This window comes from Bidens hawaiensis, unplaced genomic scaffold, assembly GCF_021521415.1.
Source record: "Bidens hawaiensis isolate Kalapana, Puna unplaced genomic scaffold, B.hawaiensis_p1.1 tig00000512_1, whole genome shotgun sequence".
Taxonomy (NCBI): domain Eukaryota; kingdom Viridiplantae; phylum Streptophyta; class Magnoliopsida; order Asterales; family Asteraceae; genus Bidens; species Bidens hawaiensis.
In genome coordinates, this window is record NW_027491033.1 from 3,858,148 (window position 1) to 3,930,236 (window position 72,089).

Here is a 72,089-nt window from a genome sequence, read left to right on the forward strand (position 1 = left end):
TCGAGGGATGCTACAACTTGGATAAACCGGCTCGGCAGGCTAGTGAAGAATTTCTGTACCAGCTTCCTTTCTTCAAACGGTTGTCCAAGTGTGGCTGCTTTAGAAGAGATCGCGGTTATTCTCAAGGCATACTCGTCAATGGTCTCGGTTTCTTTCATCATCAAACCGTCAATTTCACGTATTAACGTATGAAGTCTAGCATCCTTCACACGTTCCGCGCCCCATATTTCTTGACTTTATGGCATCCCACATCCCTTTTGCCAATTTAAAATTACCGATTTGAAGTATCTGTTCATCGGGAATCGACTGAAACAGAAGCGCCTTCACGATGTTATTTTTCTTCGTCATTATAGCCCGGGTTAATTACATCCCAAACTCCATGAACCCCAAAAATAACCTGCATATGCATATTCCATACATGTAGTTCGTTTTCGTCAAACACGGACACTGAAACGACCTGGAGATCGTCTATTTTCCCGTTTGATTCACGTCACCCATCTTGTTTCTCCGACTGTAAGTTTTTGAACAAGATTTTGGTGTAACTGGTTCAATTTTTCCAACCTACACGATTAAACCCAGTTCCGAATCTAATCCGAACACACCTTTTAGTTTTACATTGTGTTCTCGAGTTTCATTAAACTGAGGAAAATGAAGGATGGAAAAAATATGTTGTGTTCCCGAGTTTCATTTAAGAAAGGAAAAGTAAGGAAAATTTAAAAAGAGGTGTTCCCGAGTTTCATTAAACGAAAGAAAAGGAGGGAAGGGAAGAGAAAATGATGAGTAAAATAAAAGAAATTGTGTCTTTCCAAATTGAAAACATTTGGAAGAAAATAAGTTGATGAGAAAAAGGAGATACCAAAAGAAAAGATAAGAAGAGAAAATTTTCTTTTCTTCTCATTATTGAACTCGGGAACACTTAAGAGTTAAACACCATAGATTCTATTTCAGTTGGACTTGAAATATCACTTTTTCTTTTGAGCCGTCCTTAGAGCAGTGGAAATGGTCTCCGTGAGACCCTCGTGAGAGGTTGTTTGGCGTCATGAAGGGCGTGAAACACCGCCCCCTTCCTCCGTGATCCTTCCACCGCCACTTCTTTCATGGCCATAGTTGGTGGGCCCACATGATGATATGTCTCTGTTGGAACTTTGAGATAATAATGGTTTCACCCCCCTGTTTCACACAACCCATTTCCAGTGAAAAATGTGGATGTGAAAGCTGATGTGGCACAGACGTGACAAAGAGAGAAGGTTTCACTAGCTTGTTTCACCCCACCCATTTCTATTGCTCTTATCACCGCCTCAAATATTAGTATGGTGAATTATTCAAGATAAGATTATTGATATCAATTCAAGATATCAATTAAAACTCCCTTTACGCTACTTTTTCCGATTGATAACTAATTCAATTTATCAATTTAAGAAATAATATGATATAGTAACAACAGATACGACAATTACAAATAGGGGTGGCAAATGTGACTAATTGGGTTGAATGAGTTGTATCACAATGTATATAATGGGTCACAATGGGTCAAACTAAAAAAATATGATTGAAACGGGTCAAAACGGGTTGAAATTTCTCAAGTTTTTTATTTTATTTTATTTTATTTTTTTTAAGAAACAAGAAAAACAGAGGAAATTTTTTAATACTTTTACTTTTTGACTTTTTGATTTATTTTACGAGTTATGATTTTTTACTTTTTTTTTTTGAATTTTTTAGTGAGTGGTTTTTGAAATGAGTCAAAATGGATTGAGCTTTCAAAAACCTATTTTGATCCCTTTCAAAAACCTATTTTGATCCATTTCAAAAACCCCTCACTAAAAAATTCAAAAAAAATAAGTAAAAATCATAACTCGAAAAATAAATCAAAAAGTAAAAAAGTAAAAATACTAAAAAGTTTCCTCCGTTTTTCTCGTTCCAGAAAAAAAAAAAACCTTAAGAAATTTTAACCCGTTTTGACCCGTTTCAATCATTTTCTTTTTTTAGTTTGACCCATTGTGACCCATTATATACACTGTGATACAACCCATTCAACCCAATGGATCACATTTGCCACCCCTAATTACAAATATTGATTGCAGGTAGTGAACGCAGGTCACCCTTTCTTTTTAATTGCCGATCACAACACTTCAATTGATTGCCGGTCGGAACTCCCTCATGTCACAGGTTGGTTCCGATTGCAGCAGGTCTTTTAACACAGGTCCCCTTTGAACGCTCTGATACCAATTAATGGAATTGGTACCAGTATTGAACACGAACACGAACGTTGCTTAATTTGGCTAACACCCAAACACAAATATATTTATTCTAATCAGAATAAATAACCGGTTAGTGCCTCAAAATCCAAAACCGATTAGGAACTGACAGTTTGAATTATGTTGGGACCGGTTCTTTTGGTATCGATTAATAGCCTTACCTGCTTTCAATTAAAAACTGATTTTGGTTCGGGAACATGAGTTTTCTAGGCAGATCAAACAATTTGAGGATATTAACACGCCGTGCTAAAGGCAAAAGTATGAAAAATTGCTAAGCACGAGAAGACGTGTGTGGAGAATCAACACGCCTTCATTCATTTTGCTTTTGATACATTTGGGTCTCTTGTCCCCGATGTTGCTACGTTTCTAAAAAGGGTTCAGCGGGTCGTGCACAGTAACTCAACGACGCCGAAGAACGATTTTTTTTGTTTTCAATAGGATCGGTTTTGCCATTCAAAAGGGGGTGGCGGCGCAACTTGTTGCCCGCTTACCTGCCTCTTTATTGTAATTGGATCTTTTTATTTGAAATGAAATGAAAACAAAGGAACGCTTGGATTATTAACGAAAAAAAAGAGTAGTATACAAGTTAATTAACTAGGGTTAAGTTATTTTATAAAGTGAGACAAAAATAAAAATGATTTATCCCTAAAATAAATAATATTAAACAATAAAGAAAATCATAACTCAAAATATAAAAAAAATACAAAAACTAAAATGTTTGATGTTTCTCTCATCTTTTTCAATGAGAAAAAAAGAACAATGTTGAGAAAAAAAAGTTATTATGTCTTTTTTTACTTATCATTGTGTTTTTTGTCTATTTTTTATATTGATTGTATCTTTTTTTATTAACATTGTGTCTAATTTTCTTTATATTGTGTTATCTTAATCTATTGTGTTTTTTTATCAAGAAATATAGGGGAGACATTTTAATTTTTTTAGATTTATATTTTTATTGAGTTATGATCTTGAATTTTTTAGGGTTTTTTTTCCCACAATTTTTCTAAATTTCATTTTTGTCTCTTTTTTGCTTTTTAGTTTCTTCCTAATTAGCTAACCAAAACATAATTCTTTGATAAATAAGTTAAATATAACAGCTCAAAACCTAATTAACATCCTTTTTTTTTTCATAAATTCATATTTCATTGAAATCTTTTGCAATTAATAAGGAGCAAATGATACTGGGTACCTACAATATCGGTACCGATTTTGATATTGGTACCATGTTTTTGCAAAATACCGGTTTGATAACAAGATCATCCCTACACACATTCATAAAATGATGTTGACAAATCATAACCTCACTCAACCAAAGCCACCTAACATGTAGTAAATTATTCCCATCTTAGTAAAAACAGCATAGACAAATAAATAAAACTTGAAGTGCTCATATGATCATATGACCCCAACTACTTACCATAACAAGGAACCCAAACAGGGTCGCCAATAAACTACCTACATATACAATCACCACTCACACTAATCTCTATCACATTACCACTTCCAGCAAACTTCCATAGCTTGTCCATATCAGCAGGCTTCGGGACATCTAACAACTTATCATTAAAACAATTGTCACCATCAATAGGCGTGGAAGGCGCTCTAGCGGGGCTTCGGATCAAAATAGGAGATGTAGAAAATGTTGGGGTGGCAAATGGTGACGAATAAGGTGTGTGTTGGATTGAGAATGGACTCGGGGCCATTCGTTTTTGTATTGGTCGGCCTCCTAAACCGCCTCGGTTAAAAGTGGATAATGACTCGGAATGTTTTGTAGCATCGTCTACAAATATGACATCATCGATTCTTGCGGTTATGTTAAACGCTAAGCTTTCTAGTACCCTTGAATAGCTTTCTAGGATCGACTGCCCAACATCCTGTAATAAAAAATACTCCGTAAAACAAAAGATTTTCTTAAAAAAAAACAAAAGTTTAAATTTAACACAAAATTAAAAGTGGTCGTTTTTTTTCTTCTTCCAGAAATAGAGATAAATATTAAAACATAACTTTTGTATTCCTATTTAAGAATGTAATTATCTTTGAGTAGCCGAGTTGCTCGTGAGCTACTCAAAATGGACTACTTAAAATTCACAGATAAAGGCGTTGCAAGTTCAATTCCACATTTGAGCTCACATAATAAACGAGCTCGAGCCTGAAATTAAATATGCATGTGAACCTACTTTTCACGAAAAACTATTTTAATACAATAACTAGCTAACAACAAATTTAAACATTATAAAATATATAACTATGATAAAAAAAATAACTAAAAAGCATATGCTATTTTAATTACTAAAATGTAATTAGAATAACATATAAAGTTAAAAAAAAGAATTAAACAAAAAAAGAAAAGAAAACAGGAAAGCTCGAGCTTCAACGAGCTGTTAGCTCGTTTACACTCCTAATTTGAGGTCATTATAGCCCCTCCAAGTGTTAAGACAGCGTTTAAATAAAAAGATAATCTCCTATAAAAATGCAATATTTCAACATGAAAATTTGATACACATACCTTATTATACTGAATTTTGGTCATATCCAATGAGGTTTGTGGAAGACCAGGAAACCGAAGTCTTAAACTACGCAACAAGGTTTCAGCCCTTTGTGCTAAACAACTGTTTCTGTCTCCATCAAGAACCAAACCCTTAACTTTCCCACTCCATGATGAATGTTTGATTTTTGAATGATTATTTGTGTGTTTTTTAGAATCTTTCAATTTCCATGCATAAATTGCTCCCTCAACCCGATTTACCACTTCCAAAATGTGGTGTTCTGATGACAAATCCAAACAATCAAGAAGATGATCAGCAGAAAACTTTTCTGCAGTAATGTAGCGGTAGATGATGTCACCTAAACATGCTTTTCCATTCTGTTATGTTATACAATAAGCAACGGGTTAATAAATACAAATAATAACCAAACAATTATAACCGTAAAAAACTAAAAACTGATCCATAACTTAAAAAACTGAACTTGAGCTAACGATTTAGTTTTATGTTTTAGGTAAAACTAAAACATTTGTGTTTAGTATCGTTTTCAAAAACTCAAAACCGAACTTTTGGTTATTGATTTGGTTCGAAGCCAAAACCAAACCAAACAGATCTATATATGCCCCTAAATCATACCTTGGGTAAGGATTCCAAGTATACATTTGGAATCTCCATTTCAGCAAGAACATTACTGTTAATAGCTAAAGCCGCTTTAAGAATCTGGCTTGTGCAGTCTCTGCACTGCTGTAACCTCTTTCGTGCATCTTCAGATAACCCGTTTGGCGGCAATTTAGGATAAGGCAACCACCATTTTTCTTCCTGTCTAATTGAAGGCCGTCCATTACAAACACGGGTTTGAAATGCTTCACAGCCGTCACCTTCTGCTAAAACAATGCCACGATCAACATACCAAAACTCTGTGTTACAAAAACCGTCTAGCATAGTGATCAACATTTGATCGAGCTTCTTTAAAGCTGGAAGATTTAAAGACAAATCTGCCCTTGGTTGCGTTGCCATTATTTCATAACTGCCACCGTCTGGAGATTGTTGTAATGAAGGTACAAAGTCAACAATGGAGTCACTGACAGATAGCAGCCAGTCCATCTCTCTCTGCCACATTGTTTTCTTTCTGGATGCTAACGGTTCTAACCTCCACAGCTCTCCAAATACAGAGGCTGCAATTGTTCAGTCATAAACAAGTTCATAAAGACATGATAAAAAACAAAAGATAAATGTAATTGTGAAAATGTTTGTATAGTGATTTAATATTTTAACTAACCAGAGAGATTTGTTATGGCGTTTGAAATTGCTAAAGCAGTGCAGACACCTTTGCCCCCTCCAGACATGTCTTCTCCAAGCAGAAGCTTTGCAAATTTTTCCTTCATCATATCAATTTCTGCAGATTTAAACAAATTGTTACAGTAAATAAAAAAAACAATAAAAAAATTTTGCAACTCTGTGTAGCAAAATTTGAATAATAAAGTTTAAATTGAAAAACTTAAGCATCAAAATATAAGCAGAAATATGTCGTCAAAATGAAGTGACTAGTCCGCGACAAATTTGTAGTCAGTGAGCTGCTGATTAAATTTTTAAAAACTGGTGACTCTAGTCGGTAGCCGGTCAAAGTCCATCAAATAAGTCAAAAATTGATAAATCAATCAAAAATATACCCAAATCAGTCAAAAATCAAACCTTTTTATTTTTCAAAAGACAATCAGGCCTTGGTTTTGTCATCAATGTTATGTTCACAACTATTTGTTATTGCTTGAACTATTTATGTGAACTTTTGATTGCAATTTTTCAAAATTAAATAAAAATTCCAATCCTACTAATCCCGATAAATCTTGCAACTAACGAATTCTACAGCACTGATCCATAGTTAAGCAAATGCATACATAATATATACAAGTGTAAACTAAATCAAGCCCTAATTTTACATCTAACAATTCAAACCAAATTCAACTAACAAATTAACATTAACATCATTAACTAAAAACACTAACCCGATAAATCGGAATCGGGCAACTTTGTCTTCGTCTTCTTCTCATTCTCATTCTCAACCCAACACTCACTCCCGCCAATAATCGGAAACGTAAACGTCGGCACCGGAAACCTCAACTCATTACTAGACGACGCGCCGCCGGAGAAACACCCACTCGAACTCTCAGACTCGCTGATGTCAGCACTGATACTGTAACTCTCATCCTCACAACACCGTCGTCCACTGCTCCCGGAAACAATGCGACTGTATTCCTCCGATGAACACACGCTTCCAGCCATTTTTAATCGATTTTATCTCGAATGAACACTAACCCAGAAACCGTAAGCCAAAACCCATATCACAGTTTTCCTGAAGTGTGAAATAGTAGTTACTCCGGTGACGGTGTACGGCGGCCGGTGACGGTGACGGTGACGGTGACGGTGACGGTGACGGTGGTGAGAAAAAGGTGAAAGTGAGAACACAAACAACAGAGGTTTACTTTTCCACTAATAATAATAATAATAATAATATTATTATTATTATTATTAGGTGATTTTTTTATTTTATTTATTTATTTTAAACCTTTGAGTTATTAGTAACTTTGATAATGGACCCTATGGTTTTCTAGTTGTTACAATTTATTACTACTTTTCTTTTATTACCTTGAAACAAATTAAGTTAGAAGTGAAAGATCATGCACCTACTTTTATTTGTGCACATTTAAGTAAATTAAATTGTTACTTGTTAAAAGGTGTAACATGTAATCTTAAAAGATTTCTTTTGATTTTACTTATTTTCCATCTATGAATGTTTGATGAGATCTTAGATGATTTAGATTTAAACAGGTCAGATTTTGTTTAGACAGAATTGATTTTATAATTAATTGCTCATATAGTTATTCATATGTGAATATGATTAATGGTTCAAATGAGAAGAAAACATTGGCCTACACGATCCATGAAGGCTAACTGGATGTATCATAATAATACAATTTTTTTAAGCTTCTTCGAGTTTTGAATAAAAGTTTTACATTTTCTTAATGAGTGGAAACGAGAATGACAGGGCCGGGATGACAAAATCAACAAGAACGTAAATGTTGGCATTAAGAAATCCGACATGAACGATGACAATGGAAAGATAGTAGCTGGTAGAAATTTTTGGTGAGTCGAACTAAGTGAAGATATAGTATTTGATTAATTATTTAATATGTTTTATTTGTCAATGTCAATGAAATTAAATACTATCTGTCTTATAATATTGTACTTAAATCAAGATAGATCTACGATCTTTTTAATCTCACCCTAGGACTTATTGTAAAGAAAACACACAAAAAGAAAAACAAAAAAAAAAATGCATTTATAATACAACAAATAGGAAATATAACAACAAAGAGTGGAATTTGGTTTAAATGGATGGATCTACTTATGAAACGGTATTGAAGTTCATGTGGTGGGTCCATGTGCTTGTAGGGAAGGTAGACAAGGGATTGATTATGTATATTTACGTTTTCAACCATTTTATTTGTTGTGCTTATTAATTCTCAAGCTAACCTTCACGGCTCCTAAAAAAACCACCTTTTTTCAAATGATATGCCTTTCCAAACGCACACTAATAAATAAAAGTAATCAATTTCTATAGGAAGTTTGAACAACGTTGACTCCTAAACCTTCAACATTTAATTACAAAAGGTTGATTAAACATATATTTTTATATAAGAATGCACAAATAATTTAAAACGTATATGAAACAACATACGAGAAATAGTTTTCTGTAAGAAAGATTAAATTACTATTGTTTGATTTAAGACGTTTGTAACTAAATATATATCTTGATCAATAATATAATATTTGAACAATATAGCAAGAAATAGAAAAAGCTTACCTTTTGTCATTCTAACAAAATTATTGTTTCAATTAGAAAAAGAGTAATCGTTTTTGGTCAAAGACTTGCATACTTTGAATTCAATTTCCAATAATATGAATAATACTCCAATAACTTTTGAGTATTTAATGCATGTTCTACACAAATATTTGTGAGATTTTATTTACTAATTTCGTGCGTGTTAAATGAGAAAATAGTCAAATACTAGTTTTACAACTCGTATAAAGAATTTCTACCTTGTACATTAGTGATAACACTGATATAAAGCTTTCATGATGACATTATGCCAAATTTGCACATTCATTGGTCAAAGTAAGTTTCATAATTTGTTATTCGATTGGATATGAGAATTTGTTGCATCACTAGTGAATAGCACTTGAATTAATTTTAAGTTAATTATTGGGTTAGAAGTTTATCTACTAATTTTTGCTAGTTTCATTACTTGAAGAGGTGGCAATAAGTTAAAAGGATGATACCATAGATTGGTAGGGTTGCTTCACGACCTAATTTCTAGATTTTAAAGACAAGTTGAGTTCATTTGGTTTATAGTAAAATTATTTAAATGGTTAGACTTTTTAAAAACTTATTAACTTCACCGGCCTTCATCATTCAAAACTAATGTTTGTTGTCATTTTCACCGCTTATATATTATCACCAAAACCATTGATGCACTCCCGCCACCACCAATACTATAGTCGTCACTTTCTATACCGCCACCCCCAGCCTCGCCCCCCGCCTCCATCAACACCACCACTGACGTTGCAACCAAATAAGTACCCCAATCATCACCACTGACATTGCAACCAAATAAGTACCCCGTACGATCATCTCGTGATAAAATGTCTATGATATCCAACAAGGATTGAGATGATACGAGCGCGTATCAAGGGCTTAATGCTCTTATAACATGTCACAAAATTAACCCTAATTTAAACTCTAATTCCATATCAAAAATTGTTTCACTCTAAAACAATATAGGAATACAGAAATACTAACTTGAACAAACGAACATCAAAATTCAGATCACCACCTCTAACGTCACGACCAAATAAGCACCCCAGCCGATCATCTCGTGATAAAATGCCTATGATATGCAACAAGGAGGGTATGGCATGATGATGCTCAAGTCCTCATTCTCATATACTAACCCATTGACCTTAAATATCGTTCTCTTGGAAATTTTGTGCATGTCCCTCATAAGGTCATTATACTAATTATGCATGCTTTGCCATCATGTTTTGTAATCTCGTCGTCTAAGCCAGAGCTGACAGATCCATACACACTTAGTCAATGTTAATGGCAAAAGTTCACAAACACTTATCAGCTTTAAGTATATACTTACACAAAAAGTAGTTGTACATGGATGGACGCTACATGTATAATATGGCTTTCAGAATAAGCTTAATGATGGAGGAACAAGCTCTTAAATATGGTCGAGTGTCACACCCTACTATAGGGTCTTAACCAATTAATTACTATGTAGGACAACTTATATCCTTTATGTTAAAACTTATTAGATCGAACTTAACGATGGATGGGTTATGCAATGGTGTTTACTGAGTTTAATCGTTAATTACTTGAGTTTTTATTTGGTTAATTGCTTAGGATTGTTTGACTATGAGTTCTTGATGTTATTGCAGGTAAAACACATAACCGGGAAGCAATTATGAAGAAAGAAGAAGGTTGAGAGGTCAAATGAAGAAGAAAAATAATTTTGGAAAACTACTAGAGCCGTAACTTATGGCTGGTCACCGTGATCGGGTTGGGTTCTTTGGGTTTCAAACTTTTAATTTTAGACCTGGAACCCAACCCAAATCTCTCACGGTTTTTTCGGGTCGGATTAATCGGGTTTCGGGTATCTAAAAAAATGAAAAAAAAATAAAGAAAAACTACAACATGAAAAACTAAACCAACATATTCTTTTTTACTTATTACGTAAATAATCAAATAATAAATAAACATAACCCGGTAAAGCAACATATTTTTTATTACGATTGTTATTAGCCATAAATAGAAAAACATATAAACAATAAATAGTCGATCAACCATATATGTTGAATAGGAACAAGTGTAATGTGTAGAGTGTTCTGTATACGATGTACATACCTAATAATATCATATTTTTAAACTAAAAGTTTATTCAACCTTTTCGGGTTGACCCGAAACCTAGAAATTAAACCTAAGAATCAACCCGAATTACTTCAGTTCGGGTTGGCCTTTTCTCAGTTTCGGGTTTTTAAGGTCGGGTTAGTCTAAGTTCAAGTTTTCTCCCGTTGGGGTAAAAGTGACAGCCCTATCGTAGCTTACGGTGTACCCCAAAACAATCGTAATATCCACCGTTAGACATAAACTTCAAGCTGTAATCGTTTACTGGGATTATACCTTACAGTTCGCGCACAGAAAAATTAGGTTAAATCGATTTTTTGTAGTATTTAAAGGAGGTACTTCTTCCAAGTTCTAAACTAACACCTTCAGGATAATTCTGGAGTAGTTTATTGGTGATTTAGGAGTATTCCAACCCATCCATTCAATATTCCATATCTAAAATGCAATCCACATCAACGACCGAAGATTTCATCAAGATTAGAGGTGGTAAATGGGTTGGGTCGGGTCGAATGAGTCATGGGTTGAAACGAGTCATTAGCTAATCAAAACGAGTTTGGGTCAGAACGGGTCAATTAAAAAAAGTTGTTTTGGTTTGGGTCGGAATAGGTTAGGGTCGAAACGGGTTTCGGTTTTTTGTTGTGAACAAAGATAACGGCGGAAACATTTTAGTTTTTTTTTTTCATTTTATATTTTGAGTTACAATTTTTTTAGGGATTTTCTATTAAGATCAAAAACCCTAAAAAAATAATAAAAAAATCATAACACAAAATAAATCATAAACAAAAAAAGTAAAAACCCTAAAATGTTTCTACGTTGTCCTCGTTCCATAAAAAAAATAATAACCACCGATAATCGAACTGAAACTGAAAAAATCGACAAAAATGCAAAAAGCCAAAACCGAACCAAATCAATCGAAATCGAAAAAATCAATTAAAAAAGAAACTAAAACAACTCAAAACGAACAAAAACGAAACTGAAAAACTGACAAAAACGAGTCCGAAATCAGCCAAAAAAGAAACAAAACCCAACCCATCCCGTGTGAAAACTCGTGTTGGCTTGAAACCTGAACCGAACCCATTCCAATCTGAAACTCGTTTCGTGTCAAAACCTGTCTTGTATGAAAACCCGTTTAGATCCGAAACCTGCCACATTTCCTAAGGACACTAACCCACATCGACCCATTTCTTTGAACATGTCGACACATTTTGACCCGAAAATAATAAGATGAGATTTCAAATGACTTATTTTAACCCGTTTAGTTAAAATCTTTTTACCCAAACCAACTCATTTAGTGTTTAAAACAACCCAAATTAATCCCTTTGTAAGACCATCCGTAGCGCCACGTTTTGGCCCGCGTTTTGCATTATAACGCCGAGGGAACCCCGCCCCCCGGCGTTTTGTCTTTTTTTTAACGCTGTATATATAACGCGGAAAAGGCACAAAAAAAAATGGTAATCATTGGGATTTTCAAAGAAAAAATTATTAATTAAATTTATACTATAAAAACAAACCAAACTCATTTTTTTAACACATTACTCCCATTTCTATACCAATTATATTTTTTACTCAAATATTTCTACCAAAATGTTTCCGAATAACAGCCAAAATTTTCTCGGTTTCGGTCAATTTGCCCGTCAAGGCAACCAAAATCCACAACCGAACCCATCTACCGCCCCGTTGCCAACCGTACCCGTCCCGAATTTATTCGACCCGCAAATGGCCGCGTACATTGCAATGTTACAAAACTCTATGCCAAATATGGTGCCCGGTTTCCAAAACCCAACGACAAACATTTTGCCGGTTCGGGTTCCCAACCCGTCCCGGAGACCCAACCCGACGTCGAGTTCGTGCCGGAGACACAACCCGTCCCGGAGACCGTAGGCGGTTCGAGCCAACGCGGACGTCCGTGAAAACACGCAAAGAAGCCCGCCGGCGAACCTCGGGTTAAAAAGACGGTGATAACGTGGAAGAACGACGAGTGCGTACTATGTGCTCGTGCATGGTGCGCGATATCGGAAGATGCCAAGTGCGGAAGGTTTTTAAAATACATATATATTTTTTTAATTTTCTTAGAACAAACATTGAACTTGTAATATTTTTATTTTTTTAGCGAACTATCAAAAAACGGGGGTATTTTGGCACAAAAATTAAAGAGTTGTTCAACGAACTTGGCGGGGACTCGCGTCGAGAAAAGATTCGTTACTGTCGAAATGAGGCGACATAAACACCAAATGCATGGGTTTCCATACGGTTTTCTCTCGGATGAATTGAAATAGGAGTAACGGTGTCTCGGACGCGGATGTCATGGAAAACGCGTTGACAGAGTATCAACATAAGGTGTCGGGGTCCTTCAATTACTTTGGCATTTGGAAAGACTACTTGAGGTATCACCCAAAATGGGGCCTGGTTTTGGATGCCGAAGCCGAAGGTGGTCCGCGTAATGAAAAGTCTAAAACATTGTCTTCGGTTGATCCAGACACGCCCCGTTCCGACGCTCGAAACTTCAACCTAAGCGATAATGAAGCCGCGAATACTACCGAGATGCCTCAGCCGGGGGTAGAAGAAGCAAGGGCAAGGGAAGGGGGAAAGGAGTCGCTTCGTCGTCGGCAACAGGTTCGAATGCTGAAATGGAAACTCAATTCAAAGAAATGAACTCTCGACTCCAAGATTTACACGAACTTGGAACCTAACGACTTAAAGTAAATTTGGACGCCGTCGAACTACTTAGAAGGAATGAAATGGACAAAGACATCGAGATTTTATCAAGCGAGCTAACCGAAGACGACCCGAAAGTCCGATCTCTAAAAGCTGCTCGACAAGCGAAAATTTTAGAAAAATATCACATGTAGTTTTGTTAGTATTATTTATGTATTTTTTTTAATTTGATGTATTTTTTAAATTTTAATGTTGTTTTTTAATTTTATGTTTAGTTATTTAAATGAATTATTATTTAAAAAAACAAATAAAATTAATAGTACTGGGCGTTACGTGACACATAACGCCTAGAGGTGGAGAGTTATGACTACACACTGTTTTTGTAAAAAACCATAACTCCGACTGGGCGTCACGTGGCGCATAATGCTTGGTGGTGGAGAGTTATGACTACTCATAGTCTAAGAGTTTAGGTCAAGATTGTCACCATAATCAAGATCATTAGTGGCGTCTCTGTGTCAGTGTGTGGGGGGGAGGGTTGTATGTGTTTTATATATTTAAAAAGTTTTCAGAAAATATAGTAATTTTTAATGTTAGATTATTTATATTTGACAATAAAACTTTGACATTTGGAAGGAAATGTTGTGCTAGTAACCATGTGCAAAGGGACATGATTAGCCTCAAATTATTGGCAGTAGTCACGCATGGGATTTTAGAACCACGGCACCCTACCGTAGGGCGGCTAGATGGGTCAGGCTGGTCCTATAACAAGAGTACAACACGAAAAGCACAGGGTACAACCTACATCCTTAAATTTAAACGACAATCTTGTCCACTTTAACACGACGCCCGTACGTATATTATTTGCTTGTGTTTCAGCCCAAGCTTAAAACACAATTAATTTGTTGGTCCCTTATCATTGTCCTATCTCAAACTTTTATGTGAAATTAATAATGAATTTAAACAATAATGACGAAATAAAGGGAAGATTGCTTTAAGAATATAAAACACATCGATATGATAATTTTTGTATACGTACCTTAACAAGCATGTCAGAGTTAACTATATGTTTATTTACCAATACAGAAACACGACTTAATTTCTAAAAATTAAAATAAATAAGAGTGGGAAGGCTGCTCCTCTGACTGTAGAGATGTGCATGTTTCGGTTCGGTTCGGTATCAATAACCGAAATCATCACTAACACTTTGGTTATTAAAAAACAATAAGCGTTTGATTTCGGTTAATTGGTTATTGATGGTTAATTTGACTTGGTTAATTAATTGTTAAACCCAAACTTTTAACATGGACTAAATTTATATTGACCTTTGTTAAGAATTATATAAAAAAAACAAAACCATGAATATATTTATAGACAATTACGTTATGCACATTAGTTTTAAAATATACATAAGTGATCACTCGTGAACTTAGTTTTAACAGATGAAGAATTGATTGTCAAAGCACTGCCATAAGGCTAAGGGGTATACACCCATCAATATCATTCCTCTCATTCGTCACGTCAGCGCCACTTCGACTTTCCCTTATTATTCAACATCACCCTTCAACCAAGGAAATGCACCATTATCCATCATTCCCCACCATTCTCCATTTTTATTTTTTATTTATATAATATTAAGTTTAATTGTGTCTTTGAGAAATAGAACAATAAAAAATGCTAAGGGCCCCACCTTCAACCTTCATTGACACGAGTGACCACCCTTAGTCTCAGGTCACCAGTGACCAAAATGGGGGCGGGGCGGTGTTTGCGTGAGGCCGGTGAGGGGTGGGTGGCCATGTGGCTGCCACCTAGGATTAGTGGGTGTTGCCCACTGGTGTATACCCCTTAGCCTAAGAGGATAAATGCAATTTAAAGCTAGTGTCATTCGAAACGAATTAACATATTTTACTAATGAAATGAAGTATTCAAGATCAACAATATAATGGTCAAAGAAAGTTGGATATATTATTTTGAAGTATTGGAACATAATATCATTAGAAGACGTTAATTGTTACAGGAAAAAACTTCGTTTATTATACCTTTATGTATAATTGGTTTGGTTAACCTATGGTAAAAAAGATAACTGATAATCATTTTTCGGTTAATTTTGTTTCCGGTTATTTCCATTTTTGCTTAGTTTCGATTTCATTTCGTTGGTTTTCGGTTTCGTTCGGGTTAATAGTTCAGTATTACTCACCCCAACCTCTAAGGTACCCTAAAAACCACCAATCTTGCATTGTCATATCATTTACACTTTTAACTAACTTAAAATACGTTAATCACATATAACACTCATCTAAAGTACCCTAAATATGTTTCTATTCGTTTTTAATTAAAAACTAGGTAAGGAACGCGGCGACGCAAACTCGGTCAGTTTTGGTTAAGTTCGTTATGACACCGAGACTAAATCAATTAGATAAATCTTTAAACGTTCAAAACGGTAACGACAAATGTACAACTTATGATCAAAATGACACGGATTATGGTTCTTTAAACGCCCAAAATAGTGTCAGCACACGTACAACTTATGATCAAAGCAACACATATATAGTCGGTATCTGATAGAGAAAAAAATTAGTAAACGCATAGCTTATGATACAAAATATAATATAAGTAAAACGACGTTTATTCGGTTGACAAATTACATGCATTGTGACGGACATTCGATCGGTATCTATAGGTTCGTCACAACACTGGATTTTAAACCAAAAAGTAATTTCAAAAAATTGATATATTAAAAACAAAAAATACCAAAAAAACAAAAAAAACACAAGAATTGCTGCTACGAGTCGACGGTCGATGGCGATTTGGTGCATTATCATACCAGAAGTAAACATAAAAAATAATTTCGTTATTAGCTAGGTTTGTTACGGTACCGAAAATAAATAAACAACAAGGGTGTTGCGGCGACGAAGCGTTGCGTTTTTAGTTGGTGTCGTTTAAATTCGTTACGATACCGAAACTAAATCTAAAACTCAAATATCCTCAAATTATTATACTTAAAAAACCTTTAATAAAAAGAATCAAAATTTCAAAAAACGTGTCACATCCTATCGAAATTAAAACAATAAGTAGGCTAAAAAATGGACAACCAAAGCAACCCATCAAAGTTAAACCAATAAGTAGGCAAAAAAATGGGCATCCAAAGCCAAGGACTTGATCCTTGGCAGTTTAACCACAAAGTAGTTAGCAAAAGTCAATTTAGCCAACATACCACACTAACAAACTTGATATAATGATGAGGCTAAAAGCATAAATCCTAAAACACTATAATTTTAAAAAGAAGTTGTGAAACCACCATTTGATATTTATCTATATAGATAATGAATTAAACAATTAAACACACAAGTAACAACTAAACATATATAAAAAGTTACATACTTCAATAAAAAAACATCAAAAATAGGAAAACACAAATATAAAAAAAATATACATAACATAAAACTAAACTACTTCTCGTTCGAGTCTAGTTGTGTCAGATTTAAAGATGAAAGATGATCCACAAGATCAAATGGAAGTCGGTAATGTGCATTCTCACCCATCAACTCCGGAAGGACATTATTGTTAAGAATGGCTCAACTTTAATGAGCAACCCTAGCTCATCGTTTGATCATATATCCATCGTCCTTTATGATCATATATGTTAAGCAACTTTAAATATCAGCGTTGTTATTGTCAACTTTAAATAGCAACTTTAAATATCCATCGTCCTTTGACACTTTTGGTTTCTTAGCTCCGGATGCCGTGGACCTTTTGAATATGGTTCAGAAAGTTGGGTATAGTAACGTATCCAAAAGGGGGTTGCGGCGCAGCTTGTTGCCCGCTTACCTGCCACTTCATTGTAAATCGTTTGGATGTTTCTATGAAATATAAAATGAGCCAAAACAAAAAAAGTTTTAATGAACAACCCTAGCTCATCGTTTGAGAAATTCATTTTGAAAGAAATAAAATTGTAAAGAAAGGTTTGAGTATGTAAAATGGTTATAGAGAATGAGTGTGAAAAATAAAAGTGGGATTGTTGACCAAAATTAACAACTACAAGAAGCGGGATATAACGGGTATATATATATATATACATAACCCAAATTTGATACCCAAGACCGGTACTCGTGTACCTGAAGCGGGTATGATACCCAATGCCTTGTACCCTATGAACTCCCATCCCGCCCTAAGGTGAAAGTGTACATGCTATAAAAAGTTTCAAGTACTAACAAAAATGGAAGGTGAAGGCAGGGTCATCATTGCATATTTCAAGACATTAATGATGACATATGAGATGCAACTTCATGTACTTCATGGTTATTATATATCAAGGTAAAAAGAAGTTTTTATCTTATAGACGATACATATCACACTAATAAAACTTGTGTGTGTGTGTGTGTTTTTTAATCTGTACATAACATGATAACGTGATGAATTGATGATATGCATGTTTAGGGATCGGGTCTACTTGTAGATGTGTTTAACGAGTGAACTCTTGATCGGTCATGCTTATCTTAATGAGTGACTTATCAATTTTTTTAAAAAAAATTGCGTGTCGAGAATGTCTTTGCATTTCGACACCATGATGGTCATGAGCTAAAATTATTTTTAGGGTTGGATTATGTGTAAACAAGCTCCTTTAATCATAAATACATATTATGATCGAAATTTTAGTTCATGTGTGTTGTGACACGACTCGATAAAATTCCTCTGATAAATGATATCCAAAGACCTAAAATGGCCACTTATAAAAAAAATTCTGGATAAGTCACTCGTTATAACTTATAATAGCTACCGAAAGTTATAACCAATGCAAATATAAAAATAAAAATATTATAGAAGTGAAAATATCTTCAACCATGTTTACGTTTATTAACATTGCATAGTCATGAATATTTGTTGTTCTGATAGCATAAGTTCATCAAAGAGGTTAAAAAACCAGTAACAAGTACATCATAGGCTCACAAGTCTAGCCCAGTTAATCGGTCTCGCCTCTCGCAGACCACCAAATGCCATCGCTTCAGACAGAATCTGCAGAGCGTATTGTGACGGGTGAGACACGTCCCAGTAAAGATATTCATCCCGATTCTTACACACCACCGCCAGAGGATGACAATTGGTAAATGCATTAAACCGTCCCAATCCACAACACGCATCCCTCACATTCGTTAGATCTGAGGTAAGAAAGAAAGCGTACATTTATTAATGTTAGAAAACCTGGCACGAAGTGATAACATTGTGGATCATTGGCGGTATTGCTCAATGTCACGTGACATATTATCATTTTTATATCCTATGTATGGTTTTCATAGAATGTATACCCCTTATCTACCTACATTTACTCATAAGATTACATTTAACTTATAGTACTTATGTAGTACTTGTCACTCGTTTTCTATGTGTTATTTACGTATTTGACATTTGAGAGAAATTGACTCACCGAACATACATGTTTACAAAGTTACACCAACATAAAAAAAGACTTAGGTCCAGGATTGTCGATACTTACTAAATCGTTCTGGGGTCTCGTACATGTCATATAGCGTGTCGTACGTATTTCCAAACGAATAGATCATCCCCTTTAAACTAGCCATCATATCCTGCAACATATGTTCGATTCCTTCATTCAACTGTCGCGCCAAAGCGTTGGCTATATCGGAACAATTCCCGTGCAAAGTAGTTACTCTCATCAACGGGCTACAACCAATATATGGCACACCAATAATCCCAAACTTCCTTACTCCTAGGTTATATAGAGTATGTAGGGTGTAATTGTAAGTTTGGACGAGTGAATCAATATACTCTTCCTGATTCAATTTGGCTCGAAACAACGCGAAAAAGTGTACATCATTGTTACCCACTCCAAAAAAAAAAGGTGATTTTGCAAATAACACTTGTGTCTTCCAGGAGCCGATTGTTCCCGACAGGTTCCCGTGGATATACATTACTTGTGCGACTTGCTCGGATAGTGGCAATGCTTGCTGACAAAAATATATATACGAATTGATGAGATATGATATGAGAGGGTCTCAAACGAGTCATTTTAAATCTGAGACTTCTATTAATACGCCAGACGTTCACTTATTAATAAATGTTTAGGTTAAATAAAGTATTCGAAATCTTACATCTACCGCGCTGTTGATGTCAAGAATAGCTGTTCCTGACGAAGCAAAGTTTGCTCCTATGGCCGGATTCTCCCGTCCTACCAACGAGACGGGTTGAAGGCGATTAGTAGGGCGTCTCCAACGTCTCCTCGGACTAAAGTCTATGGCATTGGCGAGCCTCTTCTCCGAATATACTCCGCCATAAAAAAAAGATAGGTATGCTGGCGGGCTTGTCACAGAATTCCCGAATACTACTCTAGCTGACCATTCAATAATCAAAAAAACAAATAAACATCTTGAAATTATATATTAATGGGTGACAATCATGTCAATTTGGCAAGTTGATAGGTTGATTTCTTCAATCCAAACATGTCTCATATATTTATCCGTGTAATAAACATTGACCTGACCTGACACACTTAAATTGTGAAACACGAGCACGATTTGTTTAACCTATTTATCTAAACATGCTAATCAGGTTGGTGGGCTATAATAAATAGGTTAAACAAGTTTAATTAAAAAGGGTTAGTGGATCAATATGTTCAAGTAAACCTAAACACAACGGCTTGTTTATTAAATGGATTATATATGACAAACCCAAACATGATTCTTTTATGTATCGTGTTGGAAATTGTCACCCTTGATTTATTTAAATTATGCACCACTTACCGATGAAATCAGCCATGTTTAAGCCATTGCTAAACCTTCCACTAGGTGTCGAGTTGAAAAAGTCGATGCCATAGTGAGGGTATTTTGCTTTTCCTATGGCCTTTAATATGAAATTGTTCGTTCCAACGTCTAGCAATGAGTCCCCGAGTATGAAAACAGCTGGAGATCCTGCATTCGACAAGCTCAATGAACAAATAACGGTGATAACAACTATAGTAATAGTGAGCATGGGACTTTTAGTCATGGCAAAATGTATAACCAAAACTTAAAGATATTCGGTGTCTAAATGAAATTAAAATGGATGTTAAACATATATATGGATGTATCTCGACAATTTAGGATGAATTTGTTGAAGCGTTTATTTTGTGATTCTTTTAGTTCTTTAACTGCGAATTTGTAGTTTAGTTTCCAAAGTGTGACACTTTGTTCGGAAGGCACTTCTTTAACAAGTGGAGTGGGTGAAACTTTAATGGCTAAAGTATGTATTTTATATTAAGTTTATAAAAGTATTAATAATATATATAATAAATTAACTAATACAATATGGGCGAGGTAATGAGCGATCCAACTTCGGCTCGAACTCTATAATTTACAAACCGAGCCGATTTCAAGCAAGTTAATTTGAATAATGAGTTATTTCAACTCCATGATTGGAGATGGAACCACCATGATAGCATCACGCTCTTTATGTGCCTTTCTGGAAAATTACTTTGAACTTTAGTTTCAATGAACAACTTAAATGTTGATGTTCAGTTGAGTGTCGCTGATGAAATATTGTTTCCAAAAGAGTTCTTGACGCTAACAAGTCAATTAATTGCCATGAATCTGAAACCTGGGCTGATGACTTTTGTTAGATACATCATGACTTTTATTGGATTTACATATTACTAAAAGACTTTAAAACAATATTTTAACTCTGAAAGAAGTTGACAATAAATTCTTTTAAAATTGACTAATTGTCCCTCTGTTAAAGGTGTTTATTCTGCTCTATCCTGGCTGAGGAAGAGTTACAGCCTTACGCGTGCCTAAACAAAAAAAAAGTACGTTGATGGGCGGCGAACATACTGTGTCATGCAATGATTTACTCATTTACGATAAATAATAAAGAAAAATGTCATTCTATTTCGACAAATAGCCAACAACCAAGTTCCATAGCTTTTGATCCACTATCCCGATCATGATTTTCCTACCCTCAGAGGGAAAAGCCCTTCCCTTTTGGGTCAGTTGTGGGCGAGGAGGGATTCGAACCCCTGGCGCCATGGTTCGTAGCCATGTGCTCTACTCCTCTGAGCTACAGGCCTTACTGAGTTCCCATTGGATTCGCTCCCAGAACCTTTGCTAAGTTGTAATTTTGAAAAAGTCACTAATAACGACCGGGTCAAATTGCAAAAAGTGATCATTCATAAACGATAAAACAAATTTGTCCAAATCAAATCTATTTGGCTATTTCACTGTTGTTTGTTTTCGTTATTTGAGCCGGCAATTTTCTTTACAAAACGATTATCTAAGGGTGCCCATTTATCTATTACAACTATTTGTCCTTTTTAACATACCTTTTCCTATGTTCATCGATTAATTCGATGTAAGAAGCCATCAACGGTTTAATTATATCAACAATCAATATCTATAAATAACATAAGTTTTACTTAACGTTACTCAAATCATTATTGCAAATACATCTATCTTATTATGGAGAAAACAAACGTCCTTTCTTATATTGTTTTCATTGTAACCTTTTTGCACATTTCACAAATCTCTAATTCCACCAAGCCCACGCCTCCCATTTTCATATTTGGTGACTCGACGGCTGATGTTGGTACCAATTCTTTATTGCCCGCAACCAAAATTCGAGCTGACTTCCCTCACAATGGGATTGATTTTTTCCATTCGAAACCCACTGGACGCTTCAGCAACGGCTTTAACAGTGCTGATTTTCTATGTTAGTATGGACAACTTGATCGAGTCGTAGTGTAATGATTATAAACGTCCAATGTTATTGTTTTGTTTGTTCTAACACGATGATATGCTTGAATGTAGCTAAGCTTTTGGGACATAAAAGTAGTCCGCAACCATACTTGTTTTTCTTAAAACGAGGATTCACTACTAAAATGCTTAGAGGTGTCAACTTCGCTTCTGCGGCATCTGGTCTTCTAGACATGACTGGAAAAGATCTGGTAAGTTTTCTTTTATTATGTTTTGTTTGTTCTAACACGATGATATGCTTGACCAATTATAGTCTTACACTACTAACTTTTAGTTAAATATCAGAGAAACGAAAGCGAAAATTAAAAGTGTCATTATCAGCTAACGAGTCATAGTTTTGGATTACAAAAATTCATTTTTCTCCTAGAAAATATATGAAATTCTCATTTTGTCCCGCTAATGTGTTGAAATTTTGAACAGAATATTGTACCTATGTCCGAGCAAATCAAGCAATTCGAGAGTGTGTGCAGCCTTTTAACGTACTTAAAGGGTCGAGATATGGCAATGCACATACTCGCAAAATCTGTGATCTCGATCAGTACCGGGAGCAACGATATTTTTGCCTATTTTGAAAACAAAAGCAAGGTTGATCCTGATGTTTTCACTAATTCATTAATTACAGCTTATGAGTGTCACATAAATGTAAGTGCATTAAACGCTTTCTAACCAAATATGCATTCCATGCTACTTTGAAAACGTTTGAACAAAACTAAGTAGTTGTGAACATGTAAAGGCATTGTACAACCTTGGAGCAAGGAAATTCGGGATAATAAGCATACCACCGATCGGATGTTGCCCATCACAAAGAATTAACAATGGGACAGGTGGATGCTTGGAGATTGAAAACACTTTTGCTCGAGCTTTTCATTCGTCACTTGACACTCTCTTGAAGAAACTGTCTTATAAGCTGCCGGATATGAAGTACGCACTTGGAAATTCATACGAAATGACCATCAACGTCATCGATCATCCGCAACTCTTTAGTAAGTATAATAATAAAACACTTTAATAGCCCACATTCTATTTTTATTATTTTTTTTGTGTCATAGAACCCGTTATCAAAAAACTCATAGGATCCCGTCAGTACCCTATTAAGCAATGAATTCTGGTAATAATAACTTTGCGCTGGAATGTTGCCTTTCGGAGCATATAGCTGAAACTAGTTGAAGCATGATTCAAGCATCATACCATGCTCTATATGTGTTATCTCATCTTAAGAAGCAAAATTTGGTTCTTTGCAGATTTTACATCCATTGACACGGCATGTTGCGGCGAAGGGTGGTTGAATGCGGAACGAAGTTGTACCCCAGATGCAAATCTGTGTTCGAATCGTGATGAGTATCTCTTTTGGGACTTGAACCATCCGACACGATATGCTTCCGAGCTTGCAGCCGTGACTTTATACAGTGGTGGCAAGCAATTTGTGACTCCAATCAACTTTGCTCAGTTGGCAGCTTATTGATAAACCTATTAGCAAAGAGCTTGGAATCACTAAAACATTGTATGATTAGAGTTTATTAACGAGTCAAATCAATTTGATTTGATAAAATGTCAGTCTCAATAATTAATTTTAAGCAATACAATTTATGTTGGCAATGAAGCAACTGTTTTATTAATTGGAAAAAAAATCAAACAATTATAGATTATAAAGACATTATACATATGAAGCATGACAAAACTTTCATCAATGGAGTTGTATTAATATCTCACACCGTACGACTCGATCATGGACTGTTAAGAAAATTATGATCAAATTAACATTTCAATCGAGAACGTGGACGAGGCCACATGGGTGAGGAAGTGCATTACATGGGCCAATGATACTTGGACACCCCTCGATTCACTTTCTCCGTATGGGCCTACGTTCTGATTCCTTTTGACCCGAACCCGCACTAACATAACCCGAATCAAATCAACCTTTTTTCGGATTGATCCGTTCCGACCCTAATCTGGTATGTCCCATGACCCAAGCCTGCCTGACCCAACTTGTTGTCCGTACTTAACATGTTAATAATTTTTATAAAGTATAGCAATTCCATAGTCATTTTAAAGAGGATAAAATGTTCCTTTTTATGGTGTTTCTTTTTTAAAAAAAATATTGACTTGTGAAAACATTATGGTCGTTAAAAAGTGGCGAGGGTAGTTGGTTTATAATAATGATTAAGTATGTAACTATTTAATAAATTAACAAAACTTTATATGAAGTTGAAGTACCATTATTGCAACTATTTTTGAATGTATAGTGTTTTAGAAGACCATGTTACCCCTATATTTTCAAAACATGACTTCTACAATGTTTTAACAAAAGGAAAATTCCCAAAATATCTTCTTAATGATTAGAGATTCCAAATTTGTCCATTCAAAATGGTTTTTCCAGATTTGTCCCTCTTCTAACGCGTCGCCAGTGATGTGTTAGGTAGTCCCCATGGGCGGATCTAGCATTTAAGATGCGGGTTCACGGGAACTCACTGAGTTTCGAATTTTTAATAGAACGCTTTTATAAAATATGAAAGTGAACCCACACATAAAATGCAGAGTGAACCCTTACACAAATTCAACCTTGGTCTGGTGGTAAGGAATCCTCCTTCCTACAGTGGCAACCCGAGTTCAAATCTCTCTAATGCATGAATTTTTTTTAAAGTTCACACACACAACCATCACTTCACAAGAACTCCGTGTAATTTATGATTTCAATTTTCAAATGTTTTGGTTTTTATTTAAAGGAATATTGGATTTTAATAATTCTTATTGAATGGTATTGGTCGATAATAATCCTTATTCATTTTATCGCCATTGACGGTCCCAAATTCAAAAAAGTTGGCCCTTAATGGTCCCCGTTAAATATGACTTAACGGCGTTATAGTTATTTCTGAATTTCAAACCAATGTTTTAGGGCTTTTGATCGTTAGGAGGATACGAGTCGATTGGTGTAAAACTTAGTTCGAAACAGTGGTTCAAAATGTCCATAACTTGTTTAACCCAATAAGGATTTAGTTTATGTAGTAGTATGGGTAAAGTTAAAATACAAAGGACAACAAAAATGAGAAGGTTGAGAAGGAATCCAGTCTATTGATCTTAGATTTGAATGGCTGGGATTAATTTAATAAATAAAAATTGATTAGAAGAGCGTTAAGGTAATAACCCACATTTGTTGACTTTCTCTCTCCACATGCAAGACACATGTCAATTCCCCCATTATTTTAAAATGTCCATAACTTTTTCATACAACATTATTTTTTTTAAAAAAAATTCACCATAATAATAAGCATTTTTTTATCTTTAATATGAGTATCATATTGTTATATAAAAATAAAAAAAAAATCAGTGGGTTTTTTAATTGTGTTTTTTTGTTGTTCATTGTGTCATTGTGTAATATGTTATTTCCATTGTGTTTTACATTTCAAATCATTGTGTTATATATATTCACCATTGTGTGTTACGTTTTAGGCCATTGTGTTATACGTATTCGCCATTGTGTCTTACGTTTTAGGTCATTGTTTTATACGTATTCACCATTGTGTTTTACGTTTCAAGTTATTGTGTAACATGTATTAATGGCGAAAAAAGATACAATGGTGTGCGAAAAAACACAATGGCGAAAAAAGACACAATGATAAGCGAAAAGACACAATGAAGAAAAAAGACACAATGACGAAAAAAGACACAATGATAAGCGAAAAGACACAATGAAGAAAAAAGACACAATGACGAATAAAGACACAATGGTGTGCGAAAAGACAAAATGGTGTGTGAAAAGACACAATGACGAAAAAAGACACAATTATAAGCGAAAAGACACAATGACGAAAAGACACAATGATAAGCGAAAAGACACAATGGTGTGCGAAATGACACAATTACGAAAAAAGACACAATGATAAGCGAAAAAACACAATGGTGTGCGAAAAAAGACACAATTATAAGCGAAAAGACACAGTGGTGTGCGAAAAGACACAATGACGAAAAAGACACAATGATAAGCGAAAAGATACAATGGTGTGCAAAAAGACACAATGGCGAAAAAAGACACAATTATAAGCGAAAAAACACAATGGTGTGCGAAAAAAGACACAATTATAAGCGAAAAGACACAATGACGAAAAAGACACAATGATAAGCGAAAAGATACAATGGTGTGCAAAAAGACACAATGACGAAAAAATATACAATTATAAGCGAAAAAACACAATGGTGTGCGAAAAAAGACACAATTATAAGTGAAAAGACACAGTGGTGTGCGAAAAGACACAATGACGAAAAAAACACAATGATAAGCGAAAAGACACAATGGTGTGCAAAAAGACACAATGACGAAAAAAGACACAATTATAAGCGAAAAGACACAATGGTGTGCGAAAAGACACATGACGAAAAAAGACACAATGATAAGCGAAAAAGACCCAATGGTGTGCGAAAAGACACAATGACGTGATTTTTGTTTTAAAATTTATATAACAAAAATCATACTCATATTAAAGATAAAAAACGCTTGTTATTATGATGAATTTTTTTAAAAAAAAAATATCATACGAAAAAGTTATAAACGTTCTAAAATGATGGGGGTATTAACATGTGTCCTGCATGTGAGGAGAGAAAATGTGTACAATTACCTTTATACCATTTTTCCTTTGGTCATCACTTGACACATGTCAACTATTTATGGCTTCTCACACTTCTCATTTTTGTTACCCTTTGTAGAATAACTTGACCCTACCATTCAATAGGGATTATTAAAATCCAATATTCCTTATTTAAATAGAATATCATGTATGCTTGAATGCATTCATTCTCTATGCTCCAGCTACAACTTATTGTTGATACAATATATAATCATTGGCATTTTTTAATTACACATAAGTATGTTGTTTGAGAATTGCTACAAAGGTTACAATTATGGAATACAATGGGATGTTCATGTAAGAACCGTTAACCCTAAGCTTAATCTTCCTTTAGTTATGTTTATTTACTTGTTCTTTTCAAGTAAAAGGTTTTTAGAATTCTCGTCTTAATCAATATGGAACTAACAAATTTTGCATTTTGCTATAGGCCTTCAAAACGGTTGACCCAATAGTGACTAAAATGTAAGAATGATTATGTTGAAACTTTTTTATAAAATTAGACAATTAGCTAATGATGACGTTTGTTTTTGTTTTATTATATCGTTTTTTTATCATGTAATAACCTTATTTGACCTGAACCGTCGAACCGACCCGAAAATTTTTGTCTCTAAATTATAAAATTAGAGCGTATAAAATCAGTGAACCCACCGGAAAAAATTCCTAGACCCGTCACTGGTAGTCCCACCGACGAGCTAGTAGGCCTCCAAACACATCGTTGACGATGCGTTAGCTATCTAAACATAGGGTTAAAGATGTGTTTAGCCTTTTGAATTTGTTTTTTTTAATATTGTATTATCATAACTAGTTTTACTTATATTTGGTTTTCTTTTATAACATTTAATATATAAAATTTTATATAATTTTGAATGTATCGTTGAGACATTTTTTTTGTTTATTTACGGACCTACATAAACTTACTTAAAACGAGCGGTGTTAAATTGATATCGAAATGTTCAATAAAATTTGACCCGACATGGTTTAAAAAAATTATGTCAACATGTAGATAAAAAAAACGTCTCAGCTGTACATTCGAAATTATATAAAATTTTATATATTAAATGTTATAAAAGTAAACCAAATATAAGTAAAACTAGTTAAAATAATATGAGTTAAATGCCATTTTAGTACCTGTGGTTTAGCCAACTACGCAACTTTAGTACCTAAACTTTATTTTATGCAACTGGCTACCTCAGTTTCAAAAAACTTGCCATTTTAGTATTTTTGGCTAACCCCGTTAATTTTTTCTCGTTAAGTCAAGGGTAAACTTGTAATTTAAGTTATTTTATTAATTCATTTAAGAGTTAAGTGCCATTTTAGTACATGTGGTTTAGCCAACTACGCAACTTTACTACCTTTAGGTAGTAAAGTTGCGTAGTTGGCTAAACCACATGTACTAAAATGGCACTTAACTCTTCATTTAATCAAATTCCCTCTTTTGTAAAGGTTTTGTTTAGTTTTTAAACATTTGAAAACCCTAGGGACCGATGATGTCAAATCTTAAACTAAACAGCCCCCACCCCCTTTCTCTTTCGTTTTCCGGCTTCTGTCCCGATCTCAATACCGGCGGGATTCCGGCCATCTCGGCTCTGGCCAACTGGTTAATTTTCATTTTGAATTCCAACCCAAAATCTGCTATACAATATGTGCAGTGCATTGACCTGATTAAGCAGAGGATTAACAGCTTTGATTGACAAAATCGGAGGGCGGAATTGGGCCCAATTGTGGTGGTGTAACTAGTTGCATGATCCGTTATGACCAATTTTGACATTTCTATGGTTTATGAGGATTTGGGGGTCTTTCAAACTTGACTATAAAAGTATTCAGAACCAGCTTATGAACAAGTCAGTCACTTGTCCAACTGGCTATTGCATCCCTCGTTAAAACTTTGTAAAAACCATATGCGCGAGTTCGAGTCCCTGTCACCACATATTTTTTTTGAGTTTATAATAAAATAATTGAAATTACAAGTTTACCTCTGACTTAATGAGAAAAAATTAACGGGGTTAGCAAAAAGTACTATAATGGCAAGTTTTTTGAAGCTGGGGTAGCTAGTTGCACAAAAAAAAGTTTAGGTAATAAAGTTGCGTAGTTGGCCAAACCATAGGTACTAAAGTAGCACTTAACTCTTTTTGAGTTTATGATAAAATAATTTAAATTCAAGTTTACCCCTGACTTAACGAGAAAAAAATAACGGGGTTAGCAAAAAGTACTAAAATGACAAGTTTTTTGAAGCTGGGAAGCTAGTTGCACAAAATAAAGTTTAGGTACTAAAGTTGCGTAGTTGGCCAAACCACAGGTACTAAAGTGGCACTTAACTCAAATAATATAATATTAAAAAACAAACAATAGGCTAAACACATCTTTAACCCAATGTTTAGATGGCTAACACATCGCTGACTATGTGTTAGCTTGTAAGGCCCCAAACCGGTAGCCCTACTTTAGCGTCGGATTTACTCATAAACACAGTTCTTGTAATCAGAGTTAATTAAAACTTTCGCGGAAACGTTTACTTGAAGCATTCGTTACAAAACATTCAATCTCTTCTCTGATACTATAAAACAAATCATTATATTTAAAACATCTTTTCTTCCATTTTAAGATGCCAGCCGTTCAATCCATGCCATGTGCCATCCTCATGCTAGTTCTTTGGTCAGATCACCTGCGTGCATACTAAAAGTCAGCTACGCTGAGTGAGTTCTAGTTAATCAAGCAACTTATCATACAACCACTACATGCATCATATACGTATCCGCAGACACGTAGTCCACTATCTAACCTGCTTACATTACCACTTAGCCTCTTATTTATGCCTACCACTTTGCCACCTTGCCACTTTAATAACGTATAACGTTATGCCACTTTGCCACTTTAATAACGTATAACGTTATGCCACTTTGCCACTTTAATAACGTAAAACGTTATGCCACTTTGCCACTTTAATAACGTATAACGTTACGCCACTTTGCCACTTTAATAACGAAGGCACGTATAGGCTTACCCTACCACGTACTATCGTTATGCCACTAACACTCTTACTAGACTCTTGCCACTTCTAACACGCTCTACCTCTACTTGTCTACAACATTCTTCATATCATTTACATAATAAGCAAGTCACATCAACAATCATACACACATAATAACGATGGCACGTACAGGCTTTCCCTATCACGCGCTCACGTTATGCCACTAACACCCTTACTAGACTCTTGCCACTTCTAACACACTCTACCTCTACCTGCCTATATCACACTTCATATCAGTTCAGTATTTACGTAATAAACAAGTCACATCATAACATTCATACACACTATCAACCACTTGGAATTTACTATCAATGGCGATACGTGCAATATCCGAAGATCGTTCACGTACCGACAATCATTATAAAATATATACCTCGTATAACATCTATAGCATACGCTTACCACTTAAGGTAAGTGTATTCACACTTCACATCGAGTATGCACACAGCCCCGAAAACATAACAAGGAAATGGGGCTAGAAACTCACCTGAACACGGATACGTTCAACGTTAATCGTAATCCCTTTCTTCAATTGTGCACGGCTGACTGTATAACAAGTATACGTATCAATTAACTATCACTACTCATATTGTATTTCTATCTTTATATGACCCACAACGAACGGGGGTCCGGGGGCAGCGCCCCTGGCAGCGGGGTCTAGGGGCGGCAGCCCCTAGCAGGGTCCAAGGGGCAGAGCCCCTGGCTGGGGTCGAGCTGCCAGGTCAGCTTGGAAAAATTTTATTTCCATTAACTGTCTTAACACATTTTTCATTAGGTTTTTAATTTATTTTCTAATCGAACTTAACTTTAGGCAAAGTTAAACCTTAGGCGAACTTAGCTTTAGGCGAAGTTAAACCTTAGGCGAACTTAGCTTTAGGCGAAGTTAAACCTTAGGCGAACTTAGCTTTAGGCGAAGTTAAACCTTAGGCGAACTTAGCTTTAGGCGAAGTTGTCATCAGGCGAACTTAGCTTTGCAGGCGAAGTTCATCAGGCGAACTTAGCTTGCAGGCAAAGTTGTCGGCTGCAGCTACTGTTCGTCCTTAATCATCTTCGTTTCTTAACCAAATAACTCGATTTAGGTATCCACGGAATCGTCTGACCAGCGCCTACAAACCCCAACCATCAAATCGACCTAACATCGATGTTTAAAGGGTGCGATTTAGGCATAAAGGTTACGGGTTCTTTTATCAATCGATTAACCCATCAAATCGTAACCATTTTCAGTAAGTTTAGCTTTGTTGGATTCGTTTTTACCATACAAACACAGATCTATCATTTCTATACTAATCCAAACCTAAACGAACAAGTTCTCGATATAAACGTACCGTAAATGAGTCGAACTACGAACACGAGCTGGTTTTGTTGCTTTGGTTCGTCACGACGATCTAGCACCAACGAGCTCGGGTCCTCGCCTTTGGATCTTGGTTCGGGTTGTGTGTTTTGGAGTGTGTAGAGATTAGGATGGATAAATGGATGGAATGGAAATGATTGGGGTTTAAGGGGGTATTTATACTCCCTTAAGCCCATGAACCGAAGGCCCATATTTCCTTTTGGTCCCTATCTAATCCCATCTAACTATCCTACTAAGTCTTCATATTTTGCTATTATTATTATCGTTCCACTAACTCGTTTATTTCACCCGACAAAATAATATATTAAATATTACTTTAGAAATTTCGGGATGTTACATAGCTAACTTGTCGGCGGGACTACCTAACACATCGCCGGCGATGCGTTAGAATAGGGACAAATCTAGAAAAACCATTTTGAGAGGACAAATTTGGAATCTCTCACCATTAAGAGGCTATTTTGAGAATTTTTCCTTAACAAAAATGATATCTTTTAAAATTTGAAGGGTCCCTTACTCCTATATTATATATAGTATAGATTACGCGTGCCACTCGCATGATTAGAAATCTTTTATCTATTCCAAAGTTTACTAATGATAACATGATGTGTTGAATAACACACTTATATTTCCTTACAATTTTATAATGTTTTAATGATTTAATATCAAATTTATGTAAGTTTAGGGGGTTAAGTGCAAAGTTTTACAAAGTTGAAATGTTTTGTGTAGGTTATGGAAAGATGTGGAAAAAAAGGCAACAAAAAGAGAACTTGGAGGGTTTAAGTGTCAAAGTTTAATCAAGGCCCGACCAAAGCCCACATCTTAGAGGCCTTGTATAATATTATTTGAAGTTAATTATCAAAAGAAATCTGCCATAATTAATCCACTAATCCGGAAATCACACAAAACAACCCTAAAACCCTAGAGTTCCGATCGCAAGTCAGCCGGAAAAGAAAGAAAGAAAAAAAAGAAAAAGCAAGGCGGCTGAGGGCTGTTGGCGGCTGGAAAAGGAAGAGGAACATCGGGGCAGCAGCTAGGGGCTTCAAACAAGCAAAGATCTCATCCATACTTCATAGTAAAACATCCATAAACTTTACTTTTTGTTCAAGAACCCTAACTCTATTGATTTGGTCTTTTGATTTGAATTGTTTTGCAATTGATTGATAGTTTGACTTATAATTGATTGTGTTTGGATATTGAATGAGTTTTATAATGTTTATGATGATGTTTGTGATGTTTTTCTTAAGTATGCATGGCTGTCCAAAAGTGATGAGTAGCTAATCTTGCTTGTTCTACCTAGGATAGATGATTGTTGAGTAGTTTAAACTTGTATAATGGATTGTTAATGTTCAAGACTTAAATTATTGATGTAAAGTTTAACTAAACCATAAATTAGATTGTGTGTGATGGCTGTGTTTTATTTGTTATTACTTATAATCCTCTTGCATTAGTTAATTGAATCGGTTTTGATTAATTGATTGCTTGTTAAACTCTTTACTTGGTGTTTTGGGTTTATTTGCGGGAAATACAACCGTAGGGATAAGTGGGTAATATAATCATCTAAAATCAGTTAAAATACACCTTCTTTGAGACCGAGAGGTGATAAGAAGTAATATTGTCTCGTTGCTTTTACTTGTTAGAATTAAGACCGCGCGAGAGCGGGTTTTTGTCTTGTCAAGTTTGAGTGTTTATGTGCAATTAGTTGGTTTAATTTGGGTTAAGTTAAATTGTTCCTCTATCCTTGGTTGTGTAGTATTCGTTTCCATTAGGATAGTGTGTCGGTGAGACCGAGAGGAGAGTCATCATTTGAACACGTTAATAATTGTTTTTCCGGTTTATTCTTTAAAATCAACTAAAATAAGTTAGAGTTTGTTAGAGAGACTGAGAGGTAATTTGACTTTCTTAAACAAGTTTTAGTTGTGTCATCTTTTATAACCGGTGTCGTGAATATTTTCAATCCATTGTCTTGTTATTTCTGTCAACATGATTCATTCCTAGGTAGACGTCTTTATACATTGAATTTAAATCAAAGTTTTCAAAGTTTTATTAAAAGTTTTCATTTAATTAAGTTAAGTAGTTTAATCAATTTTAAATATTAAAAAATCATTTAAATATTATTTTGGTGAGTCTTAGTTAGAGTTTAGTAATTAAAAACGTTTTCACGTGTCTTCGAGTTCGATATCCGGACTTTCCTTATCTGTGCTATACGCGATCGGTACACTTGCCGTTTGTGTGAACCAGGATAGATTGTTTGGTTTTTAAAGCTTAGTTGCGACTTGTGTTTAATATTTATATATATATTTTCGCACATCATAACAAAACATCCATCAATTTTGATCTTTATGTTTTTCGTTTATACTTTTGTGAAGGAATACAAGACTTGAGCCCTGTCTTTCCCGCCACAACAGTGTTGGGAGAAGATTTTTTATCCTCGGGATTGATCACGATTTAAGGATTACGACCTATCCTGCCGATGCCAATGTTCTGAGGATTATATTTGACTAATTCAATTGTCCTTTATTATTTTTGATTGTTTTGCAGATAAGATCACGTGTTTAATATGCTAATATGAACATGGGTTTACAACGGCCAGTGCTTAGACTTTGTCAACTCGAACGTGGGCAAGCAACGGATTATGGAAGAATTAGTCTAGGGTTTCCGGATTATTCGGAATTTCTGTTGTACTCTTTTTCTTATATAAACGAGCTGATAATATCATTAGAACACACCCCTTCACTTACCTAGCTACTAGCATACACTGTAACACGTAGTTTACGATCACTTATCAGCTCCACCACTTGTAACCACCATTTTATTATTAATAAAAGTGACGGTGATAGTTTTCACCGTCCGGGGGTTTTTTGTGCCGGAGATTATCATAATTAAGGGCTTTTTCCCTCGTAATCAAATCGCTGTGTTTATTCATTTTACTATCAAGCACTCTACCTCACGTACTAATTTGATCAAAAGTTACTTCGTTAATTTGACCGAAACAATTTGGCGCCCACCGTGGGGCAAACGGTGCTTTGATCATTATCAACTCTCAAACTAAACCCTACTCTGAACATCCACAACATGTCTTCCCAACCGAAAATTGTTTCTTCTTCTGTCACAGCTTCAGATTCCTCTGTGAGGCCTTCTATGCCTCCTCCTCCTGCTGGTGGTATCCCGAAGAAATCAGACAACACTCAGAAGAAACCTGCTACTCCCGTGTTCTCGGGATCAAGGCCATCTCCCCAAGATCCCGTTATGGTATCTAATAATGAACTTTTATCTATATATAAGCGATTGCAGGAACAGATGGATCGCCAGAACAAGACCAACCAGATGCTAGTGAAGGAACTGGAAGATATCAGAAAAGCCAAGAAGCCGGCGAAAGAATTCACACCATTAATCCCGAGATCTCTGGATTTCACTCCTCCAGGATTCTCAGGATTGGTGCGTCCGGAGTCAACCACGGCGTACAACCCCGGATCCTCACTCTTCCAGCACTCAGGGTCTGTAGGACTGTACTCATCTGGATCCCAAGTATACTTGCATGCATCCTTAATTTGCTGGGCCGTTTCAACATGCAGGATCCTCAGGATTATCACAACAGGGAGGATCCTCAGGTCCTTATCAGCAGGCGTTATCCTCAGGATTGTTGCAGCAGGGAGGACCCTCAGGATCGTTCCAGCAGTCCGGATCCTCAGGATTGTCCCACCAGTCAGGATCCTCAGGTCCTTATCAGCAGGTGGTATCCTCAGGATTTCCGCAACAGGCAGGATTCTCAGGAGTGCCTCCATCAGGGTTCTTCAATCATCAGCAACCGTTTTCTCAGACTTAGCACTTTGTAGGGTCCTCCAAGGTACACCAGGGAGACTTTATCCCGATGCAAGCTAACACTTCTACCACTCCATTTGTCACTCCAGGAAATACTATGTTGGGAATGCAAGCTACAACCCCCAGACTGTTTCTCAGAATACTAATCAGGGTAACACTTTCAATACAATTCCCTTTAACGATAATCAAGGATTTTTGCAGGATGCAGGCATAAGTTCAAGTTTAGCCCGGGAATTACAGAAGCTTAAGGACATGATATCAAATGTTCCTGGTGTAATCCGTTCCATAGCTAAAGTTCCCACTGATAGTCACAGAGTATCCCGATTTGTGCCATCGATTGGTGATGTACAGATTCCAAAACGGTTTCAAACCCCAAATATGAAACTGTACGATGGTTCAACGGATCTTGAGGAACACGTCGCATAGTATAGAGAGCGTATGGATATCAACCCAATCCCTATGGAAATCAAGGAAGCATGTCTTTGCAAGGGATTTGGGTCTACCTTGATCTGAGCGTCCATGAAATAGCTACTGAGTATTCCTCCTAATACTATCACTTCCTTTTCTCATTTAATTAACTTGTTCAATAACCAGTTTTCTTGCAGTAGAACATTTGAGAAAATGACAGGTGATCTTTAGAGGGTTACCCAGAATCTTGGGGAATCCTTGAGAGATTTTATTACCTGGTTTAGCAAGGAGTCACTAGAAATTCCAAATCTAAACCCGGCTTCGGCAGTGGAAGCTCTTAAGTTGGGGTTAGAAAAAGGCTCCTCTTTCTATGATGATCTTGTTATGACTCCATGCATGTCATTAGATGAAGCAAGAAGTAGAGCTCTGAGGTTTATCAGACTAGAAGATGACAAGAAAAACTATAAGATCGGTATCCCGAAGTACGATCAGACGAACAGGAAGGCCGAATCCCCGAGAAAATCATACCGATCAAAGCCTTACTATAAGCCCGATAACCCTAGGATCAATGCAGTAGATGATGAAGAATATCCTAAGGTCTCTGAATATTGTTTTTCTGTTGATATTGGTGGATTAATGTGTGCCATGTAGGATTTAGGTGAAAAAGCCAGGTGGCCAAAGAATATGGAAAAACAAGGAGCCTACAAAGACAAATCAAAGTGGTGTGCCTTCCACGAAGACTTTGGGCACTTGACTGATGATTGCATTGCACTCAGAAGAGAGATTAGCTATCTTCTCAGCAAAGGCCACTTGAAAGAGCTACTTGGCCGGAAGAAGGGAAAGGAATAAAATCCTGAAAATATTCTTGAAAAGGCGACTCCTCCACCAACAGACGCAAGAACAATCATGTTAATATCCGGAGGATCTGACATCTAAGGAACCTCTTATTCTGCTGCAAAAAGAAATGTTGATCAAAGGAAGTTAGAAGTGGCTAATAGACCAACAAAGACATCCATTCTCACTCAAGCAAAGACCATGACCTTCGATGAAAGCGATAGAGTTGACATTCAGAATCCTCACCATGATAGTTTGGTAATAACATTATATGTGGCTAACCATTATGTGCACAGGATTCTCGTAGATGGTGGAAGCTCTGTCAACATTATTTAGCTAGATGTGCTGAGAAAGATGAATATTCCTGAGGATGAGATCGTTCCCAGTTCCTCAGTATTGGTTGGATTCAGCGGAGAGACTAAGAGCACTATTGGGGAAATAAAACTCCCAGTGTACGTCGAAGGGGTAAATAAAATACAAAGGTGTTGTGTTATTGACTGTTTGTCTTGTTGCAATATTATATTATGCAGGCCCTGGATTCACGACATGAAAGCAGTCCCCTCTACTTATCACCAATGTGTGAAACTCTCAAGTCCGTGGGGAGTTAACAAAATCATCAGCGATCAACAAGATGCAAGGAATTGCTACACCTCTTCAATGAAATGTACTGCCAAACCCCAGCAGGTGTAGCAATTACAGAAGCCAGCACGAGACATAATGGAGGCCAGGGAACAAGAAATCAAAGAAGTACTTCCTTATCCCAAGGATCCTGAAGTCAAAGTGCTGATAGGAACGAGCATTCTTGAGGATATTGAGTCGAAATTGCTCGATTTCCTCAAGTCGAGACTTTCAACATTTGCATGGAAACATGAAGATATGACAGGTATTTCCAAAGATATTATAACACATAAACTTGGAATTTATAATTCTTTCAGGCCAATCCATCAAAAGAGAAGAAAGTTTGCACCTGAAAGAAACATAATTATCCAAGAAGAAGTTGAAAGACTTTTGAAGGCAAATATGATTAGAGAAGTCCAATATCCCCGATGGTTAGCAAATGTGGTGGTTGTGCAGAAAAATAATGGAAAATGGAGAGTTTGTGTGGATTTCACGGACTTGAATAAGGCTTTTCCTAAATATCCATTCCCTCTACCACACATCGATTCAATGGTAGATGCTACAGCCGGCCACGAGATGATGACATTTATGGACGCATCCTCAGGATTTCAGCAAATCCAAATGGAGCCCTCAGATCAAGAAGACACAGCCTTCATGACTTCCACAGGTATTTATTGTTATATTGCTATGCCCTTTGGACTTAGAAATGCAGGTGCAACCTACCAGAGATTAGTTAACATGATGTTCAAAGAGAAACTTAGGGGACACGATGGAAGTATATATTGATGATATGGTGGTGAAGTCCAAGAAAGCTGAGGATCATCTCCAGGTTCTCAAGACTGCATTCGATATCCTCGACAGATATAACTGTTTTGGAAAAAAATCACTCAAGGATAATGTATCCAAATACGTAAATGTGAGGTATAGTGCTATTATAATAACAACGAATGTATGAACGAAATTGAGATGAACACAACGATTTGTTACGGGGAAAAGCCCTTGATCTGGTTTGGATCACCGGCACAAAAACCCCGGGTGATGACAATTGTCTATCACCACTTTATTAATATAAAAAATAAGGATACAAGGTCTGGAGAATATGATCAGTGTTACAACGAAAGCTATGTGTGTGTGTATGCTGCTGAATTCGTAGTGAGCAGAGTGTGTTGTTGTGTTGGGTATCTTTTCCTAGCTGATCATACTTCTATTTATACATAAAGACAATAACTCAATGGAGTTATGAATAATAAAGACTATTAACTAATAATCCCTAAAAATCCGCCTCATCTTGAATATTATCGTAACTGCCACTTTGACCATGTGCTCCATCACTCAGGCTGCGAAATAGGGGGTAGACCAGGTCTTGGAGCCGTTACACTTGATAAATATCAGCCTTCATATGAGAAATAACCGTTAATAGCACCAAATACTGAGGATCCATGATCCTGACATAGCTCTGGAACTCTTCAAAAGGATAATTGATCCAGACACATCAATATCTTTTTGACTGCAAGTTAGTGGATAGACTGAGTCTTCTAACCGTTATACCTGCTAAATATTAGACTACACATGAGAACAACCGTTAATTAGTAATAAGTACTGAGGATCCTTGATCCAGATACATGCTAAAGATAACTGATCAAGACATATGCCAGGATAACATATCCACAGTGTCAAATTTCTGTGCACTAACAATTGCCCCCAAAATGGCGGTTGTGATAAGATCACAACTGTCATTTTGCCTTTGAATTCAAACTTCCTGCAAAAACATATGAGATTTGACAAGTTGGATATAATTGTCACATATCAATGGAGTTTCCATGGGAATTTCCTTTCCGGTTGTATATCCTTCTTCCTGCAAATCATGAACAACTAGTAACACCTGTTTAACCCGAGTGGATGGTTCATCTTTTGAATGGTGAAATCTGGGTTAAGAATTTTGGTTAAGTCCAGGTGACTTATAATAATTGAAAACTTTTTGACTATTCTCTTGTTACTAGTTAATCTGAAAGTTTGTTTGATATAGATTTAGTCTCATTGAAGGTTTTAGGAAATAATCTTGAGTAAAAATTTTAGGATAGAATATCCTTGCAAAAATAATTTAAAGATCTTAAATCCTTAAATAAACAGAGTTTATAAAGATCTTAGCCAAATAAATGTAATATGACAAGTATAAATCATACCATATGGTCTAATTAGACCTAAGTTACCATAAGTACCGAACCTTTGATGATCCTTGGAGAAGTAATTTAAGGATTTTGAATCCATAAAACCTTGTCTTCGTGATGAACTTAGAAAATATGTTGCAAATAACTTATAATGTTAACTAGGGTTAAACTCATTAAGCTGGGGACAAGACCGTGCACAAAAGATTCCCCTTTTATGTGGAAAAGGCCCGTATCAATAATTATGATTTTACGTATGGACAATTCCTCAATATCTTGTTCATTCGCAACAAAATATTTTCTTTGTGCGTCGGTAAAAAAAAACATGCTTTTTGGGGGAGAGATACTATTTCAGCAATCGAGTCACAGGTATCTAACATATTCATACCTAAGGCTTTTCCACAAAGTGGTGACGAAACGTATAACTTGTACAAATCTTTCCATTTTCCAACTCGATCCAATCCATTCGTTCGTAGAGCTATTTACTCGATCGCAGACATTTCTGGAACACCTCTAACAGAGGGACAAATAGTCAATTTTGAAAGAACTTATTGTCAACCTCTTTCAGATATGAATCTATCTGATTCAGAAGGGAAGAACTTGTATCAGTATCTCAATTTCAATTCAAACATGGGTTTGATTCACACTCCATGTTCTGAGAAATCTTTACCATCCGAAAAGAGGAAAAAACGGAGTCTTTTTTGCAACTGGGGACAAGCCCGTGTAATCTGGGGACAAGCCCGTGAACTGGTGTTAAACTGGGGACAAGCCCAAAAACTGGGGACTGGCCCAAGGATACGGATGTTAACTGGGGACTCGCCCAACCTGGGATTTAGCCCAAACGTGAGTGACGTGAAAACGCCAAAACCTTAGCTAACATGAAAATGTTAAAAAACCTTTGTCTTGAGATAACGTGAAAACGTTATAAAACGGTGGTATGGTACGTCTACCATAAATCGTAGGATCCTCCATATAGCCGAAGACAACGAAATTGTCAGCCACTAAGCGTGTACTGGTCCCGCTGCCCCGGACTATACGTTGGATAGCGTGCGCTCTAGGCGAGAGTGTAGAAACTCTATTTATAAGAAAGGTGAAAACTTTTAAACCTTAAGAGGATATGACCATCAGGGGTCATACCCAAACGTGGGCTAGGCCAAGGAAAATAGCAATATACCTTAAGCGTGAGGGAGAGGTGGCCAACCTCTTAGACATTGAACCTCTTATTGAAACCTGCAGTGTTACTTAAAACTTGGAAGAGACAAATTGTTAAGAATACATTATCCTTAAAATAATAAAAAATTGAAAAAAATAAGTAATCAGATAGATATTACCAATTTTGGGATCCTTGATCCTTTTAAGGATACTTGATCCTCATAGGATACTTGATCCAATTTTGGGATCCTTGATCCTTTTAAGCATACTTGATCCTCAGAGGATACGTGATCCTGATCAGAAAAAGTATTTATTGTGGTGGATAGCATTCCATGCTCTTGGTAACCTGTTGCCTTCCATAGTGAGCAAATGATATGCCCCCTTTCCTGCCTCTGACTCGATCAGATAAGGACCTTCCCATTTGGGTGCTAACTTCCCATCAGCCGGATTAGTAGTATTTTGGAAGGCTTTCCTCAAAACTAAATCTCCTTCTTGAAATCTTCTAATCCTTATATTCTTGTTGTATGCCCCGGCTATCCTTTGTTGATATGCTGCCATTCTGATTTTGGTTAAGTCTCTGAGTTCTTCCATAGTATCCAAGTCTTCGAGAAGGATTTCTCTATTGACCTCAGGATCACGGATGCTTGTCCTAGCTATTGGAACCACCATTTCTGTAGGGATAACTGCTTCTGACCCAAACACTAATGAGAAGGGTGTTTGGCCTGTTGCATTTTTTGGTGTCGTCCTGTCGGCCCAAAGTAGATATGGTAGCTCTTCGGCCCATTTTCCTTTCTTGGATCCTAGCTTCTTTTTCAAGTTGTTGATGATTATCTTGTTTCTTGACTCTGCTTGACCATTAGCTTGAGGATGCGCTGGAGTAGAGGTAATCATCTTGATGCCCCAACTGTCACAAAAGTTAGTGGTTCTTTTCTCGATAAACTGGGAACCATTGTCACAAACAATTTCAGAAGGGATACCAAATCTAGTTATAATATTTCATTTAATAAAGGATACAACTTCCCTTTCTCAGACTTGCACGAATGCCTCTGCTTCAATCCATTTGGAGAAGTAGTCTGTCATGGCAAGCATAAAGACCTTTCCACCTGGAGCCTTTTGAAGCTTACCAACAATGTCCATTCCCAACTTCATGAAAGGCCATGAAGAGGATATAGGATACATTGGTTCTGCTGGCTGGTGAAGGATGTTTGCATGCCTTTGACAAGCATCACACTTTTTCGAGTACTCCATTGCATCCTTCTTCATCGTCGGCCATAAGTACCCAGCCCTAAGTATCCTGGAGAATAATGCTCTTCCCCCTGTGTGGTTGCCGCAATCACCTTCATGAAAGTCCTTGAGTACCTCTTGGACTTCAGGATCCTCTATGCACCTCAAGTATGGACCTGCAAGAGATTTTCTGTATAGCATAACATCTAATAAAATATATTGTGATACCTTGAGTTTAAAAGATTTGTGTAAGGCCCCGTTACCGGTAGCCCTACTTTCGTGTTGGATTTACTCATAAACGCAGTTCTAAATATCAGAGTTAATTAAAACATTCGCGGAATATAAAAGCTTTCATAAAACATTTCATAACAAAACACGTCTTGTCTTAAAACATCATTTTGTCTTTCAAAATAAACGAAACATTAAACTTAAACGTCTTGAGTCTTCCGATGCCAGCCTCTTATTCAGTGCCACGTGTCTCCTCAAGCGAGCTGCCTCATCCTACTCACCTGCGTGCATACTAAAAGTCAGCTACGCTTAGTGAGTTCTAGTTAATCATACACTATACAATACACATAAACTTATATTCTTTCATTTATACTTTCATACTTTCATACTTTCTTTTGTATTAACTTACTTTCATATCTTACGTTATAAAGAGCATTACGCCCTACATTCCTCGAGTATTATTAGGGCTCGGTACCCTCCTTCCTATTGTATTATTAGGGCTCGGTACCCTCCTTCCTCGAGTATATTAGGCTCGGTACCCTCTTTCCTAGAGTATTATTAGGGCTCGGTACCCTCTTTCCTCGAATATTAGTAGGGTTCGGTTCCCTAGTTCTCGAATATTAGTAGGGTTCGATTCCCTCTTCGTTACCATACAACCATACATCATACCTCGAGTATTATTAGGGCCCGGTACCCTCTTCGTAACCATACAACCATCCTTTCCTTCTTTTATTAACTTTATCACATTCATACACATAAGCATACATATCATACTTACCTTATACTTAGCGTTACAACCTGACAGTACGTGCAATATCCGAAGATCGTTCACGTACCGTCAAGCCATCATTCATACATATCACATCATTCACATAAGGCATACACTTATCTCTTAGGATAAGCGTATTAACAAACATATCGAGTATGCACACAGCCCCGAAAACATAACACATAATTGGGGCTAGAAACTCACCTGAACACCGTTACGTTCACCGTTAATCGTAATCCCTTTCTTCAGTTGTGCACGGCTGACTGTATAACAAGTATACGTATCAATTAACTATCACTACTCATATCATCTTTCTAGTCTTAACTACTACCCAAAACGAACGGGGGTCCGGGGGCAGCGCCCCTGGCAGCGGGGTCTAGGGGCGGCAGCCCCTAGCAGGGTCCAAGGGGCAGAGCCCCTGGCTGGGGTCGAGCTGTCTTAACTGTCTTAACACATTTTCCATTAGGTTTTTAATTTATTTTCTAAGCGAACTTAACTTTAGGCGAAGTTAAACCTTAAGTGAACTTAGCTTTAGGCGAAGTTAAACCTTAAGCGAACTTAGCTTTAGGCGAAGTTATCAGTTAGGCGAACTTGGCCTTAGGCGAAGTTATCAGTTAGGCGAACTTGGCCGTAGGCGAAGTTATCAATTAGGCGAACTTGGCCTTAGGCGAAGTTATCAATTAGGCGAACTTGGCCTTAGGCGAAGTTACCAGTTAGGCGAACTTAGCCGTAGGCGAAGTTAAGCTTTGAAGGCGAAGTTAAGCTTTTGCAGGCGAAGTTGTTCAGGTCAGCTACGGGTTTGGTTTTTATCAAGCATTTTGGCGATTTTAATACCCTTGTTATGGTTCGACATCACCCCCTACGTTCCCTAACCGTTTTCGTTCGTATATATATCCCGTATATACTATAAAGCTTGGACCTTTAAGGTAAACACGTTCAATACTACGTAAACTTTAAAGGTCAAGAACATACCTTTTATACGTTCGGTGTGGTCGCGGTTTGCTTGGTTATCTCGTATATTGAAGATCTAATAATGGTCGGCTTGATTCTTGGTCTCGGATGTCTCTCTCTCTCTCGGCCGAATATGGTGTAGTGTATGTGTGTGTTTTTGAGTGTGTAGAGATTATGATGGAAATGAAATGAGGGTTTAGGGTTTTAGGTAGGTTTAGGGGATATTTATATCCCTTAAAGCCCATGGACCTAAGGCCCATTCTCATTTAACCCATCTTAATTAATCTAAGTCCATGATCCGTTCTTTACTCGACATTAATTAATTAATAACGCGAAATCACTAAACGTAACTTTCTTTATTTAACATTATAAATTTTAGGATGTTACAATTTGGGATTCTCTGTGGCTGGAATTCTCCATCTTGGATGTATTTTTTGATTGGGAGGATCCAGGATCCTTGGCTGGCTGAGGATAATGGATCCAAAAGTACAATCTGTTTGTCACTTGTTATCTCCCCAACTACTTGCTCTCCTATTGCTGGCGAGAGTATGTGGATAATTGGGATCTTTGTATCTTCTGGAATTCTCAAGGGCGAGGCTAAATTTGCTAAGGCATCCGCCCCGACATTTTCCTCTCTTGGTACCTGAATAATACTAAACAACTCGAAGGATTTTGCTAATTCCTTCACAACTTCTAAATATTTGATCATTTTCTCACCTTTCACGGCATAAGAACCGTTAAAGTGGTTAGTTATAAGTAAAGAATCCATATAAACTTGAAGATACCTGATCCTCATGCTTTTCGCTAAAAGTAAACCTGCGACGAGTGCTTCGTACTCTGCCTCATTGTTGGTGGCTTGAAATGCGCATGCAATGGACTGGGGTATTATGTCCCCCTGTGGCGATTTCAGTAGTATACCCAATCCCGTTCCTCTTACGTTGGATGCTCCATCTGTGAAGAGGATCCAAGGATCCTTGGCTTCTTCTAGTTTTTGGACTTCTAAATCAGCCTCCTTTTGCATGTCACTGCTGAAATCAGCCACAAAGTCCGCTAGTGCCTGCGATTTGATAGCTGTTCTAGGCACATACTGAATGTCATATGCACTCAGCTTCACAGCCCACTTGGCCATCATTCCTGACAATTCCGGTTTTCTAATCACATTCTTAACAGGATAATTAGTTCTCAAAATAATAGTATGAGTCTCAAAATAATGTCTTAATTTAGTGGAAGCCATAATCAAAGCAAGGATTATTTTTTCAAGGTGAGAATACCTGGCTTCTGCATCTAATAGACTTTTACTTACATAATATACCGGGTGTTGTTCACCTTCATGATCCTTGACGAGAACGACACTTATTGCATTACCTGAAACTGCTAGATACAGATATAAGGATTCTCCATCCACAGGCTTTTCTGTCCATTCAAACTTCTTATTCTTTCTAAGAATGTCGTAGAAGTCTTTGCATTTCTCGGAGGATCTTGAGATGAATCTGTTGAGAGAGGCTATTCTTCCCGTGAGCCTTTGGACATCCTTAGCATTTGCAGGCGACTTTAGGTTGATGATGGCTTCAATCTACTCTGGGCTTGCTTCAATTCCTCTATTAGTCACCATATATCCCAGATACTTTCCAGCCTTAACACCAAAGTGGCATTTTGACGGATTCAGTTTCATATTGTACTGGTCAAGGATATTGAAAGCTTCTTCGAGATCCCTGAGGTGATCCTCGGCCTTCTTTGATTTAACCACCATGTCATCTATATAGACTTCCATGGTTTTGCCTAACTGATCCTTGAACATCACGTTGACCAGTCTTTGATATGTTGCCCCTGCATTTCTTAGTCCAAATGGCATAGCAATATAACAATATATGCCGGTAAGAGTCATGATTGCAGTATCCTCTTGATCAGATGGTTCCATCTGAATTTGTTGAAATCCAGAGGAAGCATCCATAAAGGTAAGCATTTCATGTCCTGCCGTTGCATCCACCATGGAGTCTATATGTGGTAACGGGAAAGGATCCTTGGGACATGATTTGTTTAAATCTGTAAAATCAACGCATACCCTCCACTTTCCATTCTTTTCTGAAACTACAACCACATTAGCTAACCATCGAGGATACTTAACCTCTCTGATCATACCGGCCTTAAGAAGTTTTTCAACTTCTTCTTGTATGATCGCGTTCCTCTCAGGAGCGAATTTCCTTCGCTTCTGATGGACGGGTTTAATAGAATGATCAAGGCCCAATTTATGAGTAATTACCTCCTTTGAAATACCTGTCATGCCTGAACGTCTGAAGGCAAACGTGGATTTTCGTCGCTTTAGGAAGGATATTATATCCTCCTCGATCTCGTCAGGGATACAGGATCCTAGGAACACCTTCATGTCTGGATCTTCAGGATCTAAAGGTACTTCTTTTAGGTCCTGCTCTCGAGCTTCCAGTACATTCCTAGGATTTTGCTGTAATTGCTATGCTATCGTCTGTTTAGCTGTCGGCTTCATGGATGAAGAATAATAATTCTTGGCCTCTACTTGGTCACCATCTATCCTTACTACTCTCCAAGGATTTGGTAGTTTGATGCATTGGTGGTAGGTTGAGGCCACCGCCTTCATCCCATGGAGCCAGGGCCTACCTTAAATAACATTGCAACAAGAAAGGTTATCAATTACACATAATTTTTGATATGAATTTAACCCTTCAATATAAATTGGTAGGTTGATGTCCCCCAATGTCTTCTTTGTTTCTCCGCTGAAATCGACTAGCACTGATGTTCTAGGCACGATCTCGGAATCTGGAATGTTCATCTTCTTAAAGACATCATGCTGGATGATGTTGACCGTGCTTCCACCGCCACTAGGATCCTGCGTACATAGTGATTAGCAATAAATAAAGTAATAACTAAACCATCATGGTGAGGATCCTGGATGTTTAGTTTGTCTTCCTCATCGAAGAAGATCCTTTTCTCTGTCGTTAAAGTGGTGGATACTGTTGGTCGATCTCCGTTGTCCAACTTGATCTCTTTGGCGAGCCTTTTTGCTGCTGAGAAGGAAGTTCCACGTATGTCGGATCCTCCAGAGATGAAATTGACCATTCGTACATCTAGTTCATCCTGGTGAGGATCCTGGATGCTCGAATAGAAGAATATCCTTTCATCAGTTACTCGAGTAGGGGGATGAGTGGCCTTCTTTCATCGTCCAACTTGAATTCTTCTTTAGGATAAGATGTTTGAAATATGTCATAGTCTCTGGAGACGAAGTTGATCACGTGAGCATCCGGTGGTGGTGGCATTGCTTTTTGTGGAAGATCTTCAGGATCCTGGATTTTGGATTTCTTCCTTCCCAAGAGTTCTTTGAAGTGACCCTTGCTCAGGAGGTATCCAATTTCCCTTCTTAAGCCAATGCACTTATCTGTCATGTGACCAAAATCTTCGTGGAAAGCACACCACTTAGACTTGTCTTTGAAGGTGGTAGTCTTCTCGTTCTTTCGGGGCCACCTTGCTTTTTCCCCTAGATCCGTCATGGCACCAATTAAGCCATGGGTATCTACGGAGAAACAATACTTGGAGATGCAGGGATAGTCTTCATCATCATATCCTTCTTCGACTGCTCGTACGCTTTGATTGTTGAACTTGGTGTACGGCTTTGAGTTGTTGTTCCTATATGAGGATCCTTTATTTTTGTCAGGGGATTCCTGTTTTGTTTGAGTCCCCAGACGATCCTGGATCCTTTTGTCGTCTTCCAATAATATGAACCGGAGTGCCATGTTTCTTACTTCATCTAAAGACCTGCAAGGAGTCATCACAAGATCATCATAAAAGGGGGAGCCCCTCTGAGTCCCATCTTGAATGCTTCAACAGCAGTAGCCATGTCAAGATTAGGGATTTCTAGAGCTTCCCTGCTGAACCTCGTAACAAAATCCCTAAGGGATTCATCACTAGGTTGGATAACTCGGTATAAATAACTAGTTAACTTCTCAAATTTCCTACTACAGGAAAATTGGCTGTTGAACAAGTTAACTAAATGTGAAAAAGAAGTAACTGAAAAGGGAGGAAGACTTAGCAGCCATTTTAATGCCGATCCTGTCAGTGTGGATCCAAAGCCTTTGCACAAACAAGCTTCCTTGAGTCTCTCAGGAATGGGATTGATCTCCATTCTTTCTCTGTATTGTGCCACATGCTCTTCAGTGTTTTGGACAAAAATCTGTCAAGGATCATGTATCCAAATCTGTTAAGTGAGGTAAGGTGCTAAATCGGTAAAAGCAAGTGTATGATTGTAATATAGGTGGACACAATGATTTGGTCACGAGGGAAAAAGCCCTTAATCACGATAGTCTTACTTCAGTTAAAACTTATCGAGGCAATCGTTGGTAAAATAATTCCGGTCAAGGATTAAGAAGATAATCTTTGGTCGGATTACTTTAGTCAATGATCAAAAAGGTAACCTTTGGTCGGTGAGTATATGATTACCGTGGTCTCCGGCACAAAAAACCCCCGGACGGTGAAAACTATCACCGTCGTGTTTATTGATTAACAAAAAAGGTATTACAAGTGTTTGAGGAGATTATGATCGAGATTACAATGAAAGCTAGTGAATAGAGAGAGTGTTTAGTTATGCTCTAGTGTGTGTGTAGATACATGTGTGTTTCTAGCTCGATCATATCTCGTATAAATAAGATAATAACAATAACAATATTCCCTATGTATTCGGAAGTCTTTCACTTAGCCGCTCCACGACCTTTGACCACGTGCCAATAGCCACCCAGTAGCGATATAAGCGGGAGAACGAGTCTTATATCCGTTATTGATATTAACGCGTGCATCTTCACATTAGTTCATCCATAATCAGCTACATTGAAGTAGGATCCTGGATCCGTGCTCCAGCTAAAGGTTGTCTTGTGAGGATAATTGATGCAAGTTCGTCTTACAGTTGATATACCTGTCTAACACATCACCATACTAAACGCAATCATTAGTAAACAAACAATACCGAGGATCATCGATCCTTTATATCCTGATGTATATTTCAAGGATAAACTATCCATAAGACAGTCAAGGATAAAGGATCCTCAGTATAAAAATCATGGCCTAACAATTGCCCCCAAAATGGTGGGTGATTATGCAAAATAGCTGTCATTTTGAAATTTAAAAACCCTGCAAAACAGAAGGCGATTAGACGTGTGTCAGGCGGTTCAATATCTATTAACCATAATTACTCGCCGCCTATATATGTGATAATTATAATAATCACATAATCAAATATCCAAGCGTCTTCCAGGTATTCTCCTTTCTGCTTATTTTCTTTTATCATGTCAACTGCTTCTACATCTTCTTACTCTTCCTTTTTCCATCCCGATGACCTGTACTCACAAAACCTTCTTCAATCACCGTCCTCCGAAACCTGTAAATTTATAGACTTGGATATTGATGGAATCCGGTCATACTTTCCCGCAGATACAGTCTTTCGACCCTTCGATTCTTCAGTTCGAAGTGACAGCATTTCAAAGAACTGGATTTGCTTTCCGGCTCAGCCTTTTCTCATCGGTTACAAGTATCCCTTTCGTACTTTCACCCAAAAGTTCTTTAACTTGGCGGGGATTTTTTATATCCAGGCCGCGCCAATGTTGTGGAGAGTCCTTCATACTATAGAAAGGATAATCGTAGAGGAGGGAATCGAGTTTGGCTTAGCAGAATTAGCATATCTATACAATCTTGTTACCCACGGTTCCCATCGCTTTATTTTTAAATCGAGACCTTACCAAGAAAGTCCCATTTCAAAGGTCACCCTTAATAGCACCTTCTGGAAAAACCAATTCTTCTTAGTAAGACGAGATTCCATCCCAGGTGGAAACAATCTTCCCAAGAAGTGGATACCAAAGGGTAGGATCTAGGATCCTTAGATAATCTAGGTAGGATACTTCATTCTTTCGCTAATAACTTTTATTACTTGTACAGTTGAAAATTGGGATTTGCTGATTGATCTTCCAGGAGTTGAAAACAGAGTGAAAAGGTTTTTATCACTGGATCCTGTAATTAGGACTTTTCAAGCAAAATTTGTTGAATCTTTTCAAAGACCAAACCCAGAATCAATTATGTCAAGTAAGAATAATAATTTTTAGTATAGAAAGTGTTAATAATTGAAAACTTATCTGTCAATTGCCGTTTATAGGTGCTCCAAAATCAGGAAAATCTGCCTCCAAGTTTTCCCTCAAGGATATTGATTGCATGATCACCAAGAAAAAGACCCCGAATCGACTCCTACATCTGAGCCTCGCTCGATCGCAACCCGAACAAAGTCAGGAACCAAGAGAAAGAAGAGCTCAGACATGGAGGATCCCTTTGATGCTGAAAAGCAAATTCTGAACATGCTCTCCACTGTAAGGATCCTTTATCTTTGTTAACTCTTACTATTCCAAGTATCTCGCCAGGCTTATTCCAATTTCTTCCGCAGGCCATAGATTCTGCTCGACACCACTACGAGAAGACTGTTGCTGAGCATGAAAAGACTCTTGCTGCGCTGAGATCAACTGCTACTGCTAAGGAGAAAGCTCTCCCGAAGATGACCAAAGAGAAAAGAGAGATAGAGGCACATGCTGCCGCTTTGGCCATCCAGATGCAAGAAGAAATCAACCGGGTTGCCGAAGAAGCGAAAGTATGGGCAGCCAAGTCAATCCTCGAGGCCAGAATCAAAATGTTTACCAAAGCCAACGACCCATCTTTTGATAAATCTTCACGGGAAATCAAAGAATGGAGGCAAGCCTTGATCGATTTGGATGGGGCCGAAGAGGAGACTGAAGCTATAATGGTTGAAGCGGGCGAAGCAGGAACAAGCGGTGTGAAGGGTCAGGAGGCGGAAACAAAGTTATGAACGAGCGATGAAGGATAACAAAGATAAGGCCTAATCCCGTTTTATTTTGTTTTTATTGTGTTTTTATGAACAAGTACTATGGTCTGTAATGAACAATAGAATTTAGGATAAATGATCTATTATCCTTAAGACAATTGGCGGGGGTGACAAAGGTGGAGGGATCCTCTGTTTGTGGGGATGAAGCCTTTGTTGCCCTTGTTTTTAATTTCCTACACTTTATGAACCGTTAGTAACTCTTACTTAACACGGATGGATGGTCCATCTTTTCGTATGGTGAAGTCCGGGTTAGGTAATTTTGGATAAGTCCTTGGGGCTTACTCTAGTTAATATATAAATCTTTTGACTATCTATTTGTTTATTTACTTTCAAACACTTGTTAAATATAAGTTTAGCATTATTGATAATTTGGAAAATAATTTTAAGTAAAAGACGTATAGGATAAAAGATCCTTTAGAAAATCTTTTAGGATAAACTATCCTTAGAAAATAAATAGTAGGAAATCATATCTTCAATAATTGATAAATATTTCATAAGAGAATTCTTTCAAAGGGTAAATTCTAGGATAAAGTATCCTTAAAACATGTTAACCAATTATAAAACAATTTTAAAGGAATAGCCTCATAAACTGATATGTTTAAAATTATTGAAATAAATATAACGCAAAGGTTAATTAATAGAAATCATACCAGAAGGTCTAGATAGACCTAAGTTACCAGAAATGTTGAATTCTCAACGATCCTTGAAGGGATAGTTTTAGGATCCAGGATCCTTATGTGTCTGATCTTCGTAGACAGTTTAGTGATTCTGTTGCAAATATTTCATAATGTTAACTGGGATCAAACCCATTAAGCTGGGGACAAGCCCAAATAATAAACTGGGGACAAGCCCAAATACTAATCTGGGGACAAGCCTAAAAATAATCTGGGGACAAGCCCAATAATAATCTGGGGACAAGCCCAATAATAATTTGGGGACAAGCCCAAAAATAATCTGGTGTTAAATTGGCGACATGGCCCTTGAGAAGAAATGAAAACCCCTAAAACCTTTAGAATTAATACTGGCGACAAGGACCTTGGGAAGAGGTGAAAACCCCTAAAACCTTAGGAAATGGCACGTCTACCATATATCGTAGGATCCTCCATATAGCCGAAAGCAACAAAATTGTCAGCCACTAAGTGTGTACTGGTCCCGCTGCCGTGGACCATACATTGGATAACGTGCACTCCAGGCGAGAGTGTAGAAACTCTATTTATAAGAAAGGTGAAAACCTTTAAACTTTAGGGGATATGACCATCGGGGGTCATATCCAATCGTGGGAAAAGCCAAGGGAAATAGTAAAGTACCTTATATGTAAGGAGAGGTGGCCAACCTCTTAGACATTGAATCTTTCACTGAAATCTGCATGTTACTTAAAAACTTGGAAAAGATAAATGTTAAGAATATATTATCCTTGGAATAACAAGAATATAAAATGGATAAGTAATCAGATAGATAATACCGATTTTAGGATCCTTGATCCTTTAAGGATAATATATCCTTTCAGGATATTGGATCCTGATTAGAAAAAGTACTTCTTTAGGTGGATAGCATTCCATGCTCTTGGTAGTCTATTGCCTTCCATTGTGAGCAAATGATATGTGTCATACCCTCAAAATCCACTAACGGAGTTTTACCGTCAGAGGGTGTGAACTAACAGGATCAGAATCATCAGTTATAATCAAACCATAAAAACAAAGTTTTCAAACCACGAAAACGTTTACGAGTAATTAAATGCGGAAGCGAAAAAAACCATGAAATAAATGTTGCGTCACGCAGGACGACTTAAACCAATTAATAACAGTTTTAAAAATAGTTTGCATAACAAAAGCGTTCAAGCAATGCATGATCCTATACCGCGCGCCCGCCTCGGCTACCTGAGAATAACATACTAAAAGTGTCAACACAAGGTTGGTGAGTTCACAAGTTTAAATAAAATAAAGCGTTTAGCGTTTGTGTTCAGCGTTTTGCGTTTAGCGTTTTGCGTTACCAGATAGTGTTAAATCAATTATATATCGATAGGTAGCTAGCCTATACAACAAGTATTACTAAGTGTTCGACACCGAAGCTGACTGTTTATCAAATGCCTTGTCACCAGGTCATCCAGACCATGGTACGTGTTAGCCAAAATTACACCCGCTCGACCTCCAGTCGAGTTTAGCGTTGGGTGGGGTTTATCAAACCCAGTAGTACTACTCAACAGTGACTCGCTATTCCAAATATTAACCGGTTCGATGTGTAGGACTTCAATTGTTTCGTTTGCCACTTAGCCTTTACAAGTGATATATAATTTACTAACAAAATCTTAAATGCGTTTTTCGGAGTATGTTATCTCCCCCAAGTGAAAAGCGTTTAAAACAGTTTAAAAGGGGTAAGTGAACTCACTGTTTGCGAAGAATTCCCAAAATAAATCACCAAGTGATACGCGTCACAGAAAACTCTCTCTAGCGTTCTAAAACAACAAGGAGATTGTCTAAGTATCGGAACTAATATCGAGTCTCTAGACCCGGCACATAATTCCTAATCACAAGATACGTTTCGTGTTTGTTTGTGAATCGTGTGTGACTTAACGAGTACAATTGTGATACGATACGTGTGTGAGCAATTATTTACGTGTCATGTATTAATAATGTACATCACTAGCAATTACTCCCCGTAAGGGCAATTTGGTCACACATAACAATTAACTAGCAATTATTCCCCGCAAGGGAAATTTGGTCAAAACACGACAACTATTTAGCAAGTATTCCCCGCAGGGGCAAATTGGTCAAAACATAACAATTAACTAGCAATTATCATGTTTCATGCATTTTCACAAAATTCAGCAGCTAGTTTCACCGAGACAGAAATTCTACTTGAAAGATTGTACTATTCCACTGATCATAGCATCTCAATTAATTTACCAAAAATCATCACTAAAGCATGCATGTGTTAGGTTTCCAGAACATATTTTATTTTATTTTTATTCCATATAGATTTCTCATAATGATCAAAACACTACAGCAAGCTCAGAACAGTCAAATTCATGCGCAACAGAATGTTATTTGAAATTCCCGTTAAATGAAAAATCCAAAAAATGCAAGACCACTTGGGTTAGGTTCCTAACTCAACAAGTCAACTTCCAGAAGTGGAACCAACCCAATTGGTCTCGTAGTTCATGAGATATAATATTTACAAAACAACCAAACAGCAGGTCTAACAACTCAGCTTTGCACAACATTTTTGTAAAATCATAAAGGTTAACTTTCACACGTCCAAAAATTGCAAATTTATATTCTTTAGAAACTAGACTCAACCTAGTTTACTGTAGTATCAATTATCTCGACCAATTTTGACATTCACACCCCGTTACAGTCAATTAAACATCAATAACACAATCTGTCCAGAAACTGTTTGCATCCAAACTCAACATATTAACTATCTATGGACCATAATTCATTCATATAACACTCTAGACTCCATAATCACTATCCATGCACATCAATTACACATTACATACATGATTAGGTTTTTGTTTGAACTCAAATCAAAAACACAAACAATTAACATGTGATAACATCAATTCTAGTTATCAAATCACAATCAATACATCATCTAATCACGATAAAACATATGAACACATATACATATGAAAATTGGACCTAGGGTTTATAATTATACCTTCAAAAACACCAATACAAGCAAGAGGAAGGTAGGAGATGGCTAGAAACGGATGTAGGATGCTTCAATTGTGAAAAACCAAGATCAAAACCAAGTGATATGTGTGTGTATGTGTGCCGATCGCAAGGAGAGCAATGGGGGGGGGGGGGGCTGCCGTCGACTTGGGAGAGAAAGAGAGAAGGGAGTTTAGGGTTTAGGTTAATATTAATAATAATAATATAATACACTTTGGTCCCTTAACTTTCAAATGTTACTTTTCTAGCTTAATTAACTAGTTCTTGCATATTAAGTTAATGTTTATAAGAATGTTATCACATAACACATAAGTCTAACACATAATTATCACATAATTATTGTTTTGACGTTTTTCGTTTATTCACCAATCGTTTGCGTCAACTCGTTTGCGTTTCGGTGCAATTCCGGAAAGACTACACATGTAGTAAGTGTTAAGCGTCATTTAAACCCTAGTTTAAATGTAATGAGGTGTGCGTTACAGATTCAATGATCTTAAGTTTGAATTGACGGAGTTGAGTTAACGGTGTTAACGGAGTTAACCTGAAATTGACGATTGTCACATCATTCCCATGTTAAAGAATTTTCGTCCCGAAAATTTGAGTCAAGTCGTGATGAGTGTCTGAAAAAGTAAGAAAAAAATTTTCAGTTTGTCATAATATGCCTCATTTCCTACTTCTGACTCAATCTGATAAGGTCCTTCCCATTTGGGCGCTAGTTTCCCATCAGCCGGATTTGTTGTGTTTTGGAAGGCTTTCCTCAATACTAGATCTCCTTCTTGAAATCTTCTAACTCTGATATTTTTGTTGTATGCCCCAGCTACCCTTTGTTGATAAGCTGCCATTCTAATCTTTGCTAGGTCTCTGAGTTCTTCTATAGTATCCAAGTCTTCAAGAAGGATTCCTTCGTTGGCTTCGGGATCACGGATGCTGGTTCTTGTAGTAGGGACCACCATTTCTGTGGGAATCACTGATTCTGATCCAAACACCAAAGAGAAGGGTGTTTGGCCTGTTGCATTTTTGGGCGTAGTTCTGTCGGCCCAAAGAACATAAGGAAGTTCTTCAGCCCATTTTCCCTTTTTGGATCCTAGTTTCTTCTTTAGATTGTTGATGATGATCTTGTTGCTAGACTCTGCTAGGCCATTGGCTTGAGGATGAACCGGAGTGGAAGTAATCATTTTGATGCCCCAACTGTCACAAAAGTTAGTGGTTCTCTTCTCGATAAATTGGGAACCATTGTCACAAATAATTTCAGCGGGAATACCAAATCTAGTTATAATATTTCGTTTAATAAAGATATTACTTCCTTTTCTCGGACTTGTACAAACGCTTCTGCCTCAATCCATTTGGAGAAGTAGTCAGTCATAGAAAGCATAAAGACCTTTCCACCTGGTGCTTTTGGCAGTTTGCCTACAATATCCATACCCCATTTCATGAAAGGCCATGAGGAGGACATAGGATATAGAGGTTCTGCTGGTTGATGAAGGATATTCGCATGTCTTTGACAAGCATCACATTTCTTTGAATATTCCACCGCATCCTTCTTCATTGTTGGCCAGAAGTATCCAGTTCTAAGTATTCTGGAAAATAGTGCTCTCCCACCTGTGTGATTGCCGCAATCTCCTTCATGGAAATCCTTGAGCACTTCTTGGATTTCCGGATCCTCGATGCATCTTAAATATGGACCTGCAAGAGATTTTCTATATACCATATCATTTAACAAAATATATTGGGATACCTTGAGATTGAAGGACTTGGGATTCTCTGTGGCTGGAATTTCTCCAGTCTGAATGTAGTTCTTGATTGGATGGATCCATGATCCTTTATTGTTTGAGGATAAAGGATCCCAGAGTACGACTTCTTTATCATTTGTTATCTTCCCACTTCCTGTTCTTCTATTGCTGGCGAGAGAATGTGGATTATTGTGATTTTCAAATTCTCAGGAATCTTCAGAGATGAGGCTAAGTTTGCTAAGGCATCTGCCCCAGCGTTTTCTTTCCTAGGTACCTGTGTTATGCTAAATATTTCGAAGGATTTTGACAATTCCTTCACAATATCTAAATATTTCATTAGTTTTTCACCTTTAACAGCATACGAGCCGTTAAAGTGGTTAGTTATTAATAAAGAATCTACATAAACTTAAAGATACCTGATCCTCATGCTTTTGGCTAATTGCAAACCTGCGATTAAAGCCTCGTATTCTGCTTCATTGTTTGTTGTCTGGAACTCACAAGCTTTGGATTGGGGTAATATGTCCCCCTGTGGTGATTTCAGTAGGATCCCTAATCCTATTCCCCTTACGTTAGATGCTCCATCTGTAATGAGTATCCAAGGATCCTTGGTCTTTTCTAGTTGTTGGACTTCCAAGTCAGCCTCTTTTTGTAGATCACTAGTGAAATCAGCCACAAAGTCCGCTAGCGCTTGAGACTTGATTGCTGTTCTCGGCTCATATTGGATATCATATGCACTAATTTTACAGCCCACTTAGCCATTCTACCTGACAACTCTGGTTTTCTAAGAACATTTCTTTACAAGATAGTTAGTTCTTAAAATAATAGGATGAGTTTCAAAATAATGTCTTAATTTAGTGGAAGCCATAATAAGTGTAAGAATTAGTTTTTCTAAATGAGAATACCTGGACTCCGCATCTAGAATACTTTTACTTACATAGTATACAGGATGTTGTTCACCTTCATGATCCTTTACCAAGACTGCACTCACTGCATTTCCTGAGACTGCAAGATACAAATACAAGGATTCTCCATCCACATGCTTCATTAGGGCTGGAGCTGAGGATAAGTAATCCTTCAATGCTGTAAGTGCAGCTTCATTCTTTGCAGTCCATTCGAATTTCTTGTTCTTTCTAAGAATATCATAGAAGTCTTTGCACTTCTCGGAGGATCTTAGATTTCTTTCTTCCCAAGAGTTCTTTAAAGTGACCTTTGCTCAGAAGGTACCCGATTTCTTTCCTTAAGGCGATGCACTCGTCTGTTGCGTGGCCAAAATCTTCGTGGAAAGCGTACCACTTAGACTTGTCCTTGAAGCCGACAACCTTTTCATTTTTTTTGGGCCACCTTGCTTTTTCTCCCAAATCCTTCATGGCACAAATCAAGCCATGAGTGTTTGCAGAGAAACAATAGTCGGAGATGCAAGGATAGTCTTTGTTGTCTTCTCTATCTTCAACTGCTCGTACGTTCTGATTGTTGAACTTGGCATACGGCTTCGCATTGTTGTTCCTGTTCCAGGATCCTTTATTCTTCTCAAGAGTTTCTTGTTTCATCTGTCCACCGAGACGATCCTAGATCTTTTTATCTTCTTCTAACCGGATGTATCTCAATGCTCTGCTTCTGACTTCATCTAATGTCCTACGTGGAGTCATCACTAAATCATCATAAAATGGGAGCTCTTTTGAATTCCCATCTTGAATGCTTCAACAACAGTAGTCATATCAAGGTTTGGGATTTCTAGAGCTTCCTTTCCGAACCTCGTAACGAAATCCCTAAGGGATTCATCACTGGTTTAGATAACACGATACAAATCACTGGTCAACCTCTCAAATTTCCGACTACAGGAAAATTGAGTGTTAAACAAATTAACTAAATGAGTGAAAGATGTAACCGAGAAAGGGGGAAGACTTAGCAGCCACTTTAGTGCAGCTCCCGTTAATGTGGCTCCAAATCCTTTACAAAGGCAAGCCTCTTTGAGTTTCTCAGGTACTGGATTAATTTCCATTCTCTCCCGATATTGGGCAACATGTTCCTCAGAATCTGTGCTCCCATCATACGTCTTCATGTTGGGAGTTTGAAACCGCTTCGGGATTTCAGCATCACATATGGGCGGAGCGAATCTGGATAATTTGTGACTTCCCTCCGGTATTTCAGGGATTGGACGTATCACTCCCGGGACACTGGATATCATATCCTTTAGCTTCTGTAATTCTCTGGCCATGGCCTGGTTGATACCTAAATCCTGCATGGGAACATGGTTAGTATCTAAAGATATAGGATCGTACCAGTTACCTCTCTGCTGGGTGGAGTTTGGTATTCCAAACGAGTATCTGGGATAAGAGGAGTCAGCAATCGGAGTAGGTCCTCCAGAAGCTATGGTCTGCATGGGGATTATATCTCCTTCATGGACTTCGGAGGATCGTTGATGTTGGACGCCTGAGGATCCTTGATTCTGAAATAAGGATCCTTGCTGAGGATACGTTCCAGTAGATCCCGGAGGAAAGAAGGTTGACTCTTGTCGATAATATGAGGATCCTTGGCTTTGCTGACCCATGGATCCTTGATGGAAGTTAGATGACATTGGCTGATCTAACGAGAACCCTTGAGCTTGTTGACTCACGGGCCTCTGTTGATGAGTAGAGGATCCTGGCTGAAAGAGTGAGGATCCTTGAGCCTGGCGACCCATGAACCCTTGTTGAAGGATAGAGGATCCTGGCTGAAACATTGAGGATCTCTGAGCCTGTGACCCATTGACCATGGTTGGAGGATGGATGATCCTTACGAGAACTGTGCCATGGATTCTGGACTGCTGAAATCCAACATCCTGGGCATCAAGGGGGTGAGATCCTCTGCTGGCCTCTTGTTCTTCTTGAGATCCTCTATCTCACGTAGGATCTTCTGATTAGTCTTGTTCTGCTGCTCCATGTATGCTTTAACCTGCGAAAACATAGATGAAACATCACTGTTAGTACTAACCACCGGGGCAGCAGCGGCAGTTTTCGAGCTCTGGAAGACTGGTAGTTGCGTCTTGCTTCCAGCAGCAGCAGCCCTTGGTGCTCCCGTGATTGGCGGAGGAAGCGGTGGCAAAGTCCTCTATGAGAGAGGGACCGTAGCCGGCATGGTTGATGAAGAAGAGGATGATTGAGAGGCCATTGATGGTGATATGGGTATGAAAAAGTTGAGAATGATAATAATAATAATATGGATTATAGCACCAATTGCCCCACGGTGGGCGCCAAATTGTTTTGGACAAAAATCTGTCAAGGATCACGTATCCAAATCTGTTAAGTGAAGTAAGGTGCTAACTCGGTAAAAGCAAGTGTATGATTGTAATATAGGTAGACACAATGATTTGGTCACGAGGGAAAAAGCCCTTAATCACGATAGTCTTACTTCGGTCAAAACTTATCGAGGCAATCGTTGGTAAAATAATTCCGGTCAAGGATTAAGAAGATAATCTTTGGTCGGATTACTTTAGTCAATGATCAAAAAGGTAACCTTTAGTCGGTGAGTATATGATTACCGTGGTCTCCGGCACAAAAAACCCCCGAACGGTGAAAACTATCACCGTCGTGTTTATTGATTAACAAAAAAGGTATTACAAGTGTTTGAGGAGATTATGATCGAGATTACAATGAAAGCTAGTGAATAGAGAGAGTGTTCAGTTCTGCTCTAGTGTGTGTGTAGATACATGTGTGTTTCTAGCTCGATCATATCTCGTATAAATAAGATAATAACAATAACAATATTCCCTATCTATTCGGAAGTCTTCCACTTAGCCGCTCCACGACCTTTGACCACGTGCCAATAGCCACCCAGTAGCGATATAAGCGGGAGAACGAGTCTTATAGTCGTTATTGATATTAACGCGTTTATCTTCACATTAGTTCATCCATAATCAGCTACATTGAAGTAGGATCCTGGATCCATGCTCCAGCTAAAGGTTGTCGTGTGAGGATAATTGATTCAAGTTCGTATTACAGTTGATATACCTGTCTAACACATCACCATACTAAACGCAATCATTACTAAACAAACAATACCGAGGATCGTCGATCCTTTATATCCTGATGTATATTTCATGGATAAACTATCCATAAGACAGTCAAGGATAAAGGATCCTCAGTATAAAAATCTTGGCCTAATATTCAGGATCAGTGGTTCCGTCGTAAGTCTTCATGTTGGGGGTTTGAAAGCGTTTCGAGATCTCCGCATTGCATATCGGTGGAGCAAATCTGGACAACTTGTGGCTCCCTTCTGGTATTTCAGGAATTGGACGGACCACTCCTGGCACGCTGGATATCATATCCTTGAGCTTCTGAAGTTCCCTAGCCATAGCCTAATTGATACCTGTCTTCTGCAAAGAGCCAAGGTTAATGTCTGAGGATATGTGATTATAGGCGTTACCTCTTGGTTGGTTAAACGTTGGCATCCCAGAAGTGTAGTTAAGATAAGAGGCATATGCTACAGTAGCAGGTCCACCAGAGGCATTGGTCTGCATGGGATGATGTCCCCTTCATGGACCTCTGAAGACCTTTGATGGTGTTTTCCTGAGGATCCTTGATTCTGCCAGAAGGATCCTTGAGGTTGGGAGTTGAAGGATCCTTGAGGATACAACCCAGAGGATCCTGGTTGAAGGATGGATGATCCTTGTTGAAACAGTGAGGATCCTTGAGCCTGTGGACCCATGGACCCCTGTTGAAGGATAGATGATCCTGGCTGAAAGAACGAGGATCCTTGAGTTTGTTGACCCACGGAACCTGGTTGAAGGACGGATGATCCTTGCTGGAAGATCGAGGATCCTTGAGTATGCTGACCCACTGACTCTGGCTGAAGGATAAAGGATCCTTGAGCATGTTGAGCCACGTATCCTGGAGTAGTGAAATCCAGCACCCTAGGCATCAAGGGAGTCTGATCCTCTGCCGGCCTCTTTCTTTTCTTGAGATCTTCAATTTCACGTAGAATTCTCTGGTTGGTTTTGTTCTTCTGCTCCATGTATGCCTTAACCTATGAAAACATTACAGAAACATCATTGTTAGATTTGACCACCGAAGTGGCAACAGTGGTTTTTGAGCTCTGGAAGACTGGAATTTGTGTCTTGTTTCCAGCCGCGGTGGTCCTTGGTGCTCCCGTAATTGGCGGAGGCAGTGGTGGCAAGGTCCTTGATGAGAGAGGAACTGTAGCCGGCATAGTTGATGAAGCAGAGGTTGATTGAGAGGCCATTGATAGTGATATGGGTATGAAAAGGTTGAAAATGATAGGAATTATCTGGATTATTGCACCAATTGCCCCACGGTGGGCGCCAAATTGTTTTGGACAAAAATCACTCAAGGATAATGTATCCAAATCCGTAAATGTGAGGTATAGTGCTATTATAATAACATCGAATGTATGAACGAAATTGAGATGAACACAGCGATTTGTTACGGGGAAAAGCCCTTGATCTGGTTTAGATCGCCGGCACAAAAACCCCGGGTGATGAAAATTGTCTATCACCACTTTATTAATATAAAAAATAAGGATACAAGGTTTGGAGAATATGATCAGTGTTACAACGAAAGCTATGTGTGTGTGTGTATGCTGCTGAATTTGTAGTGAGCAGAGTGTGTTGTTGTGTTGGGTGTCTTTTCCTAGCTGATCATACCTCTATTTATACATAAAGACAATAACTCAATGGAGTTATGAATAATAAAGACTATTAACTAATAATCCCTAAAAATCCGCCTCATCTTGAATATTATCGTAACTGCCACTTTGACCACGTGCTCCATCACTCAGGCTGCGAAATAGGGGGTAGACCAGGTCTTGGAGCCGTTACACTTGATAAATATCAGCCTTCATATAAGAAATAACCATTAATAGCACCAAATACCGAGGATCCATGATCCTGACATAGCTCTGGAACTCTTCAAAAGGATAATTGATCCAGACACATCAATATCTTCTTGACTGCAAGTTAGTAGATAGACTGAGTCTTCTAACCGTTATACCTGCTAAATATTAGACTACACATGAGAACAACCGTTAATTAGTAATAAGTACTGAGGATCCTTGATCCTGATACATGCTAAGGATAACTGATCCAGAAATATGCCAGGATAACATATCCACAGTGTCAAATTTCTGTGCACTAACAATAACATGAAGCTGAATCCTGCGAAGTGCCATTTCGGAGTGAAGGCTGGCAAATTCTTGGGATACATGGTTGTAACGATTCCGGCAAATTCAGGTATACCCTAGCCGGTATATACTATTTATGTATTATTTAATATGGAATATATGAATTATAATGAATTTATACGAGTATGAATGATTCACAGTACGAATTATACTCGATCATACGGCTAATCGTATTGGAATTACGATTAACCGATGAACGGTTATTGAAACCCGAACGAATCGGGGATTACGTTATAGACGAAATATATGATGTTTAGTAATGTTTACGAAGCATTAAAGCTTCGGGATAAGTGAATTATAGCACGGAAAAAGAATTTCGATTTAATGGTACGTCGGTACGTTAAACGAAACCTTTAATACCAAACCAAGCAAGAGATGATCAATCAAGCCGAAAAAGATGTGCAGTAATTAATAATATGATGTTTTAAGTCAATAAATGTCATGGTTTAAGTTTTTAAAGTTTTTAAATCGGTTTTATATAAATTTCATTTTTAAGCCGAAATACGACCGTTTTAGCCTCGTTTTAAGCCGAATTAAACGTTTAACCGAAAAACGAGCTGAACCAGATTATCCACAACGTTATCCGGATTACACAATCCGAATGTGTGGCCAAGATTGAAGGTGTGGGCCCCACCCCACACCCTTTATGCTTCCAATCGGATGAGGTAACATCCTCATCCCATTCATTTTTCTTTTTCTAACATCCCAACTCCACAATTCTCTCAACCCTTCATACATTCATCCTAAATCCTTGATCTTTAACCCGAAGTCACAAGGTAAAAACATGATATAAGGGTTGAATCTTGGTTTTTAATTCCATAATCTTGAGAAAATGAGGTTTCAAGTAAGAAATGGGTGAAAACCCGAGATGAAACCGATTCTTGCATGATCAAGTGATGTATACAAGTTATACAAGGGATCTTGGTCCAAGAAAGGAGTTAAAAGAGTCAAAAACGAATTTTTACGGTTAAAATCTTGGTTTTGATGTCTTAACCGAAACCATGAAAGAAATGGCTTGATTGTGGGTGTAACTTGCTTGGTGTGGTGTTATTGTGCTTGTAGGTGTTGTATCTAGTTGCTAGCAAAGGCTAGAAAGCAAGATCTTTGCGATCTAAAGCTAGAAACACAAGGTAGTTCGGTTTTTCATATGATTTTTATGATTTGGACAGATTGTGATAAACTTAGATTTGGGTCATGAAATTTCACAGAGATGATCTACACATGAAAATATGAGATCTGTGAAAATTTGGTAATTTTTGGATAAAGGATGAATATTTGGTGAATTTAATGCTCGGTTTTGGCTAAAAATGATGAAAAAGAGTTAAAAATCATGAAAAATTCTGGAAAATTCCAGATAAGCTTTTTATAACATATAAAAGTCACACACAAAATTTCAGATCCGTTGGAGAAGTCTAAGTAGGCTTTTCGGTAAAACGAGTTCTAGGGTTTTCTAGCTCGGTTTTGGTGAAAATGGCATGAAAAATGAGATTTTGGTTCTGGAAAAATTACAGGGAACTATGTGGATGGCAGGGGTCATCCCAGAAAAATTTGGGATTTTTCTAAGGTCGTTTGGTATTTTTGATATATTTGGTGTTTAAATGACGTTTAAAAATAGATAAATAAATGTTAAATGTAAAAATTAATTCTGGAATATTTTTATAAAATTCCTTACTGTCAAAAAGTGATTTGTGCAAAATTTCAAGATCCGAGACTAAACGGATAATTATTTGTGCTAAAAAGAACATAAAAACAAACTTTTAAAGCTTAAAACGCGTAAACCGGCAAAGTTCGCCTAAGCGAGCTGACTGGTGTATAAAAACCTTAAAAATGAACCATTTTCATGAAACTAAATTAATCAAGTAAAAATAAATCATCCGAAAATAATTCGGATGATTTGGGTATTTTTATCCGAAATAACAGTTTCCGGCACCCTAAAGACGGAAACGGGTCCCGCGGCCAAACGGGGCTTCTAAACCGAGCTCTAAATTCACGGTTTTAACTAAAATATCAGTCAAACACTATTTTCGGGTCGTGTGTGACCAAACTCATTTTTGAAACATAAAAACGGATAATCGTGCTAGGCACGCAAAACGGGAAAAACATAATAATAATAAATTTTGACGGATAAACTCTAAGAGATATCACAATCTGAGTCCTGAGAAGTGTCCCTGGGTTAACATTGTCCCCGGATCGAGTACAGTACTGGGTTAACAGTGTCCCCAGATGTACCGGTTGACACGGATTTAATTTATGGAAATTGTATAGTAACGACTTAGGTATCATATTACAGATTCAGGCTCATAGCTGTTCACTGTACTACATACTGACTCACGAGAAGGTGAGTTTCACGAGCCCCTTTTTACTGAACTGTTTTAAATATTTTCCCAGGGCGGAAAGCATGTTTCTATCAAAATGTTTAAGTACATGCTGATCGCATGGAAATGAATGTATTTATATAATGTTTATTGTACAGGAATCGTACGGTAATGTATTAAGATGGTAATTGTCTGAGTTGCTAACAATGTAAGGCCCGAAACAGTGTTCTGGGTTAACAGTGTCCCCAGAGGTTATTAAATGGGTTTCTGGGTTAACAGTGTCCCCAGAGGGTATTAAATGTGTTTCTGGGTTAACAGTGTCCCCAGAGGTTATTGGATGTGTCTCTGGGTTAACAGAGGTTTCACTTGTAGGCTTAGCATAATTACATCGCTATTATATGATTATTATAATGATTTTTCATCGTTTACTTAAATTAGTGAAACTCACCAACTACTCGTAGTTGACCCGTTTTCTTTACATGCTTTCTAGGTACACCCAAATTGGAATGAGTGATACGTGCTTGATGATGTGTGCTATTTTGTGGAAGCTTAAGGATCTTTATTTTGTATTAAATATGCTAATGTACTATCGGTAAAACTTATGTGTTAACGCCTAGATGATAACGAAACTCGGAACAATGTATTGAGATGTAAATTAATGTAGTGGTGTTTTCTTTATAAGCAATGCTGTTGATATCAGATGCGTCTGTTGCATCCCGTTTACGTTTCCGCTGCGGTTACGGGGTGTTACAATGGTCACCAAGAGAGGGATAGAGGCAAGTCCAGAGCAGATACAAGCTATCCTGAATTTGAAATCCCAGCATCAGTCAAGGATGTTCAAAGGCTAACTGGCAGGATAGCTGTTGGTGCATAATGTCAGTAGTCCAGTATCTCGTGATTATTTGTGTCTGTAATCGTTTATATTGTCCGTTTGTATTAAAACGTGTTCTTATATGTTCGCCATGTTTAAGCGAACTTGAAGTCAGCGAAGTTATGACAACTTCGCCTAGTATGTTAGGCGAAGTTGTCGAGTATTATAAACCCATAACTTCGGCTGTTTAGTTAGTACTTTTGGACGACTTGTTTGAGTGATTCTTTGAGTCACGTGTTTGTTACTTTGGCTTTTAAGCATTGCAATATATCAAGTATTATCTTATATTCTCGTGTGTTTACATATATTCAACATATTAATCGTCTCGACACTCGTATCGTATACGTGGGGATTCCGCACCCTCGTGTTACGAGATACTCCTGTGTAGATCTGGCTGGGAACCTACAATTGGTATCAAAGCCAGGTTGCTCGTGATTGTGTGGTTCGGGATTATCACACGGGTGTTAAGATCGTTCTGTTAGACCATTCACGGAACGAGTTTACGTTGAAATACCTTGTTTTTGTTAGTCTCTCCTCATCCCTCATCAAATACACCTTTCAATCACCCTCGCGACCTTCGAAATCGACCTACTTAACCTGCAAAACTTCTTTGTTCTTCTGGAGAACTTGCCGTCACAAAAATTAGGGTTTTAGCGAACATATAAGTTTTGGGTGAAGTTGATAATCAGCGAAGTTGATAACCAACGAAGTTGTCATCTAGCGTAGTTGTTAGCGAAGTTGTCATCCAGCGTAGTTGTTAGCGAAGTTGAACAGCGGGCGAAGTTGTATTAACTTCGCTACTGCTCACTGTTCACAGAATTTGATAGTTAAGGTTTGAGTCTTGTTTCGTTCAAGTATGATTTCGATAAACATCGCAGAACTAGTAAAGATGGAGGTTGAAGCTGGTTCAGCAACTAAAGCTCCAAAACTGCTTAAAGGTACTGATTTCGTTGCATGGAAAGATAGATTTGAACAGTATGTGAAGTATCAAGATGCAAAGATATGGGTCTGCATTCAAGACGGGTACATTCCACCAACGTCCATGTTTGAAGGTCGTGAACAAATTAAGAAGTACAGTAAGATGGAAGATGATGAAAAGAAAATGTATGAGGCAGAAAGTAAAGCGCATGCAGCTATAACCATGGCACTTCCACAAGAGATTCTTCATACTTTCAAAAAATACAAAACTGCTAGAGAGCTTTGGGAAGCACTAGAGAATAGATATGAAGGAAATGTTGGGATACGAACCTCCAAAACAAAGTTGCTGAAAACCCAATTCTTAGTATTCAAGTATCTGAAAAATGAATCACTTAATGACATCATCACACGATATTATCATCTGATGACCGAGCTGAATAACTAATCCATTGAATACAAGGAAGAAGAGATAGTGGAAAAGCTTCTTGATGCTCTCCCACCCAAATGGGAGATGTACACTGTTCTGATGAGAGAAGATAAGGACTTTGAGAAGATTGATTTGGAGACGGTGGTAAATAAGTTACGGAATTTTGAACTTAACATGGCTCGAAAGGAGACACCTACTGATCAGGTTCAGCATCCGGGAATGTATGGTGCTAAAGTTACTCCAAACTCAAGTTCAAAATCAGAGTCCACTGCCTACTACTCAAAGGGGGAACCAAACTCCACTCCAGATGGTCATGTGATTCTCAATATGGATGGTGACGTATGTTTCGTAGTAGGAGGTAGTATTTCCTCAAAACCTCAAACCACAACTGGTAATTTCTCAACCAATGCTTCTAGCAAGAACTACTCACAGATGCCTATGAGTGTGAAATCAGCTGAACAACAGTTTGCACTTTATGCCTCCTTCATTGCATCTTATGAGAATTACATCAAAGGAAAAATAGTCGACCCTGCAACTCTGGATGAAGACTATGATTAGATCGACGCTGATGATCTGGAAGAAATGGATCTGCAGTGGCAGATGGCTATGATTATGATAGTAAGAAGATGAAGAGATTTATGAAGAAAACTGACAGAAAGTTCGTTGGAGAAAGACCTGGGTTTGATAAATCCAAAGTTCATTGTTATAACTGTCAACAAAATGGTCACTTTGCTAAAGAGTGTACAAATGAGATATAGAACGAAGCCAAAACAGGCCTGCTCAACAGAATGGGAGTGGAAGTGAAAATAAGGCTATGGTATCTCAACAAAACGGTGGATACAAATGGAATATACAAGTTGAGGAGGTGTTCGAACAGGCAAATCTGGTAAACATCGAAACTGGAGGAAGTGACAAAGAGACGGGGGAAGATCAAGCATACATGGCAGAAGTGAACGATCAACTCTCCGAGGTATGTTCTGAATCTCATTGTGAACAATGTGAAAAACTGTCTGATCAATTGAAAACATTAACTGATCAGTTTGTTAGTTTGGACACTCAATTTAAAAATTTAAAAGAAGAACATCACTATTCTAAAACTAAAGAAAACAGTTACTCGGTAAAAATAAAAGCTAGTGAAAAGGATATCAGAAGTCTTAAAGCCACTCTAGCTGAAAAAATACAAGTGATTGATCTTAGTTATGAAGTGTTAGAAGAAAAGACCCAACTAATTGCTGAAAAGGATAAACAGATAGCTGATTACCAGGTAAAAGTGGTGGAACTGAACAGAAAAATTGAACAATTTAGAAATTCTTCTGCGATGTTAGATCACATCATAAGTGTTCAACATTCCCCGGTTATCAAAGGGGGAATTGGATTCTCTGAAGTTCCAATACCATACAACAATAACTATACATATAATCCTAGTAACCAGCAATCTGCGAATATTGAAATTAGTCAGACAGTTCCAATAAATGTTTCTGCTAAAGAAACTGAAGTTAATGAGAGTGAAACAAGTAAGACAAGTTCTAATGTCACAAGTTCTATCTCTAGTTCTGTCTCGTCAAACTCGGACAAGTCGTCCGAATAGGGTGAGATAAAAGAAGAGGTTGTGTTACTAAAATGAGGGGAGGACTATAAGTTTGATGAAAAGAAATCTTCCCTAAATCCGTTCGTCCCACCATATGTGAGACAAACGGATAGTAACGCAACCTCGACATCTACAACAACTTTTGAGACGAAAGTTCAAAACAGTCTGAATAGTTCGAACATAAGTTTTTTAGATGCAACAGGATAGGACACCTTGTCGCTGATTGTCCTCTGAAACAGATAAAATCTAGAAATATGAGGCCTACAAAAACTGAGAGTAAAACGAATACTAATTATGATGCTGGTAAGAATGTGAAAACACCAAATTTCAATCATTGGACTAATCCAAGATTTCAAAGAAATCAGTCTCGTTCTTTCCCAGCGAATTACCAAACCAACAATTATAATTCCATTGATTCACGAAGGTTTGGATGGCCTCATAGCCAGTCATCTAGAAATTTTCCTTTCAGAACTTATAGAAACTCTCCTCAAACTGACTTTGGGCAACCAAGGTACAGGATGCCGGATAACAGATTTAATCAACCCAAGACCAGAAGGTCTTGGGTTCCCAGATTTTAATCTATTTCTTTAATTGTGCAGGAACAGTCAAACAGGGCTGTAAACAATATGTGGGTTGTTGACAGTGACTGTTCCCGGCACATGACTGGTAACAAGAAATTGTTACGTGACTGGAAATCTGTTCAAGGAGGAAGGGTTAGTTTCGCAGGAGAAAGTGGAGGAAGAATTATTGGTATTGGGACTGTGACAAATGGAAGAATAAAGTTGGAAAAAGTGAATTTTGTGGAAGTGTTGAAGCATAACTTGTTGAGTGTCTCTCAGATTTGTGACAAAGAATACACAGTTCATTTTACTAAAGATGAGGCACTCGTACTTTATCTTGGTTTCAAGATTCCTAAAACCTGGATCGTGATGAAGGCTCCAAGAGAAAAGAACACGTATGTAATGGATATGAAATCAACTGAGATGGCAAATGAAGAATCATGACTTTTGTCAAAAGCAACAGAGTCTGAGTCAGAGTTGTGGCACCGAAGAATGGGTCATATACATCTTCGTAAGATGAACTACATAGTCAAGAATGGGTTGGTACTAGGAGTTCCATTGAAGAACTTCAATTTTGAAAACCGATGTGTATCATGCAAGAAAGGAAAACAACACAAGAAGCCTCATAACTCCAAGAAGGTTAACTCAATTGTCAGCACCTTGGACCTACTTCACATGGATCTCTTTGGTCCTATGAATGTAAAGAGTCTAGGAGGAACTTCATACTGTTTGGTGGTAACCGATGATTACTCACGATACTCTTGGGTCTATTTTCTGAAGGCAAAAGATGAGACAGTTCAGTTGATAATTAACTTGATTACCAAGGTGGAAAATATTGTTGGGAGGAAGGTTAAGAACATCAGGAGTGATAATGGTACAGAGTTCAAGAACTATCAGATGGAGATGTTTTGCTTACAGAAAGGGATAGAGCATCAGTACAGCGCCCTATATACTCCGCAACAAAATGGAGTAGCTGAGAGGAAGAATAGAACTCTGATCGAAGGCGCCAGGACCATGCTGGCGGATGCAAAACTTCCAGTGGTGTTCTGGGCTGAGACTGTTGCTACAGCCTGTTATATCATTAATCGTGTCTTAACTATTAAAAGATTAAATAAAACCTGTTATGAATGTATGCATGGTAGAAAGCCAAATTTGAAGGGTCTTGAACCTTTCGGGTCCCCATGTTCGATATTAAAGACTAACTCTAAATTTGGTGAGAAAGCTGACGAAGGTATCTTAGTTGGCTATGTTGTTGGGACACCCAACAGAAGAGTCTTTAATCTATCAAACAACAAGGTTGAGGTGGTCTGTAACACCGACATTAATAGTTACAAATCACCAAGGCCTAGACCGGCAGAGGCTTTCGGCTATGATAAGCTATTCAAATCTTTTAATGTGCCTTACTTGGATTTTGCAGACATTGATGAGAAAATGGCCTCACAGATGCTGTATGACAAGAGGAGGACATTGTACAACGTCCACAATATAATGAAAATCAACCGACCTCGTCAAGTGCAGTTGAAACTCCAGTTGTCTCGAATGAAGATGAATTCTACAATCCATTTCACACTCAACCTCAGCCTCACTCTGATGAATTCTCTTCAAATATTGAGAATGATCTGGAAGTCGGTTCGGTACAGACCACCAAAATTCACAAGAATCATCCTTTGGAGAATGTGATCGGTAATCCTTCTGATGGTGTACGTACTAGAAGAAGTTTGGATGAACACACATGTGTGTATGCAAGCATTAAAGACACGAATATTATAAATGAATGCTTGTACACCTGCTTCTCAGTCAGATTGAACCAAAGAATTATCAAATGGCACTGAAGGATAGCTCGTGGGTTGAAGCCATGCAGGAAGAACTGGCACAGTTTGAGAAGATGGAAGTATGGCAGTTAGTTGAAAAACCGCAAGAAGTGAAAGCTATCGGTACAAAGTGGGTTTTTAAATGTAAGGGAGACGAGAAGGAGATAATCATTTGCAGCAAGGCAAGATTGGTAGTTAAAGGGTTTAATCAACAGGAAGGAATTGATTACAACGAAGTGTTTGCTCCTGTGGCCAGACTGGAGGCAATTCGACTGTTTCTGGCATTTGCTGCACACAAAGAGATGAAAGTGTTCCAGATGGATGTGAAGAGTGCGTTTCTTAACGGAAAAGTCGATGAGGTGGTATACGTAGAACAACCTCCGGGTTTTCCTGACCCAGATTTTCCTGATCATGTGTACAAACTGAGCAAAGCATTATATGGGCTACATCAGGCACCTCATTCCTGGTACGCAACTTTGTCAGATTACTTGCTAGAGAATGGGTTTGAGAGAGGGAAGATCGACAGTACCTTGTTTGTCAAACAGAAAGGGGGTGATTTTCTACTCGTTCAGGTTTATATGGACGATATCATCTTTGCTGCCTCAAGAGTTACTATGTGTCAGGAGTTTGAAGCAGTCATGAAGAAAAGGTTTGAGATGAGAGCCATGGTCGAATTAACTTTCTTTTGGGATTGCAGGTAGATCAGAAGAAAGATAGCATGTTTATTCATCAAACGAAGCATGTCCATGACGTGCTTAAACGCTTCAAGATGGATGATAGTACCCCATTCGACACTCCAATCTGCGTCAACCACAAGCTGGGTGCTGATTTCGACAGTGATGAAGATGTGGATCCCACTCAATATCGGGCAATCATAGGTTCTTTAATGTATCTAACTGCATCTAGACCTGACATTATGTTTGCAGTTTGTCTTTGTGCTCGTTTTCAGGCAAACCCAAAGGAATCACACATGAAGGGAGTAAAAAGAATCTTGCGGTATCTTAAAGGAAAGCCTAAGTTGGGACTATGGTACTCGAATGGAGGAGAACTAGATTTGGTAGCATACACCGATTCTGACTATGGAGGTTGCAATCAGAACAGGAAGTCAACAATCGGTGGATGTCAGTTTCTCGGAGGAAGATTGGTGTCGTGGCAATGCAAGAAGCAGACCTCTGTAGCCATTTCCACCTGCGAAGCAGAATACATGGCAACATCGAATTGCTGCTCCCAGGTTTTATGGATACAACAAAAAATGTGCGATTATGGTCTGAATTTCACTCAAACTCCTATTTGCATTGATAACACTGCTGCTATCTCAGTAACTAACAATCCCGTTAAACACAGTAAAACTAAACATATTGACATTCGTCATCATTTTATACAGGATTGTGCTGAGAAGAAATTAATTTTGCTTGAAAAGGTTGATTCACTGGATAATTTTGCTGATCTTTTACTAAAGCGTTTGACCGATCCCGTTTTCAAAACCTTGTTGAGCTAAATGGGATGATCAATCCCGAGTAACCTTGTTTTCTTCGTTTAAAAAAAACATCACTATCGCTTAAAATTATGTCGGTTGCTCAAGTCTGAAGGACATATTCCATGAATATGTTTGGCCCTTGTGTCTATTTGTAGATTGTAAGGATAGCCATTAGCCAGATGACTGAAAGCGAATGGGGCGGTTTATGATGGGTTTTTATTCTTTCGTTTATAATTAGCCATTCATACTTAGTCAGAGGGACACATACTTGTATGTGGTCGGTCGGCTGATTCACTGGATCTTCAGGATAGCCGTTTACCTAAAGACTTTGACTTGATCGGGGCGTTTGATTTTTTTTTTGGGAAATGATATAATTTTTCCAGTCTAAAA

The 72,089-nt window shown here is 37.5% G+C and overlaps 3 protein-coding genes across 3 annotated transcripts; 1 reads left to right on the forward strand and 2 right to left on the reverse strand.

Annotated features, from left to right (window-relative positions):
* Positions 1 to 3,514: 3,514 nt before the first annotated feature.
* Positions 3,515 to 7,094, reverse strand: LOC143634400 (rop guanine nucleotide exchange factor 1-like). The gene is made up of 5 exons (XM_077102495.1): positions 6,739 to 7,094; positions 6,015 to 6,131; positions 5,372 to 5,910; positions 4,759 to 5,115; positions 3,515 to 4,126 (listed from the first exon to the last, which is right to left on the reverse strand). The coding sequence occupies exons 1-5, from the start codon at positions 7,013 to 7,015 to the stop codon at positions 3,704 to 3,706; spliced, it is 1,713 nt and encodes a 570-aa protein (XP_076958610.1). The 5' UTR covers positions 7,016 to 7,094; the 3' UTR covers positions 3,515 to 3,703.
* A 10,977-nt stretch (positions 7,095 to 18,071) lies between these two features.
* On the reverse strand, positions 18,072 to 20,545 carry LOC143631569 (GDSL esterase/lipase At5g55050-like). The gene is made up of 4 exons (XM_077100294.1): positions 20,111 to 20,545; positions 19,463 to 19,701; positions 18,847 to 19,318; positions 18,072 to 18,511 (listed from the first exon to the last, which is right to left on the reverse strand). The coding sequence occupies exons 1-4, from the start codon at positions 20,352 to 20,354 to the stop codon at positions 18,291 to 18,293; spliced, it is 1,176 nt and encodes a 391-aa protein (XP_076956409.1). The 5' UTR covers positions 20,355 to 20,545; the 3' UTR covers positions 18,072 to 18,290.
* Positions 20,546 to 21,451: 906 nt separating this feature from the next.
* Positions 21,452 to 23,670, forward strand: LOC143631580 (GDSL esterase/lipase 6-like). The gene is made up of 5 exons (XM_077100302.1): positions 21,452 to 22,049; positions 22,148 to 22,284; positions 22,514 to 22,735; positions 22,827 to 23,076; positions 23,335 to 23,670. The coding sequence occupies exons 1-5, from the start codon at positions 21,800 to 21,802 to the stop codon at positions 23,553 to 23,555; spliced, it is 1,080 nt and encodes a 359-aa protein (XP_076956417.1). The 5' UTR covers positions 21,452 to 21,799; the 3' UTR covers positions 23,556 to 23,670.
* The last annotated feature ends 48,419 nt before the right edge of the window (positions 23,671 to 72,089 follow it).

What these genes read in the sequence shown, in the direction of transcription:
- LOC143634400 (XM_077102495.1), bottom strand. Translation starts at nt 7,015, where the DNA reads ATGGCTGGAAGCGTGTGTTCATCGGAGGAATACAGTCGCATTGTTTCC. An exon ending in GCCCGATTCCGATTTATCGG is followed by an intron (nt 6,132 to 6,738) that starts GTTAGTGTTTTT and finishes TTAAATCTGCAG; the next exon opens with AAATTGATATGATGAAGGAA. An exon ending in CGCCATAACAAATCTCTCTG is followed by an intron (nt 5,911 to 6,014) that starts GTTAGTTAAAAT and finishes GAACAATTGCAG; the next exon opens with CCTCTGTATTTGGAGAGCTG.
- LOC143631569 (XM_077100294.1), bottom strand. Translation starts at nt 20,354, where the DNA reads ATGACTAAAAGTCCCATGCTCACTATTACTATAGTTGTTATCACCGTT. An exon ending in AAACATGGCTGATTTCATCG is followed by an intron (nt 19,702 to 20,110) that starts GTAAGTGGTGCA and finishes TTGAATGGTCAG; the next exon opens with CTAGAGTAGTATTCGGGAAT. An exon ending in ACATCAACAGCGCGGTAGAT is followed by an intron (nt 19,319 to 19,462) that starts GTAAGATTTCGA and finishes TATTTTTGTCAG; the next exon opens with CAAGCATTGCCACTATCCGA.
- LOC143631580 (XM_077100302.1), top strand. Translation starts at nt 21,800, where the DNA reads ATGGAGAAAACAAACGTCCTTTCTTATATTGTTTTCATTGTAACCTTT. An exon ending in TAACAGTGCTGATTTTCTAT is followed by an intron (nt 22,050 to 22,147) that starts GTTAGTATGGAC and finishes GCTTGAATGTAG; the next exon opens with CTAAGCTTTTGGGACATAAA. An exon ending in CTTATGAGTGTCACATAAAT is followed by an intron (nt 22,736 to 22,826) that starts GTAAGTGCATTA and finishes GAACATGTAAAG; the next exon opens with GCATTGTACAACCTTGGAGC.